Raw genomic sequence first — 60,948 nt, 5'->3', positions numbered from 1 at the left:
AGAGTGGTAAGGGCGGTGAGAGAAATTGCAGAAGACGAGAGCGAAGTTGTGGCTAACTTGTTAGCATTTTTTCAGCGTGTGCGAGTAAAAATTTCATGTGGTCGCGCTCGTGCGAGTGGATATGTCTTAATACTTCATCTATCACGGGCACTGTGTAAGACATTGTGGTCTGAATTCTCCCTCTCTTTCACTGGCTCAGTCAGTCTCCTCCACCTGATCTCTCCCTGTTTTAAAGAGAGAGCGCTGTCGCGTACACACGCAGCTCTTATGTGCATCACGCACCGAAGACAGACAGAACAATGACACACGTTTCACTATTTTAGAGTCAGCCTTCTCACTTTATGATTCCCGCCGCTCTAAACTCTCCTGATTGAAGAAGATGCTACGTTAGAGCAGAGCTACGTTAGTTAAACTCACGACATGTCAACACCATAACAGAGAGATAGAAAACAGCTAAGGCTCTGAGAAACTCTTCATCAACAAGTGCAGCACAGTTATCTGTCTCCGTCTCTGAGGTCTCCTGCAGCGTCTTTGGATCAAACCAACTAAGAGAGAGGGGGTGGATGGTTTCTGAGTTTTCGATATAACGCCCAAGTACGGGACTTGATTCACTTTCAAAAAATATTTGCGATCCAAGGAGCATACTCAAAGTTGGGGGACAATCAGGAGAAATCACAAGCCAGGAGAACAGCCAGAGAAGGGGTTTAAAAAATGGGAGACTCCCTCCTTATTCAGGAGTGTTAGCAGCCTGCCAGTACTCTCCATGGGTAAAAGTAACGAGTTTATGTTTGACACAGATTGACAAAGATAAAAACTAAAGACATTTTCTTCATCATTTTAGGTTATTTTAGTAAGTTTTGTAAACCCACTTAATAATGTTAGTCATTGTTTTATGTAAAGCCTCTTTTTTATATTTATTTTATTTATTCAATGAAAATGTTTTTTGTTTTTTCCACGATGATTTCTTTTCTGGGCTGAGGGCTGAGGTGAAGGCCCAGCTGTATTACTCTCGGTTCGCCACTGATGTTCTCCTTCTTTTGTCTGCTGCAGACAGAACAAACCATGTGACATCTTTTCATAAAGAATCAAATTTTACTTTGAAAAAGACAGAAAAATGACATGCGGTGTAGCTATAGCATGAAGGAAAAAACATTTCATGTTTTATTATATATAATAAATGTGTGATTGTGGAGGACTTAGTTTTTTTATTGATCCATAAAGTTAATTATTTATCAGAGTCAGAGACAGGGCACCTACTGCAAATAATTCACTTATTTTGTCCATGAATATGAAACTGATTTATCGTTGATCACATGAGAGCAGATCAAAGTTTCTAGATATTTCACTTAGATCAGTTTCCTTTGATGATTTCAGAGGAGATCAGACAGCAAAGAGAAGCTCTCAGAGGTTGATCTTTTCTTGTTGAAGCTAACGTGTTCAAAGGAAAAGGTCAAAGGTGGTGATTGCTTCTTGTTTTGGTGTTTAAGTTGTTTTCTTGTGTGAGGCTCTCTCTGCCTTACAGAGGATGGACAGCTGCCAGCACTGGCTCCACTTCCACCTTCACACCTGCACCTCATCACAGCATCCACCACCTGCCACCACCACCCTAAGCCCTGCTGAGAGGCTTCTCTGGTGACATTCTGGTCAACTCTCTAAAGTTCTCTCGTGGTTTTGCCGTTGTTTGAACTTGCTAGTTTTGTGTGTTTTACCAGTGAATAATTTAGCTGTCCTCCTTTCTTCCAGTGCCTCCATGAGCCTTCAGAGCTACCACCCAATCTCTGCTACACAGCCACACCCCCTCCCTGGATCCTACCAGCACCTCAAGCCCTCACTCCTCCAGCCTTCTTCTTTCCTTGGCTTCCTCTTCCCTCCACCCTTCTTCCTCTTAAATAAATTCACTGAACTGATTCATCTGCCTCTGGCTGTTGCTTTTGGGGCCAAACCAAAACACCTGGACCCGTACAGAACTTCTCAGGCCTTGGACACACGTAGCCGGGTATCTTAAGAAACGAATCCCACCAACCCGCCGTTTGATTTAGAAATACTTTTGTCTGCATGCACTGGGCAAATCTGCCACAAAGTGTGACTTGAAGCACGACAAACCCATATGTGGCAGTGTTTTTCAGATGTGAAACCTGCACCAGCCAATCCGAATGAACCCCTTTGTTCAGCTTGACGTTTAAGAATCGAGAACTTTGGTTCTTGGCAAAAACACCAAACCATTAAACCAGATTTTTATTAAATCTTCTGTAGCGTGAATCGGTGTCAAAGAATGACTAATTAATTATTAACAGCAGAATGCCAGCATTCCACCGGATCGAAAGTATAACTTTCAAAAGACATTTAAACTTACAATTTGTGAGTTTAAATTTAAGTCGGGGCACCACCCAGTTTTGGAGAAAACAGGGAAACTCTAGAAAGGTTTACTGTAAGAATTTGTGATTTAATAATTCATAGGATTATTAATTATCAAGTCTCGATATCAAAAGGCCGCTACATCAAACGTGAATTCTTTTGAACGGTGTACAGAGGCCGTTAATCTCAACCACACAAAGACAGAAAGCAATTTCTTTATATATGAAAAGTTTATTTACTAAATAAAAAGAGGAAAATGTGCATGAATAAATGAACAGGTGGAAGATATAAAAGGATAAATGCAATGAGGAATAGAAAGTGAAACTGATCATAAAAACCGGAATAAATGGAATAAAATGACATAAACCAACCCACATAAACTAACTAACCCACCCAAGATCTCTGGGGCATTGACCACGATATACCAGTAAATGCAAGATTGTCTTACACAAGCTCTGAGGCCGATGGTGAGAGTGGAGGGGGCGACAGAGGTGGCTGGGTCCCGCTGCAGATGTCTGCGGATGTCCGTTGAGGGGTGATGGAGAGGCTGAAGGCCTGCTGCAGGTCATCTGAGCGTCACGGAGGTGATGTTCGATGAGTTGAGTCCGTCGATTCTAACAGCGGCAGTAGCGGCTGGAACAGCGGCGATGATGCCGGGCGTCGGGTTGGAACTTTGGCAGAGTCCCAAAGTTGAATCACCGCAGGGAAAGCAGTGAGCAGCGCTCGTCTCCTGACGTCAGCGCATGAGGGGGAATCCCCGTCGATCAGCTGGGTGTCTCAGGGAGAGACCCAGGCACCGATATATGACTGGATGCAGTCGGGCTGAGGTGACTTGCGTCTCAGCCTGTAGAGTCTGGAGCCGGTGATGAGCTTAGAGTTGGCATGTGCGTTGCCAGTTGAGGAGCAGAAGGAGGAGAGCCTTCTGAAAGAAGTAAGAGGAAAGAGCCTTCTGGATGAAGGGTAGAAGAGAAAAGAGCAAGAGCCTTCATGTAGAAGGATAAAAGGAGAGAGCCGATGTTCTTGTCCTGGAGTGGAGTTTTACTCAGCTTTTCCCGCCGAGTCAGTGAGGTCACTTTCGGCTGACGCCCCTCCATGTCTCATCTTTCTGCACGTGGATCAGATTGTCCCAGAGATCACTAACTAACTTTAACTTTAAACTGTAAAGAGATTCCTACATGTAATAGTCAAAATCACATTTCTTATGATTTAAGCTTCACATCAAGACTAAACATGATAGGTTTTCCTCTTTAAGAACCCAATAAAATAAAAATCAAGATGTTACAATGGGAAGACAGCAGTTTTCACACGCACATTATCAATGATTCTCATCACACAGTACATGTTTGCAAAGGTGAAGATGTACATGTAAGTCTTAGTGTAAAAACATCATTTTTGTGCTGTTCTCAGCTGTGTGAATCAAAGAGTCTTTGTCTTTGAGGAGAAGGAGGGGAGCAGATCTTCTCCTGGCATTCCTTCTCTCCTGTTCCCAGAGAGAAAGGTCAAGGGTCACAAGATACTAGGTGGAGGCTGAGAGGTCTCTCCAGCCTCTCCCTGAAAGAAGGATGTCTGTACAGTTTCACATGTCCGCCAGGTGTCAACGAAAAGTCTTTGAATTTACAGCGATGTCTTAATGTTTTATAGTCTTGCAAACATCAGAGGAAGGGATGAGGCAGACTTGGGGAGAAAACCACTTTAGCGCAGAGGTCTGTTTTTCCAAAACTTGCTTTATTACCTCTCCTTCCTTGGGGGGGTTAAAGTTGGAGACTAGGTCAGAGCTGCCAAACCAGGTCCCAGCCTGACTTACGTTACACTTCACTTTGGCTGGAGTTTCCAGAAAATAATGTTTTTTTGTGACGTAAAACTGCAGTTTGGAGCGGATGACAGGCCTGTTAGAGCATGAAATGTAACAACGACCCAAAATGTAATTAAAACTTTTTTAATGAAGCCTGAAATGTAATAACTGGTCAATAATTAAAACAGTTTTTGTGTCATTATATCTTTTTGGTAACATCATGGGTTGTTGATACATTTCCGGCTCTAGCAAGTCCTAAACGTATAAAAATTAATGCAGTTTCCCAGCTACATGAGGACAGAGTTCTTCTTTGAGAGCTAACTTAGCCTAAAAGCTCCTAGCAAGGAGTCTTAACTTCTCTTGGAGAGGAGGTGTGGTTGACATCTTTGTTAGGTATGATGTGGTCTTCTAAAGGCCGTGCTCTTAGCAAGGGGCAACATCCAGTTAGTAAAAATGAAGCCTATGTGGAAGTGCTAAAAGTTTCTGTTCATCGAGAATCAGCTTGAGGCTTACTGCAGAAAGACCGGAAGTTGCGTACACACCCAGCCACAAAAACAGACTTTTACAGCATTAAAAACATATTTGCAACCTGTTTCAAAAAACATCGTGGGTCTAAAACGCTGGTTTCAGTATCAGCACACACCGTATTTCACACTCTTATTCGTCGGTTTAGAAGTTATTAGGATCTTTTGAATTTCCAACTAGAGATACAGCTCAGGTCACGTGACTGATGAGCGCTTTGTAGCTGTTCAAAAGAAAACTCACAGCTGGCGTCACATCAAATGTGTCCATGGATTGGCTTCATTTCATGGTTTCAGGAAGAGACGGGTGACCTCCAGGAGACTATGTCCATCCCTCATACAGACTATGGCTCTTAGTAATGAACAGACATGATATTGGTGTTGATAGTTTGAGTCACTGCTGCTCTCACTCTGCTTTTAAAACTGAATAATCAAAGGTTAACAATATTTCAGCTGTGTTGAGTCCAACTGACTCTCCAATGAAGAGGTTCGAATGGTTTGTGTTTTGTGTTGACTGAATGATCATAATCACACTGGTTGTTGAATATTTGCTCAGTTTATGAGACAACAAATGACTGACCTTTGATACAGCCATGAAACTTATAAAACAATAAAACCAACTGCTGTATAAAGGTGTGTTTTATCACTTCAGACAACAGACAATACTTCATTTGTCTGAACAGCTAAGAAATGTGTTCATAATCAAAGGAACTTCTGAGGACAGTGCAGGTTTACCTGGTTAAATAACACACAGGTAACATGTAAATATGGAACATGTCACACAGGTAACATAAAGTTTGACCTTAGCCTGTTTCTGATCCACCATCTAAACATGTACTGAATTTAATTAAAACACAACATCCTGTATTTAATCTCTGTGATTTGATTTGTTGGTCAGAGTTTGTTGTTCATTGTGTTGTTGTGTTTCTGTTCTGATTAAACTTTAATCAAATATCTTCTTCTTTCTTCTTTGATCTGATCCACAAAACAACCCAGCACATTTCTCCCACCACCATCTGTCCTCAGGTCAGTTTAAGAGACGCTCAAACACACATGATGAACAGTGTGTGTTTCTTTACCTTCTGATGGTGGAAATGATCTGCAGGAAGCCGAGGAGTGAAGGTGAAATGAAGCAGCAGCTTCAAACAGGAAACCCAGCAGAGAGAGAACAAACATGAAGTGAGAGCAGGAGGTTTTCAGCGCTCTGATTCTTCACATACAGTCCAAACTCTCTGAGCTCATCTTCACACTGAAGTCCTCTTGAAATAACAAATTTATAGTTCTATAACATTAGTATATTAAATGATTAGCAGATACTTTTTAAATAAGCACAGTGATTTAAAGTTGCATATGTACACCTGTATATAACACAGAAAAAAATGAGCAAACCTACAGAGAAGGCTCCCCAAGGCACACACATGAAGAAGAGGAGAAAAGCTCTCTGGGTGTGTCTCAAAGCTCCAAAGTTCCATCCTTCCTTCCTCCACATGCGTCGTTCACCTGCGCCTTAGTCCCTCCCACCAGAGATGCATGAGAGATGCCAGGAAATGAAGAGAGGAGAGAGGATGGAGGAGATTCGTTTTTAGAGCAATGGGACGTCCTCTCCTTTGGAGCGTGACATGAAGCGACGTATTTCATTGACGACGGCATCAGCTGATCCCCTCTGAATCATCTGTCAGTCAGCTCTAACAGCTGTTTGTGCGTCTGGGCATGTGCGCTGTAACAACCAGTGGCGTGGCGTGGGGATTTTTTTTGAGGAAGCCAAGTGAGACAAAGCCTCTAATCTGTATTTTTTTAGGGAGTGTGGTACATAAAAGACTATGTTGCAGCTTGTATATCGCTATTTCATTTAATGGTATGACCTGTTAGAGCACCCAGAGAGCGCTCATTTTACTTACTTTGAACACCGACACACACCCTTCACTCTCACACCCTCAGTCACTCACTCACACACGCACATTATCCTCTTGACTTAGCTTAAACATCGTATTAATTTACTCAACCGCCCGCTCAAACGCACAACCGGCCGCTTCATGCACACTGCTAATGTGCTAATGTCCCTGACTTCATTCAGTGGCTTGTTTGAGGCCAAAGACAGGGTGGCGTCCCTTGACACAGTCTTGGCCAATCACAGGTGAGCAGTGTCATGACCCCAGCCTTATCTGATTGGTTAATCATTTTTGTTTTTTTTTCACCAAGGGACGCCAACTCGGCTTGGCTTCCTCGCGGACAACAGTGTGCAACATCGTATTTTCACCACTCATTCGCCACAGAACATTTAGGAGGGCGCTGATTTACACATCGTAAAATGCTCAATAAGTAGAGGAGAGAAATAAGGAAGAGATGACAGTGATGAAACACAGAAGAATTATCGAAACTGTTAAAAAGGAGGGTTTTCATTAAAACACAGCTGCAGTCTGAAAAAAGAGAGGAGGCATGGCTTCCCTTGGCCTCCAGGAGAAAACACCACTGGTAACAACTCTAATCAAACAGAAACGGTAGCAGAGATTTGTCTGTTCCTTTAACCTGTTAAACACGTTACCATGAAGAAAACCTGCTCTCTGTTTATTGTGTGTGCTGTTTAGAAGCTCATGGATCACTTTTCCGGTAAAATGCGTTATTGTGAGATAATTAATAAATTAATTAGCCTTTATCTAGAGCTCATCTGATCGTGAACTCTGAAGCTTATTAATATAACCCACCTCATTGAGTCTCAGGAAGATATTATTTATCAGTCAGTTTTCTGGATTAATCCTCTGTTATATTGATTTGATGATAGTTGTGTTCAGTGTTTTGTGCTTTAAACTCACAGCAAACACTTTATTACCAGATTTATGTCAGTTTCTGAATGATCCTCTGTGCCTGTTTTCAGCTTGTCTTTTCTCTCATTAAACTCTGTTGTGTTTGTGAAGTTTCATGTAAAATCTGAGCCGCTGCAGCGTCCAATCAGAGAGTGAAATTCCATATGGGGGCGTGTCTGTCAGTGAAAAGACTTCCGCAAAGCCGGCTCTCGTGTCTCCTTGATCATAGCTCCTCCAATCAGTCTCCTCCATCCTCTCTCCTCTCTCCTCTGAGCGCAATTATTGCTTTGGGACAGTCTTCAAAATGGCGACTGGGAAAGTACTTTCGGTGTCGTGGAGGAGATAGGACGGAGAAAGCACAAAGTTAATGCATTGAGACGCACCCTCTGTCTGGCTTCACAGAGACTTTTCCACACACTGAACTCTCCTCTGTCCTACAACCCACCCACAAGTCAGATGAGTTGAACCAGCCAATAAGGACACACCTAATAATTAAAACCATTCTAGGTTGTAAACAGTATTACTGCCATGACACTATAAGTAGACAAACAAACCTACTACTGTCTAATATCTTATATCTTCTGGCTAGATGTGTATGTGACTTTCTGTCTTTCTGCAGCCAGCCTCAAGCAATCGTTGATGAACAGCAACTTTTAGCTCTTCCGCAAATGTTTCATTTTTCTAAACTGGACGTTGCCCCTTGCGTCAGACACTGGAGCTCTGGTTTGCGTCTCTGCACAAAAGTTAGAATTTATCAGAGGTGTGTGACATGAAAACTTTCTTCTTGAAAAGGACAGTGTGAGGGGATAAGACTGCCCAAATGACATTATTCATCAGCAGGAAGCCCCGCTGACCTCATTTAGCTTAAAGGGATAGTTCCGTTTTTTTGAAGTGGGGTTGTATGAGCTCTATGTGACCACTAAGGACATTAGATACAGTAGAAAGTTGTCTCCTCTCCCTCAGTAAGACACAAACTTTAATCGATGGTGACAAGGAAATAGACGCTAACAAGGACAGACGGTACCAAATTCAAAGGCTATTTTCTCTGCCTACAAGAACTAAAATCAAAAAGTAATACCACAGTTTAAGAGTACGATACATAAAATATTTTTTAAGTGCATTAAGTCTTTGGAAATATAAACATTCATCGGGACCTAACTAACTGGTCATGTGTCCTTACGCACAGCGCTAGTGCACTCCGTCCCCCCTCCTCCTTTCAGCTGTAGGGAATGTAAACAAGCTGTGCTTCGGGCACCGGTTTTAGCCTCGTGTAAGTTTGATTAAGTATTGTAATACTTTTGTTTGTACTCTAAGGATTGTGAGGCAGCGTAGGAAATTCCAAATGAGTGACTATGACAGCGACGATGAAGTTTCATTCACTTTGGAACCAAAAGGATACCTGCATGAACCGGAGTAGCTACACAGAAGAGGAGCTGCTACAGATGGAGACTGAAAGGAATACAGAGGAAACATCCACGGACACTGGACATCAAGATGCTGAGTGTTACTGCTGCCACGACTGTTGTTGTTGTTGTTGTTGTTGTTGTTGCTGTTACAGGACACTCCAGAATTCAGAAGAGCAGTGAAATCTGTGAGATGAGTTATGCAGACGGCTTGAGAGTTAGCGGTGTCCTCTAACTCAAACAAATCCTGAAGAGTGTGTGTAACCAAGTTCCACTCGTGACAGCACTAACACTCAGCATCCATGGGCATTAAGTCACAGCTCAGACATTTACACCACTGAGTATTTCCGACTCTATCTTGATGTCCAGTGTCAGTGGATGTTTCCTCCGTATTCCTTTCAGTCTCCATCTGTAGCAGCTCCTCTTCTGTGTAGCTACTTCGGTTCATACAGGTATCCTTTTGGTTCCAAAGTGAATGAAACTTCATCGTCACTGTCATAGTCACTCATTTTGAATTTCCTACGCTGCCTCACAATCCTTAGAGTACAAACAAAAGAATTACGATACTTGATCAAACTTACATGAGGCTAAAACCAGCGCCCGAAGCACAGCTTGTTTACATTACCTACAGCTGGAAGGAGGAGGGGGGACGGAGCGCACTAGCGCTGCGCGTGAGGACACATGACCAGTTAGTTAGGTCCAGATAAATGTTTATATTTCCAAAGACTTAATGCACTTAAAAAATATTTTATGTATCGTACTCTTAAACTGTGGTATTACTTTTTGATTTTAGTTCTTGTAGGCAGAGAAAATAGCCTTTGAATTTGGTACCGTCTGTCCCTGTTAGCGTCTATTTCCTTGTCACCATCGATTAAAGTTTGTCTTACTGAGGGAGAGGAGACAACTTTCTACTGTATCTAATGTCCTTAGTGGTCACATAGAGCTCATACAACCCCACTTCAAAAAAACTGAACTATCCCTTTAAACCAAGGTTCACTATTTCATATTGTCTTTGTTTCCAGAGTCGTCGCCATAAGCTGCATGTAGATATGAGCCTGGCTTTGTACACAGCAGCCAAAACCAGAAGACCCTTCTTCAATTACCAAAAATAATTTATATAAAAGGTTTCTTACCAATCCTTCACCTTTGAACTCAACAATGTATAAATCTTATAGAAACAAATACAATCATTTAGTTCAAATAGCTTAAAAAAAATTCTTTAGCAATAAATTTAAAGAACATTCCAATAACATTAAGTCAACCTGGAAAGTTATCAATCAACTTATGAATAAGCAAAAGGCCTTTGCATCTTATCCATCAGAGTTCTGTGAGGGTGGTGCAACATTTAATGATCCACATGTCATTTCTGGTGAATTTAATGATTTTTTTGCCAAGGTAGGATCTTCTTTGTCTATGAATATTAATCCTGCTAAAGGTAACCCTCTGGATTACATAAAGGGCAATTTTTCCCCACTTCTTCAGTTTGAAAACACACATAATAGGGGTGCGTGAAATCATTGGTAAACTGAAATTGTCTGCTCCAGGTCATGATGATACTGGTGCTTCCTTGATTAAATATGTGTCCTCGTCTATCTAGGAACCATTAACATACATCTTCAACTTATCACTACAGAAGGGATGTGTGCCCAAAGACCTTAAAATCGCTAAAGTCATCCCTTTTTACAAAACAGGGGACCAAAAATCTTTTAATAATTATAGACCTATTTCAGTTTTACCATGCTTCTCAAAAATCCTAGAAAAAATAGTATATAAAAGAATGTTACTTCACTTAAATAAACAATGCATTTTTTATAAGCATCAATATGGCTACCGGGAAAACCACTCAACCGATATGGCCCTACTACAACTGGTAGAAAAAATTTATTCAGCTTTAAATAACAACGAATATGCACTTGGTATCTTCTTAGATTTATCCAAAGCTTTTGATTCTGTTGACCTTAATATTTTGCTTTCTAAACTTTATCGTTATGGATTTCAGGATTTATCATATAGTTGGCTTGCCAGTTATGTTTTGAATCGTGAACAATTTGTTTATGTTAACGGCTATGCATCCTCCAGAGCTCAATTAACATATGGTGTCCCCCAGGGCTCCATACTTGGTCCATTATTGTTCCTTGTGTACATCAATGATTTAGCTTCTGTGTCTTCCACCATATTACCAATTCTTTTTGCTGACGATACAACCTCGATTCTGACTAACAATAATTTCGATTTGTTAATTAGTGAAGCTAATTCTGGAATAGGAATATTTTCAGCATGGTTCCAGATTAACAAGTTAACATTAAATATCAAAAAATCTAATTTTATTATTTTTACAGGTAAAAACAAAAAATACTGTACGTCCAAGGCTAAGGTTTCCATTGGAGGAAACGATTTAATCCAGGTCTCTTCCACCAAATTCTTGGGGGTTCTGATTGATGAGAGGTTGTCATGGACGGAGCACATTAAGCTCATCAATAACAAAGTGATGAAGTCTATTGGCATCATCAGGAAAATTCATGGTTTCATTACAAAGATATTCTTTATACATTGTATTACAGTTTAATATATCCACATCTTAGTTACTGTAATATTGTTTGGGCAAGTACATACCCTACAAATTTACAGAAAATATTTATTACTCAAAAGAAATTTGTTAGGCTAGCCACCTCTTCTAATTATTTATCTCCATCTGCCCCTCTGTTTAAAAAGCTGAACTTATTGTTCATTTTCGATATTAATATTCTTCAATCTTGTTTATTTATAAATACATTCATCTACCACATTTGCTCCCAGAATCTTTTATTTTTATTTTTTTACAATTAACTCTCAGATTCATTCGCACAATACAAGACATGCCATTAAACTTCATATTCCCCTTTGCCGTACTTCTCAATGTCAGTTTTCCTTTATTTACAGAGCTTCATTAATTTGGAATTCATATTATCATTTAACAAAAACATCTACACCTCTGACCAATCTTAAGTGCAGACTAAAGTCGTATATAATCCATCAAGACCCTAAAGCTTCTTTTTCTTCTCATTCATAATTCATTAATTTGCTTGTTGTCTGTTTGTTGTTGAATTATCTTGAATTTATTTCATTGTATTGAATCTTATTTCTTTTTCTTTCTATATTTTTATGATTAACTTTATTTGGGGAGGTATCCTTGATAAGCCCACTTTGGGTTTTTTTACCTCTCCTGCACTATCTTGTATTTTCTTTTCAACGCTAATGTAATTATTTCTAACTTATGGTGCAAATAGATAAATAAAAATAAAGACCCATGTATGCTGACCCATCTTCACTGTCAGTTTCTAGACCTCTCTCCTCCTCACCAGTTTAGAGATCAAATGTAAACTCAAGAGCCTCACTAACAGCATGTGGATCTGCCATGATGCTGCCACACAATGAACTGTGAGCAAGGCCCCAAAATAAACAGCTCTGTACTTACCAGAGCTACAAGAAAAGCTCAACATTACTGAAAATACACTGACCCTGCCTGTATGAAGTGGGTCAGGGCTGGTAAAAACCCTAACCCTTGTGTTGTGCTGCTTCATCACATCTGACTGCTGCTTGCTGCATTAGAAGGCTAGTCGACACCATCTAGTGGTCGGATAGTAAAACTTCATCGTGTGATTCGTGTGTAATCTGACACTACCTGTGTTTCTGCCTCAGGTCAGACCAGTTCTGACGTCACTCTGCAGTAAAATACTGATGTGACCCTGTCCTCAGGTCAAACACAGACACCAGGACTGATGAGGACAGAGCAGCAGCTTCTTCTCTCCACACCTGAAGCTGGAAAGTGTCTGTGAGCTGAGCTGAACTCACTTCAACAGGTGAGGATCCTTCCAGAGAAACCTGTCCCTGTTTGAGGATCAGGATCACTGAGCTCTCATGCTGCTGGATCACTGTTGAGCTGCAGAAATGTTTCTGGGTGCTGATTGGCTGTTTGAAACATGTTGGAGAACTTTTCTGTGAGTTAAAGAGCAGTGATTTTACAAAGATTGATCTGTTTTATAGTTTTTGTCTGTAGAGTGGAGTCAGCAACGTGATTGTTATCTGAGTCGCATCAACAGGTAAAAATAGGGGGTGTGTTTGAACCGGTCAGACAATCTGGATCTACTTGGCTCATGCATTTTATTTATTTACTGTTGATACTCTGAAATGAAGTGGGATGAAAATCTAGTTACGGGTCATACATCTTCCAGCACTGAGCACATAAACATGCTCACAGGAGACTAAGGTCATAGCTTGATCTCAAAGTCACAGCAGGGGGATCTTGTCTTGTTTTTGTTTACATAAAGAAAAAAAAGAATATGAGTTCTGGTTGAGAATGTCTCACTTCACTTTAGTTATCAGCACTGTGTTGTTGATTAGGGAAGCTGCATGTAGTGATGGTTAGATGAGATTTCATAAACTGTTGCAGCACATAACCCAAACTGTGTCGATACTGTGTAACTGTGTCACTCAATACTGACACCTGCTGGATCTTAAAAACCATTGCAGGCAACAGAGTTGAGAGACTCAACTGCTGTACTGAATTACTGACATAGAACACATAAAATTATGAGTTATTATATTTCATATGGTAAATTGTATTGTAATCTAAATTATCTTTGATATCTTTAAAATATACAGTCAATAAATAACATGAACACATGATGTACGGTGTGAAAATTAAAGTGAAAGTGTTGTAAATGATGTTGCTTATTCACTTGTTTTTGAGACAGGGAGGGTTTCTTACAAATAATGTTTTATTCAAAAAACACCCAAGTTTTTCAAATGTCAGTTCAGAGTTCAGTTCAGAGCTTTTATTGTCCCTCCAGGGGAAATTTTGTTTGCAGTGACGGCACATCAAACAACAACAATCAATAAATAAAGAAACATTTGTATAAGATAACGTTGCAGAATACAGCATAGCCAAACTTAACATGAACAACCCCTGGTGATGTGCAAGGATTGTCTTGGCTATTCTGTTTTTTTGGAGAAGTTTTTAAGCTTCAGATCAAGTGGAAACTAAGAGGAGCAGGGTGAAACGATGACAAAAAACACAATGAACACAATGTAAGATCAAATTGGTCCCACATGGCGAAAACCCTACTTTCTCTTTAGGGCTCTGTATCACAATGGTTTGAAAGAAAGGATTGCAGGGGTGTTAGAGGGCTGTGTCTGACCAAAATGACATAACATCAGTCTAAAAGATGATCTATTTTGTAGTTTGTGTCTAAAAAGTCAGCAGCAGTTAGATCGTAACCTGAGTCACATCATCAGGTAGAAATAGGGGATGTGTCTGAACTGGTCAGACAATCTGAATCTACTTGGCTCAGGTACTTTGTTTATTTACTGTTGATACTCTGAAATGAAGTGGGATGAAAATCTAGTTACAGGTCATACATCTTCCAGCACTCAGCACGTAAACATGCTCACAGGAGACTAAGGTCATAGCTTGATCCCAAAGTCACAACAGGGGGATCTAGTCTTGTCTTTGTTTACATAAAGAAAAAAAGAATCTGACTTCTGCTTGAGAATGTCTCACTCCGCTTTGGTAGGCAATGCTGTGTAGTGATGGTAAACTGGATTCTTTTTACTGAATTGAGTTTAAATGAGTCACTTACCAAAGTGAATCAGGTTTTTGAGTCACTTGAGTCACTCGAGTCAGTTACCCAGAAAGTGCATAGAAATCTATATTTCAGAGAGATTCATACCAGGGAAATGACTGAAAAGGACAATTAATACACTCCAATGTGAAAAAAAGAGTAACCCCTGTGTGCTGAGAGTCGAGCCATGCTATGTACGTTCGAGCTGGCGAGTGACTCGTATGTGCTTTGATTCATACTGTGAGTGAGTTAGTGATCCGTATGTACTGTGGGTGAGTTAATGACCCGTATATACAGTGAGTTGAGCCATTCTACGTACCAGCCATTCTCCTGTGATGTGAGTGAGGGGCTGGTCTAGCTTTGCACTGAGTCAGTAAACAAGTCATTTGGGGCGAGGAATCATGATTCTCGAGTCAGTAAACTGATTCTCGGGTATTGAACGATACGTTCATGATTCACACAACACTAATGCTATGTCCTTGTGAAGCTGCGTGCATATTTAATTAGTTCTTGTTCACCTAAAGAGAAAGAAACATCATTACAACAATGGCTGAGATGGTGCAGCTGTAGCTGTTTATATCTCATACATCCTATGTGTTATTTAAACAACTTGGTCAAGCCTCCCAAAGTCTCTTTGTACTAACCCAAAGGCAGGGCTTTTTTCAAGAGTTTATGAACAACCCTAGAACCAAATTTAGACCAATGTTCCTATGGTCTTGATGAAAATAGTTCTGAGAAAAAGTTTCTCTTGTCAAAACACCGCAAACTCCCACAGAGCAGTCAGCAGTGTCCAACAGAAAGTCCATTATCTATTAAACTGATCCAAACTGCAGCTTCATCACATCTGACTGCTGTTTGTTCCATTAGAAAGTTAGTCAGCACCATCTAGTGGTCCAATGGTTGAACTACATCATGTGTGTAAATGACACTGCCTGAGTCACTGCCACATGTTAGACCAGTTCTGACGTCACCCATATGGTATTGTTTCATTAGGATTCCTGCTATGTGTGTAATGTGTTATTGTGGTCATCAGAGTGTGAAGATGGTGGCTGAGTTTAGGCTGCTCAGAATCCTGTTTGGAACTTCAACAAGGTTTGATTCAGTCCTGAATATCTGAGTCATGTTCCTGAGAGGAAGGAGAACTACTGTGAAGCTTGTTGTAATGAATGAACATGTTGTTGTGTTTGTGTGAAGGTGGGGGCTCTGCTATGGATCAGAGTGAGGACAGAGAGGAGGGAGCCCCTCCCTCTAAAACCCTCCCTCTGTGTGGGGACCATGAGAGCCAGACCAGAGCTCAGAGGTGAGACCAGGATCTCTAACTGTCCATGGACTAACATCACTGCACCATCATTATTCACACTTACAGCTGTGTGTGTGTGTGTGTGTGTGTGTGTGTGTGTGTGTGTGTGTGTGTGTGTGTGTGTGTGTGTGTGTGTGTGTGTGTGTGTGTGTGTGTGTGTGTGTGTGTGTGTGTGTGTGTGTGTTTTGAAGTGAAAAGTGTCAGAATGGACCAGACTCACCTGAACCTGGACCTGGACCCAGCTGTGTCTCCTTAAAGAGTGATGACTCTATGGATATACGTCATTATTTCAAATCATCAGAGCTTGGATTTGATGAAAGGTGAGTGTTTCAAAGGTAACTTCCTGTTGTTGTGTGTGAAACATTTGATCCTAACTGTGCTTGGTGTTTTCTCTGTGAAGGTGAACATGTTTCAGTCTTTGTGTTTCTATCAGGATCCAACAGCAGTAAACAGGACTGGAGGCAGAAAGACCTGGACTCAGCATGTCTCTTCATGTGTGTCCTGTGTTTGTAGGAGGATCCAGCAGATAGAGTCTATCACATGAACACTGTGTGTCACTCTGTTAGAAACACTCCATGGTCTTCTGTTTGTTCCTCAGAGTTCAGAGATCAGAGGCTCCCATTGGTCAGTCTGCCCAGCAGCATCACACACAGCTGGATTCCATATTGATGGTGTGTAAATGTCCAAACACAGCTCCTCCTGAGCCTCAGAGCACACACTCATTGTGTTTGGAGCTTTCTGAATGCTTTCCTGATCACACTGCAAACATCATCTCTGCCTGAATTCTCTTCACACTCAGTGTTTGACTGATTGAATGAAGCCGCACATTTCTGAGCTGCTCACACTCACAGGTCAGAGGTCATGCTGGATGCTGCTCTCACACACACTCAGACTTTGTCAGCAGAGTTCATTTCATAGAAACTTGATTTGTAGAAGACAGGAGCATCCACAGACTAAGAGGTGGAGCAGCTTTGTGATCCAGTCTCCATGCTGGACTCTGCAGACCAGCAGGCTTTCTGTCTGTCACACATGATCTGATCTGAGCTTCTACAAGTTCAACCTGACATTTTCTTCTCTTCCAGCTGCTCCAGGAGAACATCATCAGCTTCGTAAAGAGCCAGCTGAAGGAGATCCATACAGCTCTGAGTCCAGATTACCCAGAATGCTTTGAGAGTCAGAGGGAGGATGAGGATGAAGAGCAGAGGAGGAGCAGAGAGGCCTTCCTGAAGATCACTCTGCACTTCCTGAGGAGAATGAAGCAGGAGGAGCTGGCTGACTGTCTGCAGAGCAGTAAGAGGATTTGAACACATTTAACATGATGGAAAGAGGAAATGGAGACAACATGGGAGAGGTTTACATTTCAAACTCTGCTCTTAACATGACGCTCACATTTGGATCACATCTATGAGCTGTGACAAACTGTTCACAACTGATGAGCTGAAGAGATTTCAGAGAGGAGCCAAATCAAATCCATCCTGATGTCTGAAAGTTGAAACTCATCAGACTGATTGTAGCTTCACATCATTCATTACATTTCTGTTTTCTTCATTCAGGAGCTGCTGCTGCAGAGTGCAGACGTAAAGTGAAGTCTGAGCTGAAGGAGAAGTTCCAGTGTGTGTTTGAGGGGATCTCTAAAGCAGGAAACCAAACCCTTCTGAACCAGATCTACACAGAGCTCTACATCACAGAGGGAGGGACTGGAGAGGTCAATGAGGAACATGAGGTCAGACAGATTGAAGCAGCATCCAGGACACCAGACAGAGCAGAAACTAGCATCAGACAAGAAGACATCTTTAAAGGCCCACCTGGAAGACAGGAACCAATCAGAAGAGTGCTGACAAAGGGAGTGGCTGGCATCGGGAAAACAGTCTTAACACAGAAGTTCACTCTGGACTGGGCTGAAGACAAAAGCAACCAGGACATCCAGTTCACATTTCCATTCCCTTTCAGAGGGCTGAATGTGCTGAAAGAGAGAAAGTTCAGCTTGGTGGAACTGCTTCATCACTTCTTCCCTCAAACCAAAGAAGCAGGACTCTGCAGGTTTGAAGAGTTCCAGGTCCTGTTCATCTTTGACGGTCTGGATGAGTGTCGACTTCCTCTGGACTTCCACAACAACCAGGTCCTGACTGATGGTACAGAGTCCACCTCAGTGGATGTGCTGCTGACAAACCTCATCAGGGGGAACCTGCTTCCCTCTGCTCGCCTCTGGATAACCACACGACCTGCAGCAGCCAATCAGATCCCTCCTGAGTGTGTTGACATGGTGACAGAGGTCAGAGGGTTCAGTGACCCTCAGAAGGAGGAGTACTTCAGGAAGAGATCCAGAGATGAGGATCAGACCAGCACCATCATCTCCCACATCAAGACCTCCAGAAGCCTCCACATCATGTGCCACATCCCGGTCTTCTGCTGGATCACTGCTACAGTTCTGGAGGATGTGCTGAAGACCAGAGAGGGGGGACAGCTGCCCAGGACCCTGACTCAGATGTACATCCACTTCCTGCTGGTTCAGTCCAAAGTGAAGAGCATCAAGTATGATGGAGGAGCTCAGACTGATCCTGTCTGGAGTCCAGAGAGCAGGAAGATGATTGAGTCTCTGGGAAAACTGGCTTTTGAGCAGCTGCAGAAAGGAAACCTGATCTTCTATGAATCAGACCTGACAGAGTGTGGCATCAACATCAGAGCAGCCTCTTGGTACTCAGGAGTGTTCACACAGATCTTTAGAGAGGAGAGAGGACTGTACCAGGACAAGGTGTTCTGCTTCATCCATCTGAGCGTTCAGGAGTTTCTGGCTGCTCTTCACGTCCATCTGACCTTCACCAAGTCTGGACTCAACCTGATGGAAGAACAACAAACAACAACATCCTTGATCTCCAGAAAAAGAAAAACCAAACCTGAACTGAAACGTCTCCATCAGAGTGCTGTGGACAAGGCCTTACAGAGTCCAAACGGACACCTGGACTTGTTCCTGCGCTTCCTCCTGGGTCTCTCTCTGCAGACCAATCAGAAGCTCCTGAGAGGTCTGCTGACACAGACAGGAAGTGGCTCACTGACCAATCAGAAAACAGTTGAGTACATCAAGAAGAAGGTCAGTGAGGATGTGTCTGCAGAGCAAAGCATCAACCTGTTCCACTGTCTGAATGAACTGAATGATCGTTCTCTAGAGGAGCAGATCCAACAGACCCTGAGATCAGGACGTCTGTCCACAGATCGACTGTCTCCTGCTCAGTGGTCAGCTCTGGTCTTCATCTTACTGTCCTCAGACAAAGATCTGGACCTGTTTGACCTGAAGAAATACTCTGCTTCAGAGGAGGCTCTTCTGAGGCTGCTGCCAGTGATTAGAGCTGCAAACAAAGCTGTGTGAGTGAATGAGTGAATGAGTGAATGAGTAAATGAGTGAATGAGTGAATGAGTGAATGAGTGAATGAGTGAATGAGTAATAGAGTGAATGAGTAAATGAGTGAGACATTAGAAACAGAATGGATTCTGTTCATGACACTGAAAACATCTGTTTGTTCTCTTTCCATGATCCTCAGGCTGAGTGGATGTAACCTGTCAGAGAGAAGCTGTGAAGCTCTGTCCTCAGTCCTCAGCTCACAGTCCTCCAGACTCAGAGACCTGGACCTGGGTAACAACGACCTGCAGGATTCAGGAGTCCAGACTCTGTGTGCTGGACTGAAGAGTCCACACTGCAAACTGGAAACTCTCAGGTCAGGTCTTTGGCTCATCCTGCTTGAGGTCAGAGATAAAGAAATGGTGATAATCAGTGGACTTTTTCTTATTGCCTGATTCTTTTTCTAACCTCAGACTGTCAGGATGTCTGATCACAGAGAGAGGCTGTGCTTCTCTGGCCTCAGCTCTGAGCTCCAACCCCTCACACCTGAGAGAGCTGGACCTGAGCTACAATCATCCAGGAGACTCAGGAGTGGAGCAGCTTTCTGCTGGACTTGAGGATCCACTCTGCAGACTGGACACACTGAGGTAAAAGCAGACAACAAGAGCTCAAAGACTGAATCTGTTTGATTCTTTTCAGAGCAGTGATTGGAGCTGAACCAGGAAACACACAGAGCAGCAGAAGAGCATCAAATAGAAAAACTCTGTTTCATAGAAACAGCAGCATGTCTTCACTTCTTTGATGGTTCTGTTCTCTACAGAAAAAGTCCATCTGAGCGTTCATCCACTAATAATGTGTGTGAGCAGAAAGAAGGCAGATGTTCCATGGTCAGATCATCAGGATGATTGAAAAGATGGAGAAATAGAAAGAGCTCATCTCTAGGAGACAGTGCTGTCTGATCAAATGAACAGGATCAAATATTATAGAGGTGAATTTTTCCTCCTGACTCCTAAAAAGAGCGACTACTTTAAAGAGACAGGTCAGAGGTAGAGCAGGATTTGGCCTTCCTCATTTCAAAGAGGACATGAGAAGCAGAACGTGGACTTTATGGATCCAAAGAGCAACAGGCAGCCTTTGCTTTTTGACTCTTTTTCTTCTTCTTTTTCTTCTTCTTTTCCTCCAGGATCTCCACACTGTCAGAAAAAGTCACAGAGTGATGGAGACAGTTGGCTCAGAGGAGTTTCAGCCTGTTTCTCTGTCACAGGGACAAACTGAGGATCACTGCTTCATGTTGAGCAGCAGTTAGGACTCATGTTGAACAGAAAATCACTCTGACTGTGTTTCTTCCTCCAGGGTGGACCATGGTGGACAGCAGAGGTTAAAACCTGGTCTGAAGAAGTGTAAGTGTGGAATCAGTTTGACTCCTGATGAGCAAACAGCAGACTGTCAGCTAACAAAGAATGAAGCCTTCAGGTGTGTCTGATGATAAACTGCTGCTGTGTTGTGTCTTTTTCTCTCCATCAGATTTCTGTGAACTCACTCTGGACTCAAACACAGCTCACTGAGAGCTCAGACTGTCTGACAACAACAGGAAGGTGACACGTGTGAGAGAGGATCAGTCATATCCTGATCATCCAGACAGATTTGACCACTGGCCTCAGCTACTGTGTAGAGATGGTCTGACTGGGCGCTGTTACTGGGAGGTGGAGTGGAAAGGATGGGTTGATATATCAGTGAGTAACAGAGGAATCAAAAGGGAAGGAGGCAGTATTGACTGTCTGTTTGGATTTAATGATCAGTCCTGGAGTCTGAGGTGCTCTGATGAAGGTTACTCTGTCTGGCACAATAACAGAAGAACAGACCTCCCTCTGTCTCCGTCCTCTGACTCTGACAGAGTAGCAGTGTATGTGGACTGTCCTGCTGGCACTCTGTCCTTCTACAGAGTCTCCCCTGACTCACTGATCCACCTCCACACCTTCAGCTCCACCTTCACTGAACCTCTCTATCCTGGGTTTTGGTTGTCTCTTGGTTCCTCAGTGCGTGTGTGTTTTCCTCAGTGAGTGTGTGTGTTCCTCAGTGCGTGTGTGTGTTCCTCAGTGAGTGTGTGTTCCTCAGTGAGTGTGTGATCCTCAGTGAGTGTGTGTGTTCCTCAGTGAGTGTGTGTTGTGTGTAGGAGGGAGAGTCTCCTCCTCTCTTCACAAACACAAACAGCTGCTGAAGAAGAGTTTAGCCTCTGCACTAACACACACAAACTTCAGCTGATCCTTTGACTCTTTCTATCCTGTCACATCAGTCTGAATGTTATCAAAGAGCAGGACTCAGAGGAAAACTGGATCACTCAACTTTACACATTTACATCTCTATGCTGAAAGAATCATTCAGACTTTTTTTCTTTGATGTATTTTAGCTTTGACTCATATATTAGACAAACTATTTTGTTAAATCATGAATCAGAAAATCAATCTGACACAAACTGAGTATTGATTCTGTGTAATGTTGATTTCAATAAAGTTGTGCTCAGCATTTTGTTCTTAATAACCTGTCAAACTCTGTTTTAATCCCACACAGTTAAGAAAAAGTGTAATTGTACAGGAAACGGTCTGTAATTTTTAACAGATTTATAAAACTATACTAAAGTATAGTTAGTATACTATACTAAGTACCTAAAATAAGTGTAAAAATACAGGACTGCTTTATAGAAAACAAAAAGAACTGTAAAAAAAACACAAAACAGTGGAAGCACTGGCAGCAAAGTTTCCAGACAAATACAGTAAAATTACAGTCAACACTGTAAAAATATGGAACTACATGAAATAACTGTAAAAATACAGGACCTCATAGTAAAAAAAATAAAAATCTGTAAAAAAAAATGGTAAAAGCACTGGCAGCAAAGTTTCCAGATGAGCCTCTGTCTGGTTCAAGATGGCTGCTGTGACTGTGTGTGCTGTGAATCTGTGCAAGACAATCTATTAAAAACCTCAACAATCCTTTGTATTTTCTCACCCTAAATATCAACACTGGTTGTGAAGAGGTGTGTTGATAAATACAAGGTTTAAATTGTGATCAGACCAAAGACAACCAGCTACAATCCAGGTTTTGGACTGACTATCAGCCAGTACAAGGCCAACAGCTGGCCTAAGGCCGCCAGCTGGATCAAGGCTACCATCCAGGGCTAAGGCTACCAGCTGCCATCTGGGCCCAGAGCAACCAGCTACCATCCAGGCCAGCAGCTACAATCCAGGCCCAAAGCTACCAGCTACCATCCAGGCTACCAGCTACCATCCAGGCCCAAGGCTACCAGCTGCCATCTGGGCCCGGAGCAACCAGCTACCATCCAGGCCCAAGGCTACCAGCTACCATCCAGGCTACCAGCTACCATCCAGGCTGCCAGCTACCATCCAGGCCCAAGGCTACCAGCTACCATCCAGGCCCAAGGCTACCAGCTGTCATCTGGGCCCAAGGCTACCAGCTACCATCCAGGCCCAAGGCTACCAGCTACCACCCAGGCTACCAGCTACCATCCAGGCCCAAGGCTACCAGCTGTCATCTGGGCCCAAGGCTACCAGCTACAATCCAGGCCCAAGGCTACCAGCTACCACCCAGGCCCAAGGCTACCAGCTACCATCCAGGCTACCAGCTACCATCCAGGCCCAAGGATACCAGCTGTCATCTGGGCCCAAGGCTACCAGCTACCATCCAGGCCCAAGGCTACCAGCTACCATCCAGGCCCAAGGCTACCAGCTACCATCCAGGCTACCAGCTACCATCCAGGCTGCCAGCTACCATCCAGGCTGCCAGCTACCATCCAGGCCCAAGGCTACCAGCTACCATCCAGGCTACCAGCTACCATCCAGGCCCAGGGCTACCAGCTACCATCCAGGCTACCAGCTACCATCCAGGCCCAAGGCTACCAGCCACCATCCAGGCCCAAGGCTACCAGCTACCATCCAGGCCCAAGGCTACCAGCTACCATCCAGGCCCAAGGCTACCAGCTACCATCCAGGCCCAAGGCTACCAGCTACCATCCAGGCCCAAGGCTACCAGCTACCATCCAGGCCCAAGACTTACAGCTGCCATCCAGGCCCAGGGCTACCAGCTACCATCCAGGTGAATCTCATTGTTTATACACTCATTCATCCGTAAATCTACTGAATCTTTATTACCAAATTTTAAGATGGCAATGAAAATTCTCCAAAATGACATGGAAGAATTGAAAGCAGCAATGAACATGATGACAAGTGAGATGAAAACCTTCACAAAGCAGCAAGCCATCATAACTGATCTACTGGATGAAATAAAACAGCTGAAAAGGAAAAACATGGAACATGAAAGGAAGATTGAATATCTGGAAACCCGACTTGATGACCTGGAGCAGTACTCTAAAATGAATGATGTAATCATTTCTAGTTTAGTGATTAAACCCAGGAGTTACTTGCAAGCAGTGAAAGGGGTCAGGTCTGACAGTACAAATGGACATGATGAGACCACAGAGGAGCAGGTGATCGCATTTCTTCGTGGCAAGAATATTGACATTGAAGCTAGTAATATTGAAGCATGCCACCCTTTACCAGTTAAGATTAAGGATAAGCCCACCATACCTGCAACAATTATTCGTTTTACCAACAGGAAACATAAAATTTGTCTGCTTAGACAGGGAAGAAAATTAAAGGGCACAATTGTATATATCAATGAGCACCTTACCAAAAAAATGCTGATATAGCCAGGAAAGCAAGACAGCTCAGGAAACAGGGCAAAATTCAGGCCACTTGGATCATCAATTGTAAGGTATTCATTAAACCAAATGGAGCACCGGAGAATTCCAGAGGGGTGTGCATTAGGAGCATGGATCAAATTGGAAAATTTGACTGTGTCTAGCATTTTGGATGGTTATTTTTGCAGTTGTCCCAGCAACAAGTAGCCGTTGTTGTTTGTACTGCACTATTTGCATCTCTATATTCTACTCATGATCCGAGCCGAACCAGATATAGATCCTGATCAAAATCTTCTTGATAGTATCAACGCAAATTGTTGCTACTACACGGATGAACAGTTTAACACTACCATTAAATATGACCATGGCATATCCATTATCCATTCTAATAGTAGAAGTCTTTATGCAAATTTTCAAAGTATAAAGGATTACCTGTGTCAGTTTAAAAAACCCTTTAATATTATTGCTATCTCAGAAACATGGATAAATGCACAGAGGGGTCTGATTTTTTTATGAAGGGATATGGGTTTCATTGCACCAGCAGAGATAATGGACTTGGTGGGGGGGTGGCTCTGTTTGTTGAAGAGGGTCTCTCCTACAAGGTTCTTGATAACTTGTCAGGAAGCATTGATGATATAATGGAAAGTATAACTATTGAAATAGAATTAGTCAGAATGAAAAATATAGTCATCAGCTGTGTCTACAGAAAACCAGGTTCAAACATTAACACATTTATCACAATAATGGAAAGAATGTTTACCTCAACAAAACAAAAAAACACTTATATTTGTGGGGATTATAACATTGATTTGCTGAATCCAAACAAAAATAAATCAGTAGATGAATTTATCGAAATAATGTATAGTTTTAGTTTTTTCCCAACAATATCTAAACCAACCAGAATAACATCCCATTGTGCTTCTCTAATTGATAATATTTTTACTAATAATATGGAAGGTAAAGTGATAAGTGGAATTTTAATCAACGACATTAGTGATCACCTGCCTGTTTTTCTTATTTCTGAATGTGATCTGAACCACCCTGGCCCACTGTATTCTAGAGAGAGGGAAGGAATATTTATAACAACAGTGATATATGGTATTAGTTCATAATTTATCAAAATAAATAGTATTGAAAAAAAATACGAAAATAATAATAATAATGATAATATTATTATTAATAATAATAATAATAATAAATAGGTGCTTATATATATATATATATATATATATATATATATATATATATATATATATATATATATATATATATATATATATATATATATATATATATATACATATATATACATACATACATACATACATACATACATATATATATATATATATATATATATATATATATATATATATATATATATATACATATATATATATATATATATATATATATATATATATATATATATATATATATATATATATATATATGTATACATACATACATACATATATATATATATATATATATATATATATATATATATATATATATATATATATATATATATATATATATATATATATATATAGAGAGAGAGAGAGAGAGAGAGAGAGAGAGAGAGAGAGAGAGAGAGACTGAACAGACTGCTGGAGAGGCTCAGTCCTGGACTCTGTGGAGGTGGAGACTGACTGGGCTGGAGAGTGGTGGACGGGCTGTCATCATCTATTTTCTTGTGGACCTTTTTGTACTTACTATACACTTTCTTACTTTTGTTTGCTTGATTGCTGCTGTGACTCCTGAATTTCCCCTCGGGGAGAAATAAAGTATTTTTTATTTCTATTTCTAATAATTATACATTATTAGTGGAGGATGATGATGATGATGAGGAGGAGGAGGAGGAGGAGGAGGAGGATGTGGAGTGAAAGCATGGACATGTATTTGGTGTGACAGTGGGCTGTTCTGCCAGTTGACATATTGTTGGTTGCTGCCATTCAGTTTTTCAGATTTGTTTATGGACATTTGGACTAGGTCATTCATTAGCTTTGTTGTTTGAAGGTGTGTTACTCAGGTTGGCTTCTTTCTTATTGTTAATTCTGAATTATTTTTCAGGTGTTTCATGAAATCAGTTTTCATATGAGTTTACTGTACTTGTTTTTCAGGGTGTTTCACAAAATCAGTAAATGTGATATACCTGTTCATACCGCTGCAAATAAATGCTGAAACATGGAAATGTCAACCATATTTTTTCATTTTTTGCTGATCAAGAGTTTGTGAGAAGGGAATTAAACGCCTGTCCCTAATAGACGCCCGGTCCCAAATAAACGCCTGGTCTGCTCAGTGATTGAAACAAATAAACGCCCCGGCTACTATTTGGTATTTTACGGTATATACACACACACACACCTGAAAGAGCACCCACATCTGCCCACAAACACACCCACCCAACCCACACGCACATGCACACGCACACACACACACACACACACACACACACACACACACACACACACACATACACACACATACAGTAGGGGCTGGTTGAAGCTCATTATATAAAATCTTCAACCAATAAAGGTAAAGGATGGGCCAAATCTAAATTTGTTCGATGTTGCAAATAAGAACTTCCAGTTGACTCTGTCAAATGCTTTTTCTGCATCTAAAGAGATGATTGTGAATTCTAGATTGTGTGTGGTGGCATAATCTATCAGATTTATTAGTCTGCGCGTATTAGTGGAAGAATGTCTACCCTTTATGAAGCCTGTTTGGTCAGGATGTATGATGAGAGGAGTAACTGATTCTAATCTTCTGGCGAGGGCTTTGCAGATTATTTTGAGGTCGGTGTTTATTAACGATATTGGCCGGTAACTGGATGGGAGTGTGGGGTCTTTCCCTGGTTTTAGAAGTGGGGTAATGTGAGCAGAATTCATGTTTTTAGGTATTTTACCTTTTCCCTTGATCTCTAAGACCATTTTATAAAATGTAGGTCCCAGCATGGTCCAGAATGCCTTATAAAATTCTGCAGGAAAACCATCTGGACCTGGGGCTTTATTACTGGGCATGTCTTTTAGTGCTTTATAGAGTTTCTCTGTTGTGAGGGGAGAGTCCAGAGCCATTCCCTGTTGCGGTTGCAGTTTTGGGAGGTTAATATTGCTCAGAAATTCTTCGATACTGCTGTCGGGCGGGTCAATTTGTGATGAATAAAGTGTCTCATAAAAGTCCCTAAAGATGTGATTTATTCTGTCAGGGTCATGGGTGATATTTCCAGCTGAATCTCTAACGGAGTTGATCGTTGTCTTTTCTTTGTTTGTCTTCAATTGATTAGCGAGGTATCTACCAGATTTGTTACTATGTTCAAAGTTCTCCAAGCGTAGTCTTTGGAGCATAAACTGAGTTTTCTTTTCAATTATTACATTCAACTCAAGTTTAGCCTTCCTAATACTGTACAGTATTTGCTTGTCAGGGGATGCTCTGTAAACTTCTTTTAGTGATTTGATTCTCAGCTTCAATTCAGTTGTTCGCTGCTTCTCTTCCTTTATCATACTATCAGTATGAGATTATTTTTCCTTGCAGTACTGCCTTTCCTAATTCCCAGAGGACACAGGCTGAGGTCTCTGGTAGGTCGTTATTTTCTATATATAAAGACCATTCCTTTTCAAAATAACTGACAAAATTAGGGTCTTTCAGTAATGATTTATTAAATCTCCAGCTTCTTGTTGGTGGTTTTATTTTCTTATCAATTAGAGTCAGTGAGACTAGTGTGTGGTCACTGATGGTGATGGGATGAACACTAGTTTCTAATATATTGCTCATTTTTGAGTTGTTAACTAAAAAGAAATCTATTCTGGAGTATGAGTGGTGCACTGATGAAAAGTATGTGTATTCTTTAAGAGTGGGGTGGAGTGAACGCCAGGCATCGCAAAGCCCCAAATCCTCCATGTATTGTTTAACAACCTTAGTGGACTGCCAGAGCCGATGGTTCCCTGTTGCACTCAGCCTGTCCATTCCTGAGTCCAAGGCCATGTTGAAGTCTCCTCCTATGATGAGCGTGTTATCTAAGTGGTCATAGAGTGAAGTGAACAGGGAGTGAAAAAAAGAGGGGTCGTCAACATTTGGCCCATATATGTTAGCAATGCATAGCTTCATACTTTGGATAGTTAATGTGATAATTAAAAATCTGCCTTCTGGGTCAGTAATTGTGTTTTCCACATTGAAGTTTACCCTTCTGTTTATTAGTATGGCTACACCTCTTTGTCTGGAATTGAGACAGGCTGAATACACATGAGGAAACTGTGCAGTGGAGAGTGAACCCACTGTTGTCTCTGATAAATGAGTCTCTTGTAGCAAAACAATGTCTGCCTGTAGATCTTTCAATTTATTAGATATTTTTAGCCTCTTTTCCCTGGAACCAGCTCAACTTATACTCCATGAAATAAACCTGAGTGGTGTCATGTCTCGGCTAGCGGAGTAAGTCAACTAGGAAAACTATGTGCATGTGTGCGAGCAGTTATGTATGCATGTGTGTGTGCCTGTATGCATGCATCCTTGTGAGCATGCATTTTACACTCATGTGCGTATGTGTACCAGTGAAATCCCCTGTGTGATGATTCTGTATCTGTTTATGTGCATTAAATCCACATGCTGTGCGTGTGTTTCTGTGCATGGTGAGTGTTGATATGTGGCCACATGCTGTTTGATGTGCAGAGGTGCTATAAGTGACATGTTTTTGGTTGTACTTGTCCAAGACCCAGCTGTTATTGCAGCATAAAAGATTCATGCTGCAGTTAATTGTGGAGGGGAGAAAAGGAGAGAGAGAAAAAAGAAAAACAAGGACAAAAGGGGAAAGAAGAAAACGGAAACAACACAAAAATTCAAATAGAAAAGACATCGAAAGAAACAAAGAAAAAAATAAAATAAATCCACATATTGAGACGGGCAGTGAGCTTTCTCTTATCTGTTACTGGTTACTTAGTACGTTAATCATGTTAAATGCGTTGATGAGTGGTGAGTAGTGATGTTTACCTGACGTTAATACAGCCAAGGAGTGATACCTGGATCGCGATATAGTTGGTTGTTAACAAACAGCTTGTCAACAGAGATTACAGCTCGGGTGCCTCCTTCTATGAACCTCCGCCTGATTGGGAACAGGACCTTGCGTCGCTCCAAGATCTCTTTAGGGAACTGGTCGTTGACGCTGAAGTCCGTCCCTCTCAGCTCCCTGCCCCGGCTCTTGACCTGTTCTTTCTGTTTGAAATTGACAAACTTAACAACAATAGGTCTAGGTCTGTTTGAATCAGTCCTCTTACCTCCCAGACGGTGGACTCGGTGAAACAAGATTTTACTTGCGGTTTCCTAGGGAAGCTTCAGCTGTTTTCTGATAAAGGCTGTGATCGTAGCTTCTGGGACCTCTTTAGCCTGCTCGGGGATGCCTGCGAAAACCAGGTTATCTTGCATGCTACGTGCCTGTAGATCAAGGACTGTTTCCTTGATCTTCTTGTTTTCCTCAGAGTCTGGTCATCCCACCGGAGAGAGATTTTACCGACTCTCTGAGGCTGTAATTCTCCGCAGCGAGCGTCTCCACCTGGTGTTGACTGAACTCCATCAACTCGCGCAGCGCCTGGAACTCCTTGTGGAGGACCTCCAGCAAGCTCAACTGGCCGTCCAGGGTGGTCAACTTCTGTTCAATGGACAAAAGGATATTAGTTGTATCATTACCTGGAGGCGAGATAGCACCAGATGGTTCCCTGTTGCGCAGTCTCTTCGCCTTGGATGAGGTGGACGGGGTTGATGTCATACTCGGCTTCCCCATGACGATCCTTTCGAAGCACCGATCGATGTTGTCCGTCAAGCTGGCCAGGTCCTCCTCGTTCTTCTCCAGAATGACCATGTTGAGATATTTAGTACTTTTCGACAGATTAAGTTTGAATTGGCAAATGTATTAAGTTATGAATGAATGTTTTGTGCGCACCAAGACTGAGTCTGCCGTCTCACGGAATCAACGTCACAGCACATGCGTCACTTACCTGCAACCTGAGGGGTGGGGCTTACCTGGAAATGCTGAACTTTGTAACTAGACTGAAGTTGGTTTAGTTTTCCAAATTCTGCTCCTGAATGAAAACCAACATTAAACATCTCTTCTCTCCATAGAATAAGAGGGAAACCATTTAGTAAATGACTCCAAATGAGAGATGAAGGAACTCCAGGACAAAGTGTTGGAATATATCCTCAGTGCTTCTTGACAAACCAGCTCATACAGGATGTTACCAGCAGGTGTTATCATTAATCCTGAGACTGAAAATGTTCATTTATTGATCATGACTACATCAAAGTCTGACACTAAGTCTGTGCTGGAAAATGAAAAACAAACAAAAAGAGACATAATTCCTCACCTTCTGCCCACTCCTTCACATCACTGACCCAATCTTCCACCTGGCTGTCAGTCACTGCCAACTCCACCTTCAGGGACTCCAGGCTCCACAACTGCTTTTCCACAGCTTTTGTGGTCTACAGATGAAAATGATGATCAAAAATGAAACACTGAAGCCCAGAGCCTCAAGAACTGCTATCAAAGACTATTCACCCCCAAAACCTCCTGCTGTTACTTTCAGATATGTGTGGTACAGTGAGGTGGACAAGTTATTGATCTTTGATTGATTCCAGCACATGGACATGAGAGTCAGCGTGTCTGTACGCCCTGCAACAGAAAACAGGAGGTTTTCACTATTCCACTTCTTTCTTAAACCTTCAGACACTTTATATCATTTTGCCATCTCACCTGCTTGTGACGGATGTTTTGTGGTCACTGCTATACCAGAGAGGAAGGCACTGACCTGTTCCACCTCCTCCCCCAGTCTTAATCCGGCCCCTCCTGGTGAAGAAATGTGGTACTAATACTACTGCTCAGTTTGTGTTGTATGTTCAGGGGATATGAGAATATTTCTCCCCTGTACATATTGAGGGCGCAGAGGAGCACTCTGTGTGGACAGACTGCAGCTCCAGTCCCTCTTCATCCAGCTCGCTGCTTGATCTTTGGGAGGTCTCTCTGGCTGCTGATCATTCCCCTCCACAAATACCTCTACCAGAGACCTACAGAATAAAAACTGATTGATGAAATGATCCACACTTTCCTTTCTAAACTCTTCAACTGGAGATTATTGTGTTTCTGTATAATTACGGTCTACAAAATTACATGTCCGGTTTTCCTTTGTATGTAGCTGACAAATCTTGTGACGTCTTTGTCCTTTGCTATGAAGACACTGTCAAAAACGACCTGTTCCTCAGATCTAAGTACAGCAAAGGGACAGAATATATCTCATCTTATGAGGTTTATCAGTGAACAGTCAGAGAGTTGTGTTTTGTTTTCAGTTCAAACACGATGACATTATAAAAATCTTATAGTACTTTGCTGCATTCTTAAAACAGTAATGTTTATGGTTTCCATCCACAGAAACTGTGAGCATATCTGAGCTGCCTGAAGGACAGATGAAGGGCTCTTCTTTGCAGATGCTGTCCACCTCATATCGTGCAGCCTCCCACTCAGAGAAACTTTTGAGAAAGCTGTCAGCTGAGATCTTCCAGGTCTACCACAAAGAAACAATATTTTCAGCTGATGATACTTCAAAGATCAACTTCATGAACGCAGCTTTTCATTACAACTTAAATAGATGAAAACTGTGACTTCTACTACTTCCAGAGCCAGCCTCAAGCGAACACTGGACAAACAGCAGATTTTAGCACTTCCGCATTGTCTCATATTCTCAGACCGGAGGTTGCCGCTTGGGTGTAACCCCGCCTCTCGCCCAATGACAGCTGGGATAGGCCCCAGCCACCTGCGACCCTGAACAGGATAAGCGGTATAGAAAATGGATGGATGGATATATAAGCTGTGTGTGTCCCAATTCAGGGGCTGCAGCCTACAGAGGTTGGATTTGAAGACCGATTACATCACAGCGGTGCGTCGGAGGCTGTCCCAATACGGAGACTCCTCCAAATGTGGCCGACGAATCCGTCCTCTGTTTCGGGGGCCGCGAAGGATGGGTTTCAGTGAATCCTTCATAGCCTCACATATCCCAAGATTCATTGCGCATGAACGCCGAACATGATGGACACGGCCGAACTCCAAAAAGGGGTTCTGTTTTATCCAGCTGTGAAGGATATCTGGCAACAACTATGTGGTTGTGTTTCCAAAACATCAAAGAACATTTAGTTTTTCTGTGTGAAAATGTGTTGTCTGGGTTCTTTTCAAGTAATATCCTGAGGAAAAAGAGTTCTTTATAAATCCTCTCATTATTAAATAAGAATATGTTCATAAATACAAATTCTCTTGGGAAAAAAAAAATACTTGGTGTTTTTCTTTTTTTTATTTATTTATTTTTTTTACAGGGAATTCAAAAAAGACATTAAATCATTTCAGCAGCTTGTATTTTATACTTTTTTTATTTATCATCCCCCCAGCACTTGATCAAATGTTGAAAATGTACGTTTTTGCCTTACTCTCATGTAAATGGTGGTTCTATACTCTATCAGTAAAGAGTGAGGGCGGCGCTGTGTGACGTCAAGGGTGACAAACAGGAAATGCTTTTTAGACCAGACCGTCTCAATTCACTTCGGCCTTTGCAGTCAACACAGGCTACAAAGGCCGGGTTATGAAGGTAAATTTGGTGCAAAACGAATTTAAAGGCACAGAGAAAGATGACCATAAATTTGAGTATGTGTAACTATAAATTTGCATTCACAAATAAAAGTGCTGTAGGAGTTGTGTAGTTGAAGAAATTTTTTTTTGCATACTTGAAGATTTTTTTTTCCTGCAAATGCATTTCAACAGTTATAGGTCTTCAGATTTAGTTTTTGCAAATGCACAAATCCACTGCTGCGAGTGCTCAAATTGCAATTTCTGCACACTCTCACTTTTGCTCCCCATTGTCTAAGATCTTTGGTGCAAAACAAATCTGAAGTCTCAGTAAAAGATACCCAGAAATTTGTGTATGAGTAACAAAAAAAAATTGCATTCACAAATAAAAGTGCTTTAGGAGTTGTTGCAGCCATTTTTTATTTATGCACACTTAATATTTATTTGTGTTCACTTAAACAGGGGTGGAGTCTTGGAAGGTGTTATAGGTGTGCTCACCAGGTGAGAGGGTGTGTTTTTTTTGACTGGATGAGCACACAGTTCTTTGACCGTGGCGAATGGCTTCATTTGTATTTTTGATTTATTATATGAATAAAGCTGCAAATTCAAGAAGGCGTCAATTTGAGTTCAGGCGTCTGACTAACCAAACCCAGTCAACAATTCACTGGTTGACTTTGATAAGCACCAGTCAACACAGGAGTTGTGTAGTTGAAGAATTCTTTTTTTGGCATACCTGAAGATATTATTTTCTGCAAATACAATTCAACAGTTACAGGTCTTCAGATTTATGATCTGCATGTGCACAAATCCACTGCTGCGAGTGCTCAAATTTCAATTCCTGTGCGCTCTCACTTTTGCTCCCCATTGTCTGACATCTTTGGTGCAAAAGTAATTTGAGCACTTGCAAGATATGGAGGGGGGGTCTGTTGGAGAATGGCGGCTACTATGACCAATCGGAGCACGGACCACCTTGGCCAATCAGAGCGGGGCAACTCTGGCAGGTCAGAGCGCTTGCACGTGGACACGGAGCGAATGTACCGCCAACAACACCCTTCGCCGCCAGCATCAGGTGATTTAAAGTGATACTCTGGGATGGAACCTGTTTTATACAGTCTATGGATGGAACAAGTTGGGTCCTATCACACGGTTTAGGGCAGAAATGACCCCTACAGCAGTGTTTTTGTGCAGCAGAAGCCCAGAGCGCACACACCAAACACCCCCTCCCCCCTCCCCTGCTCGTCTGCCGGTTTACTCTGCACTCAGACAGGGCCATATTTTACTTGACCAAAAACACAAATAAACGGACTCCCACTGAAAAAATCTGATATTCATGCTTTATTTAGAGAGCTTAGTGTATCAGTCCGCACACAGGGCGTGCCAAATATAATCAAACGCAGGTAGTCTGCCAGGACAAGGAGACACAATTCGCTCCGTGTCCACACGCAAGCGCTCTGACCCGCCAGAGTGGCCAAGGTGGGCCGTGCTCCGGTTGGTCATAGTAGTCACCATTCTCCAACAGATCCCGCCTCCATATCTTGCAAGTGCTCAAATTACTGTTGAACCAAAGATCTCAGACAAACGGGAGCAAAAGTGAGAGCGTGCAGAAACTGCAATTTGAGCACTCGCAGCAGTGGATTTGTGCACTTGCAAAAAAAAATTCTGAAGACCTGGAACTGTAGAAATGTATTTGCAGAAAAATAATATCTTCAGGTATGCAAAAAAAAAAAAAAATTCTTCAACTTCACAACTCCTAAAGCACTTTTATTTGTCGATGCATTTTTTTTTTTTTTACATACGCAAATTTCTGGGTATCTTTTACTGAGACTTCAGATTTGTTTTGCACCCAAAATCTCAGACAAAGGGGAGAAAAAGTGAGAGTGCAGAAATTGTGATTTGAGCACTCGCTCAAATTCTTCAACTACACAACTCCTACATCACTTTTATTTGTGAATGCAAATTTATCGTTACACATACTCAAATTTATGGTAATCTTTCTCTGTGACTTTGAATTCGTTTTGCACCAAATTTACCTTCACACCGGGTCCTCCGAAGGCTGCAGTCTACGAGGCTGCAGCCCCTGAATTGAGACACAGCTATAGCCTGGTAATCGAGTGAGCTTCGCGGCGGTAGGCCTAACTATTGACATCCTGTTTGTTCCGGGGAGGGGATAAATTTGCAGCACCTTCTTTCTACCTTTCTCTTCATACTTCCGGAGTAGGAACAGTTAAGATCTCTACTGTGGATCACCACGTCGTAGCTGAATTCTGATTTACTAACAGATAAAAAACTGTTGTAATCCCAGGACCGTTGTTCGTGTGTGTGACTGTGGAGTTTCTGCTTGTTTGAAGTGCAGATCGTGAACGTGTTGCTTGATGTCCGGCGGAGTGTCGTGCTGAGGTTGTGAACAGCCGAGGTAACCAAAATGTTTGTAGCATCTAGCACACTGTGAATGGTGAACTATGGTGTTTTCAGCAGTGGCTAATATGTTAAGTACTTGTAACACTTTGCCACTGTTGCCTTGTCTTTTGCTTTGTTTTTTTGTTTCTTCTTTTTTGCCTTGATCATTTGCCTTAAGTCACCTTAGTTAAACTTACTTTCACTGTGGGTTAGTAGTAGAGTTATGTTTGTCTACGTTTCATAGGGTGACCAAGCGTCCAAACTGCTGCTTTAATTTTTAAGATATAACAAGTTTATTATTTTGTTTGTCAAGTAAAATGTGTCCAAAAACTGCACCTGAAAAAGAAAAGCATATCATACTGTTCTAAGTTATTGAGGATCAATGAATCCTTAACAGGCACAGAAAAAAACATCTGCACAAACCGGCACAAATGTTGGACGAACAATCAAGATCACTTTTGACCAGTTTCCACCATAAAGGGAGGCTGAGCAATGTCATCGTCTGATAATAAACCTATGTCTTAAAAACTAAAGCAGCACAAACAATATTTTTTTCTGCACAAACCAGCACTAACGTAGCACAAACGATTGAGACTATTTTTATTCAGTTTGAACAATGTCGGGGGGCTGAGTGAACTTTGATTGACCTTAATAATATTTTTTAATATCTTAAAAACTGAAGCAGCACAAACACTATTTTTTTCTGCACAAACCAGCACTAACGTAGCACAAACAATTGAGACTATTTTCATTGAGTTTTGCGTTGGGTGGGGGGCAAACTTCACGCAGGTCTTACAGAGAGGCTGCCTTGTGGGCAGGTCTGCTCTGCGCGTGCACACACACATAAGCCGCGTTTCCACCAAGCAGTCCGGGTCGGTTCGTCTCGGTACGGTGCGCTTTTAGCGGCGTTTCCACACACTCATCCCGGGACGGATCCCTAAAAACCGAGACGAGCCGTCCCACTTTTTTGGGACCCTTTCGTATGGGTGCCAGACTGAACCGATCCGCTCTCGGGAGGTGGAGCAACACACTGCAGACCGTTGATTGGTCAAAAGAATCGTCACTCACCCCGACAGAGGCTGCATTTCTCCTGGCGGCACATAGACTTCTCCTAAACGAAGCTTGATTGCACTTTGTAACAGAGAGTTATATGAAAATCACAGAGAGGACGAAATGCTGCATGTCTTCCATCCGTGCTCTTTGTTTACTGTGTCGCGTTTTCTTCTTTGTTCGATTTAATAGCGGGGTAAGCTGCTACGGCGTCGCGCTATTGTTTACCAGCTGCGGCTTTCTGCATCCGGCTTACACGCCGCCCACCACGAGAGGGTACAGTTTGCTGTGGAAACGCAAACGGGATCAGACTTAACTGTCCCAAACCGTCCCAAACCGTACTGAACCGACCCGTACTGCTTGGTGGAAACGCAGCAATAGAGAGTGAGAGGATCAGAGAGAAGGCGAGAGAGAGAGAGACAGAGACAGAGAGAGAGAGCGGAGAAGACAGGGGGCTGTTCAGACAGCGGAGCTGTATTGCACGGAAGATGCCTAAGTGTAAGTGCAGCTTCACAGATGAACTGCAAAAAAAAATTCCGACATACCGTCCCGGTCGGGACAAGTGGGAGGCGGAGTGAACCGTGTGCAAAGCTGGCACATATGTCTCAGTGTCCAATAAAGGTGCTGGAGATCTCAAAGCTCACATGGACACCGAAAAACATGACATGACAATGGCATTTCATACTGTAAAACACCACAACAGCTACAGGTCCATGGATTGCACCAGTGCCTTGCTAAAAAGACATTTCCTGACTCTGACTTTGCTAAAGTTTAGTGGTGCTGGCACCAATGCCTGGTACCTGGCAATCGGTAACGGTACTCAACGGTACAAATTTTCGGTACTTTTTTGTAGTTATGTGGTAAAAAATTTCAATTTCTTTAACAATATTATATATATTTTTTTCAATTTAACATATATATCCTTCAGTATATACCCTTGCAATGCTGTGTTCATGTCCATCATGGAAAATCGACTATTCTTTCACTTCCTCACAGTCACAAGGATGTGTTCAGGTACCCAAACGTGGTACCTTTTGATTTTACATGAATCGGTAATCGGTACTTTTGACAGAATTCGGTCGGTACCTTTTGAAGTACCTGATTCGGTTCCCATCTTTAGGTCTTATAGCCCCCCAATCTGTTGAAGTCACTCATGAAGCACTCAAAAAAATCCAGTACTGTGGTGTTTCCACAGACGGGAGTAACCACGGGGCAGTGAAAATATTAAGAGTATAAGAAGCCTGTCTGAATTTGTGCCTCGAGGCCAGTGCCGTTGTCCTCTTTTTTGGAAATCAAAATATGGTCACCCTAACGTTACATTAGTGTTCCTTTTTGGCTTTCTGTTTTGGGTTAAGTTTCTTTTTCCCTCAGTTCGCAGAAAGTCGCTACTCGGTAAAATTGAGAGTTCAGTCCGGGTTTAGGGGACCGTAGGTGTCCTGCGGTTTATTTAGTCCGACTTTTGTTTTATTTTGTTTTTGTTTCGTGCGATTTGAGGCACATTTCTATTTGCCAGTAGAGGTGTTGTGTTTCTTTTTAGCTTGGCCTGACAAGTCAGTCAGGCACCGTTCGGTGTCTCTTGTCCAGGGTCTGACCTTAGTGTTGCTGCAGGTGCCTATTATTATCGTTAATTATTGTATAATTTTAAAATAACTATTTTCTACTGTGAAATAAAAATAAAGTTTGTATTTATTTTTTTCTAACAAACTATAAGCCTTTGTATTCATTTGTGGAACTTACCTGTGTCCCAAAAGGGGAAACCCTCTGTTGAAGGGTCAGTAGCTGGAAAAAAAGGATATCTGTCTGTCGTTAATCTTCAGATGAGAGTCCCAAGGTATTGTTGTTGGTTTTTTAATTCCTATCACCAGAAGTCCCTCACCAGTCCTTACTTTGTTACATATTCTTTTTTTTCTAGACACTGCAAAAAATGTTCTGGGGTAATTTTGAGGAGAGAATTGGCCGAGTTAGTGCTTGCAAGAAACACTGCAAAAAGGGATTATGTATGACCTCCAGAGGATCATGATGAATTCAAACACTGCTGTTAGTTCCTTAAGGTCTTTTCTCTTTTCTATTTCATGATATACTGTGTCAGTGTAGAAGGCCATAAATGGGTATGTTGTTTCAGTATGAACTGATAATCAGTCCTTTATAGATTGAAGTTTGTTTCTTAATTGTTGAATAAACATCACAAGAATAAGATAGAAAAGTCTAAGGGGGCTAAAGATCTGGTCATTAAAAATATCACAGAGCTCCATAGAAATCAGTGAAGTCACACCAGGATATTCATAAAGCTAACAAAGTTAATATAAGCCAAAACATCTGTAATGTCTCATTTATTGACGTGTTTCATCAACAGATACTCGTGCCTGAACTCATAACACCTGGATTTAAAATTTTTGAATTCACTGAGCACAAAGGACATGGTGTTAAAAATAAAGTTGTACGCAGAAGAAACTGTTTAATAGAAATGTAAACATCTGGAACAGTCTCAGTGACAAACTTCATCAGTTTAAATTTGAGCTTAAATTTGAAAGTTTATTGTTGAAATCACCAAAATCATTCAGCTTTCCAGCATCAGTCATTCCAGCCTCCAATGATTTCCCCTCTGCTCCTTTCTCCTCTGACCTGACAGCAGGGGGCGACATGTGGCCTGAGTCTAACTGCTTTCTAGCTTCGAATTGACCTGGTTTGAACAGATTACACAATGATATGGGTTAGTCAGTTATGGCCTTTGACCAGTTACAGACTCATCATTTAACCTTCCATCACTTTGTTAAAGCAGTGAGAAAGCAGCTCAAAGCTAAAAATGTCTTTCAGAGCTTGGTTATAATTCCTTTATGTGTTAAATGTGACTTTTTTAATCTAGGAGAAACTCTTTGAGAGAAAAAACCTCTTGTTGAGAGTCCAGGCTGCATTACAATAAAAACAAAGTTAATTAGAGAGCAGATACACAGACATTATCATATACATTAAAAAAAAACATGAAGGTAAGTTTAAAACGTGACCACAGTCAGAATATCTGCAGTGTTTCTGAATCCATGTTGAGAGCCTGTCCTTCCAGAATGGAAACATGATTCAAGGAAGATGTTAGTTTCTCAAGTGTGAACAGTTTAAAATGGTATAGATTCACACCCCATGTATCTCTACAGGCACAGATTGCAGAGGCTGAACAATCTGAAGACAAAACAGAAGTTTCAGGTTTTTGCTTTAAGTCTTTCTAAAAAATGTGACTTTTTTGTTTGTCCAACCTTCATTCCTTTCTCTGACAGACACTTTAAAGTAATTCATGTAAACTTGATGAGTGAAGGAAGAATATCAAGTGTTCAGTTATCTAATACTGGAGTTCAGGAATGTAGTTCAGTTGTTAAAAGCATTTTATACATTTTTTATGTCTTTTTTTTTCTTTTTCTAAATTTCATCATGTTCTATGTTAATCTTTAACATTAGAGGGGCTGTGAGGAGTTTGCAAAAGTCTTCCTTCTAGATATCTGCCTGATCATAATCCACACTTTAAAATGAGATTATCAGCTCCACTATTACAGGTTATTGTAAATTGTTCCTACTTTGCTTCCAGATCAGGTCAAGCAGGACTGGATTGATTCTCTATGACAACACCACCCCAGCTAATGAATTTTAGCAGTGAGAAGAGAGGTCTGTTTTTTTCTCTGATGAAAACTATTACTGCGATTAATGTTGTAGTGATGGTGGACACTGGAGGCTAACTGTCAGACAGGAAAAGGACAGATGAGCAGAAGAAAGATAAACAGGAGAGAGATAGAGCACGTGCTTAAGGCTAACACAGGAGCTAAACTGTTTGTGCTAATGTTCATTCCAACCCACAGTCAGCAGTTATTCTGCAGTGGTCTGTTCAAACTTGAGAGTCTATCAATAAAATAAAGAGTGAGGTTACGTTAGCTCTGATTGGTAGATGACTGGCAGGATATAACCAGGATTCACTAACGTTAAACACGACAGACATGTCTTAGAGCACTGGACTGCCAGCTGAGCTAAATATAAACAGCTACTAAACTACAAACAAACTGACACTGTATACTTGTTTTCATGTTAGCCTACAGATACGTCGGAGCACCGGGCTGCCGATAGCGCTACATATAGCCGGCTGCTAAAACATTTGTTTGATGTCACATTTCAAACCATAGCACTACCTAACTGTACTGATAAATACCTTACCTCGGCACGTTGTATCCAGTAAAAAGTTGTCTTGAAAGAAAAGAAAATTTGTTTCCATCTGATCTCAGTTAAATTCCAAAACAAACACACACCTTGCTCAATGTAATTTACGACACTGAGTGAGACTCCAGGCCACAAGGTGGAGGCAGTCCAATTAAAACAGATCCTCCTCACAGCATCTTTAAGCATGTAAATCCAGATGTTATTTATAAATAAGACGTATATAGTTTGACTTGTATTTGATCATATAAGAACAGTTAATTGTGTTTAATTGGCTGTGATGGTTTTGACAAACTGATAATGAGGATGAAAAGTGAAGGATTGTTCCCGTTTATCCTCAAACAATTCACTTAATTTACAGCAGACTCAGAAAAAGGACTAAAACTACACAATAAACGATGATTCAGAGTCACAGTTAATGTCCAAACTCTGAGACTGTTTGGACACTTGAGAGACACAAACTTGGTACAGCTTCCCATCATTCTGACAGCTGAATGGATGATGATGATCCTCAGCTGGACTCTATCTGGACTCTTGGATTAAAGCTGTTTTTGTGCTGATTTGTTGGATAATTTATCATGATGAGCATCTTAACCTTATGTTTGTTCAGTCTGAATATTGGACCAAAGTTCAGTGTGGGTCCAATCATAACTCCTCTATGAGCTCACCTCAAGAAGCAAACTCAGGAACTCTGAAGATCATGTAAAAATAAAAATTCACATGTCACACTCTGTAACAAAAACAGATTTCTGAGTGACTTGAGCTGATTGAGACTTTCACTGTTACCCGACCTACTTTATGAATCCAGAAGAAAATTCATGTAAAAAGATGTAAATAAAAGCAGATCCTGTAAAAACTCAAACACGTGTCCTCCTGTAATGTGTCCATGTTTAGACCTGTGGGTGACACTCTGTTATACTGACTCTATGTAAGTTATTTTCAGTATTCTCTCATCAAACTATTTTACTTCAGCTTGTCACACACAGAATGACTCATGCTTATGATCTGTGTCAGAGCACCCTCTAGTGACAGTTTTCAGGTCTGTCTTTTCACTGTTATTAAACTCTGGTGATGTAAAGTTTCTGCAGAGTCAAAGCCGCTGCAGCATCCAATCAGAGTGTGGCATCACATAAGAGGGTGTGTCTGTCAGTGAAAAGACTTCCATCCATCCTCTCTCATCGTTCCTCCCATTCCTCCATCCTCCATCCTCTGTCCTCTGAGCAGCCTCTAGACCTTTAGTATGCCTTAGTATGGTGGGTCAGTAAGTGCTTCCTGTTTGGCTGAGGCCAGAGGAGACTGCAGTTCAGAGTTTAGGATCTACCTTCAGGGGCCTTCCAGATCTCTCAAAGCTGCTCTGAGCACAGAGGATGGAGGGTAGAGGAGGGAGATAGGAGTAACGTTTAGAGAGGATCCATGGAAGCAGCCTTAGCAGAAGTTTTTTCATTAATGGACACAGCTCTGTACGGGACGTCACTCACTGATTGGATCCTGGAGGACCTAAAAACAGTCCCTGAGGTAGAGCCCTATGAAATTCATTTTATTATTCAAATTCGTTTTTTTTTTTTTTAACTTTTATTTTATTTTTTAATCTCTTTTTTATTTGACCCTTTACATTCATTTCACCACCGTGTGGTGTGTGCTTGTTGTGTCAGTGAATCAAAACATAACATTGTAACAGAACAAAGTACAAACAAGTGCTTTGAGTACGGAGTGCTGATAATTTTAGATGGTTTCAAGTAAAGAAAAAAAACTGGAAACACAAGTCCATCTGTGATTTTTTTGTTTGAAAAAAGAAAACACAAAGTGTTCAATGAGTCTTTTGTATTTTGTAAACAGACTGTGAACACAACACTTCATTCAGTCTGTCATTTGTAACAAAGGTGCTTCTTAAAACAACCTGTAACTGAATAATTGAAGAAAATGCATCTTAAGAAGACGATGATGCAGTAAGGAATGAACCTGGGTTATAACTTTACTCTGTAAACAAACATTGTTAACATCAGCTCATCAGGCCTGATAATTTAGCATATGTCTAATCTTGTTGTTTCCTTTGATAAAACCAATATGTTGTTTCAGTATGAACTGATAATTAATCACATCCTGGAGCATTTTAGTTTTAGAAACGTATTCAATTTTAACATTACAGATATATTTAGCCTGATATCCTCTTCAGATTCCTGGTATAGTTTTGAAAAAAAATGATGAATAGAGTTGATTCTGATTCTGATTAAGAGCTACAAAGTTCCAAAGACTAGATTATTGTTTACATGTGGATTATTTTAAAACTAAGATTAAGGATCATAGGATAGAATAGAATAGAATAGAATAGAATAGAATAGAATAGAATAGAATAGAAAATACTTTTTTTTATCCCCGAGGGGAAATTCAGGAGTCACCGCAGCATTTAAGAAAACAAAAGTAAGAAAGAGTATAGAAAGTGCAAAAATGTCCATAAGAAATTAAATGACGACATCCCGTCCACCACTCGTTCACCACTCTCCAGCCCAGCCAGTCTCCACCTCCACAGGGTCCAGGACTGAGCCTCCCCAGCAGTCTGTTCAGTCTCTGTCTCCTGGATCCTGTCTGCTCACAGCAGGCGAAGCTCCTCCGATGTGTAGCGGCGTTCGATGTCAGCTCCGTCAGCCACGTCCGTGAACAGCACGATGCCGCTGGGCTAGCACAGCTAGCTCATCCATCCCCCGGGGCGAGATCCCACGTTCCCAACAACGATGGATGGAAGGACAGGTCCACGTCGTCACCTCCCAGCTCACATCTGAGAACCAGCACGTCGTCCTCACCTCCTTCTCCCCAGCTCAAGGGAAATCATCAAGCCCTACACTAGTTAGCATTGACATGCTACAGGCTGCTAACAGCTAATTTCACATGTAAACAATGCAGTCATGGTTATATGTAGGATCTCCAGACAAACACAGGAGAAAAGTAGTAAAAAATACCGCCGAAGCCACAAAAAGTTTGGTGTCCGTGACCAACAATGAACCATACAAAGTGATGATCCACTCCAAATACAAAGATTACGAAAAAGAGACGAAGAAATTACAAGAAACGGACAAAGACGAGAGAGCTGCTGCAACAGGCAGCTACTTGGGTAGCGCCATCTGATCATCTTGAGCACATTTAGTTTATTTTTAATGTTTTACTTGTTACTGTCTGTTGTTCTGTCAAACTCTCTGTGTGAAACTTTTTATGCAGCTGTCTCGCCAAGGACTCCCTTCTAGACGAGGTTTTGTTTCTTAATTGGAAAAAAAAAACGTCAAAAAAAGATAGAAGGCCTAAAGAGGCTGAAGTTCTGGTCATTAAAAATATCACAGAGCCCCATAGAAAGCAGAGAAGTCACACCATGGAAGATTCAAAGAGCTAACAGAGCTAACAGAGCTATTATTATCAGCTAGAGAGCAGATACACAAACATTATCATAGAGGTGATTATTAAACATTAAAAACATTAAGATAAGTTTAAAAACTAGACCACAGTCAGAATATCTGCAGTGTTTCTGAATCCATGTTGAGAGCCTGTCCTTCCAAACTGGAAACATGATTCATGACATTTTTAACTCCTCCTCCTGCTTCCTGTTCCTCTCTGACCTCACATTTCTTTCTTCCTTCCCCTTCAGAAGAGGAGGGCGATACTGGGAATTTTGGTAGTGACCTGATACCAAGTAAATACAGGGCCAGTATCTCCGATACCGATACTTTTATATTATTAGGGTTGATGTGTCATCAAACTGCTGACCTTTAGGTGTTTTTGAGATTTTTTCTTTTGATTATGTTGTTAAAACCTAGAACAGAATTTGGGCAAAGTTTAGTGTCGACTACAAAATACTTTAGTGTCATAACTAACATTTGTGTTCAGAAACAAAAGAACAGTAACAGTTTTTTCCCCACCACATTGTTATGTGTGGAATTCTTTTCTTTTCAGGTCTCCACTTTTATAAAACCGCAGCAGTCAGTGCATGCAGGAGAAACAATTTAACTGGAGTATCGATATTTTTACACTGGTATCATCTGATACCATTACCAACGTATCGATATTAATGATATTTGGATCGATCCGCCCACCTCTACCTCCTGCTGACCCTGGTATTGCTTTAAGCCTCAAATACACCAGATACGCCTGCAGTCTGACTCACTTCTGTTGCCTGTTTACAGCATTTGTGGATGCTAAATGATGACAGTTGCATCTCCTCCTGCCAGAATTTTGTGCAGATGATCTGCATATATTCTACTCATGAACACAAACAAGCTAAATGGATTGCATGTGCTATTTCACCCATTTGACAGACGCAATCCTTCATGTAAATCAGCTTTGCACACAGCATCAAGTTTGCATCAAGCGGCAACCTCTAGTCTAAAAATATGAGACGATGCTGAAGTGATAAAAACCCACTGATTCTCCAGTGTCTGCTTGAGGCTGGCTCTGGAAGTACCAGAAGTCACAAACACAATATATATATAAATAAGTAAAAATAAAACAAGTTTTCTAAGCAGGAATGAACCTTTTTACAGCCTGGTTCATCAAACGTCTCCTGTCTGAATCACTTATCTTACTATCTGCACACACTGTGGGGGGATGATATGATGACATCAGGGAGACTACTTCCGTTAATTATACAGTCTACTGTTTTCACATGTTTAATACATGCAAACCTTTCTCAGATCAGGCCCATTGTGTTTTACACTGTGTCTCTCATGCCTTCTCTGTCAGTTCAGAGGCCAGCTTCACCTCACCTCCCCTAAAGAAAAATCAGATTGAAGGAGGGCTCATCGTTAAATGCATCATTTAAAAAAAAATTGAGGGAGACCAGATCAACCCTGGCGTCCATCCAATCCCAAACTGTCAGAAAAAAGCCCACCCACACTCTGTGCAACTGGCCCACTGTGACAAACTGGTTCACACAACAACTTAGCTGAATGTGAATGTGTGAATGTGTACGAAGAGCAATGAATGAAATAGTTTTTAGTATCTAAGTATTGTCATCATTGCCATATGTGTTGGCATGTGTTGAGCATACTGCTGTAATAAAGCCTCGAGACATTTACCAGCTTTGCTTAAGCTTTCTCAAACTCAACACAGACTATGGAGTCAGATCAGTCCCAAAATTTACAATTGCAAATTTGTGTGTGTGTAAATGCATCCACAAATACATGAGCTGATCCACAAATGTGTGAGTCAATCCACAAATGTCTAAAAACTTTTGCAAATGTGTAAAGTATTTACAAATGCATGTGCAGGAGTAAACCATGAACATCTCACACAGATTGGTACCTGTGATGCATCTGAATCACAAAACACTGAAGTTAAATGTGTTTTATTAAACATTTCATGTTTAATTTTTTTTTCTTCTTCCAAATGCAGTGGTGAATTGGATTTCAGCCTGTGTCAAGATTTTCCAGATTTTTTTAACATCTGATTTTTCAGAGTTACAGGCAATACAGAGAATTAAGGCAAAGGTCCACAGTAATGAGATGTGTCACGTTATATCTCACTTGCTCTCCTAAATGACCAAAAACATCACGACATAATAATTTTGTGTCAATTTCATTAAAGGGAAAGTCAGACACCATTTATTCCTTCATTTAAAGAAAGAAGAAACCTTTAGGAGTTCAGAAATGGATCATATGCTGGGTTATGATTTGTAATTCATGCTAAGAATGGAATCACAAAGTGTCCTCACAGAAACTGTCTCAATAGAGCTGAAATCAGCTGATTATGAGCCAGAACGTCAGGTTGAAGCTCTGTGTGTGACTGAGGGGTTTGAGTATGATTCAATGTGTGCTTCTCTCCAGTAGGTGGCAGTGTGGCGCTGTGCAGGGACTCTCTGATAACGGACCGTCGCTGCTTCTTCCCTCTACACCAGTGTTTCTCAATTCCGGTCCTGGGGACCCCCTGCCCTGCATGTTTTAAATGTTACCTGAATCCAACACACCTGATTCAAATGATCAGCTCGTCATCAAGATCTGCTTGAGCCTGACAACGAGCCATTCATTTGAATCAGGTGTGCTGGAGTAGGGTAACATCTAAAACATGCAGGGCAGGGGGGCCCCAGGACCGGAATTGAGAAACACTGTTCTACACAGAGCGAAGCTGCAGTGAAAAGAAGACCCGCCACCTCTCTCCTCTTTATTCAGGTTTGTACGCTTTGAAAACGAGTGGAAATTCATGGAAATGTCATGTGAACTTTAAAAAAGCTTCATGGACGTTAAAAAGTAGTATTAAGTGTATGATTTGAGATCTGGTTTGCTGTCACTTCGTGTTTTTGTTGGCGAGTTAACGTCTTTTATTTGACAAAATGAGTCTGTTTTAGTTTCGACACCAGCTAATTTCATTTCGTAATAAGAAAGGGTTTTTCTGGTGGTTTTTTCTGCATGTCCCACACCAATGAGAGAGCCCTGTGGTGCAAAATGCAGGAGGAGATGTACAGAGAGGATTCTAGAGGAGAGGCGGAAGGACATATGGAAAAAAATACTAGGACATGACCTGCTCAGAAAAGAGATCCTGGATATTCCACACTGTCACTCAGCTCCCCACTAAGAAAGTGACTGTGGGCACAAATAGTCGCCGTGGCCGATCATTTGTCTACAGGCTACAGGATCACAGTGGGGTACCAAAACAAGCGTGTAAGCCATTTTTTTTTGTCCACTTTGGGGTACCACCCCAAGAATGACAGCTTGGTCATCACCATGATGGGCAGGTCAAACACAACTCACCTGGCTCCACCAAAGGACCAGAGAGGGAGGAATGTGCCAACAAATAAATTGAATATGGAGCCCTTGAATGAGCACATCGAGTCATTTAACCCATCTGTGAGCCACTACAGGAGGAAGCATGCTCCAAATCGCCGCTACCTTCCAAGTGATATTAACATCGAGCTGATGTATGCAGATTTCTTGGAGAGGGGCAACAGCTGCTCATATGAAAGCTACCGCAAAGCTGTAAAAGAGAAAAACATTAGCTTTGCAAAACTTGGAGAGGAAGAATGTGAGGACTGTCTGCTGCAGGATCAGCATGTGAAAGGTGACCACAATGGTGATGCCAATGTCATGGACTGCCTGAAGTGCCAGAAGTGGCATGAACATAAGGAATCTGCTGTGGAGAGCAGGATGCAGTACTAGGCTGATGTGGAGAAGGACTGGCCTGAGGAGACATCTGTGAGGAGTGTGGACCTTCAGAAGGTTATCATGCTTCCTCACATGCCAGGTGTGAAGAAATCAATATTCACAAAGCACATTGTGGCATTTCATGAGACTTTTGCCTCAGTAGGCAAGAAGGAAAATAAAAAAACCACAATCTCTGTGGTCTGGCATGAGGGCAAAGCAGGGCGAAGTGCAGTGGAGATCACATCTGCATATGCGACTGCACTGGAGAAGGAGAGAGACATTTGCCACAGCATCTCCTGGGTGGACAACTGCAGTGCCCAAAACAAAAATTGGTGCCTGCTATCCTCCCTGGTCTGTCTGGTTAATGCTGATACCACCTCTAGACAGGATATCACTCTAAAATACTTTGAGCGAGGACAAACACCTTCATGAGTGCTGACAGTCTCCACCATGGTGTTGAGCAGCAAATGAAAAATTGTGCTGGTGGAGCAGTGTACGACTTTGAGGACTTTGTCAGTGAGGTTGCAAGCTCCAACTCTAGGAAGGTGGAAGTAGTTGAAATGAAAAATGCCAAAGTGCTGAAATGGGGGGGATGGCCATTCCTCTTTCAAGATAAAGAAGGCAAAGGCACCAAAACTAGCTGAAATGGCAGAGGTTCAGGTGCAACGTGGCTCTAGGAGCCTATTCTACAAACTGTCCCACACTCTCTTCACTGAGTTGGACTTCCTCCAGAAGAAGTTCGAATCGAAGGTGCCCATTGCCCTGAGACCACAGGACAGGGGGGTTAAAGAGGTCCAGAAGAGCAACATCATCATAAATCTCTGTCCCTTTATGCCCCCAAACAGAAGAGATTTCTGGTGTTCACTTCCTGTGAGCAACGCTGTGGAGTGAGGAATAGAAATAACAAAACATAAAAACATGAAATGAAAAGTGCAGATATGAAATCTGTTAATGCATTATGTTCCAATTTCCCTCACCCCCACCCTGCCCAAGAGTTAATATTTTTTCAAAGTTTATGTTTATCCATGATGTTTCTGTATATAATTCTTTCCATTTTGCCAATTGAAGTTCTAAGTTGAGTGCCCCATTCCCATGCACTTAAAATATATTTGAACATGGTGGGCTCTAATTTCGTAGACCAGGCGCAGGCGCAGGCGCACCTGTCCTTCGCCGTGCGCACTTTGCAAGTTTCCTGCAGTGCCAAGAGAGGCGCAGTCCAGGCGCAGATGAGCACAGAGCTGCGCGTCCACGCCTCCCTCCGCGCAAATGGCAGAGAGGGAGGAGAAAAGCCGTGAGTGGGTTTATCACAGCCGAGCGGTGTTTTAACCAATCAAATGAGCGCCTCTCCTTGCCTTTAAATGCCCTGTGGCCGAGGGGCAGCGTCTGATTGGTCTGAGTGATCTCCAGCACCGCGGAGAGAGTGCTGGTAGCAGAGACGGTCAGAGCCGCTGTGCCTGCAGCAGGTAAATGGACAGCGGGCGCATCGGACACGACGCGCGTCACCTTGTGGGCCAGCTCCCAGGACAGATTTAATCTGTTCCTTTGTCATTAATAGGAGTACAAAATGAAGACACAGTTACACAGCTGGCTTATCCATTCAGAATACTTTTGATCCACCTGCACTCCTGATTTGTCATCGCCAAGCAGAACCTTTGGTGATATACTGTATACTCTCCCAGTGTCTCCACCTCATCCTCCTTACAATAATGTACTCCATCTTTTTAGATCAGGTTAAAAATAAAGACTAAAACAGAGAAATATGGGAAATCACGGGTAAATCCTGAGTGACATACATTTATTTTGTCTCTTTTCTCTTCGTCTTTTCTCTCCCTCTTTTCTTTGAATTAAATGAAATGAGAGAACCAGATATATACTCAGTATCAGATGTTGAGGCTGTTTATTGTTTAATTGTAAGACGTGCGTCAAACTTCCAGCTGCTGTCAGGTTAACTTTCCATTATGACAAACGGCTTTAATCTGACATCAGATGTGATGGGACAGTTAATATAGATATAAATGTATATGCTGGTTCAGACACTTACATTAAATAGTGATTACTGTGATTGTTTATTGCATTAAAATGTGCCTGACACTCTGGAAACCTGCCTCTGAGGCTTTGTTGACATGTGCGCACATGTGCGCCTGTCACCAAATTACAGCTGCGTGGGGTGCGCTCCGCCTTGCGCCGAGGATAGACCAGGTTGGAGCTGGCGAGCTTTCAGCGCACTTTTTTGGCACGAAATTGTCACTGCGCCAACATGAATCTGCTGACACCTCCCCCTGGCGCGCCGTCAACTCCCCCTGGCGCGCCGTCACACCCATCTCTGCGCAGACGGTCTACCAAATTGTCAAATTGGCAGCGCACGGCGGTGCGCTGCACGAAATTAGCACTGCGCAGGCTGCGCCAGGCTTGCGCCCCCTGCGCTGCGCCACGAAATTAGAGCCTGATATGTTACTACTTTGTATTCAATCATTAATTTAATGTACTGTAAATCATTACAATGTTGACTCGTTTGAAATGTATTTCTTTTTTCTTGATTCATGTCATTCAGTCAACTACCTGCATTTAACCTGTTGGCATATTATGATTCAGCTATTATAAAAACAGACCTACTGCATACTGTAACAACATCAAAAAGGTTTACTGATGAATTGAAATAAAGCAATCATTGTCATATTTAATCAGAACAGGTTTTTATTTCATTGTATATCATTATCAGACTAGGGATTTTATCATATTTGTCATTATACAGCTTTTTAAAACTAAAGTGATGAGATAAAATGGTAGTTACTGCTTTTTGCTTTGGTATTACCCACTATGTTTTTGTAAACTATGCAAAGGAAGAATACAGTAACTTCCAAATAAGGGTCAAAAGTCAAATCAGTGGTCAGGATAAATATGTAGAAAGAATAAGCTAATATAAGGCTAAAAAATTGCCACATACAAAACAATCTGCCTACAACTATTTTGGCTGGACAATGAGAAAACTTTAAAGTCATTTTTCTCAGTTCTGCATGCAAAGAAGTTACTGCCTTTTTCCTTTGTAGGACAGTACGGAGCAGGCGGCTGTCAGCTACAGAGCAAAATTACAGCACCACAAGACGTGAGCTCCTGGCAGGGGTGGAATTTACGTCACACTTCAGGCAATATCTGCTGGGGAGATCATTCACCCTCCGGACTGATCACAGCAGCCTGCGCTGGTTGACCAGGCTGAAAGAACCAGAGGGCCAGCTTGCCCGCTGGCTGGAGAAACTGGCTGAGTACGACTTCCAGGTGATCCATCGGCCAGGGAGACACAACCAGAATGCCGATGCTCTTTCCAGAAGACCGTGCCGGGAGTCATGTCCTTGCATGGTGGCAGAGACGGTGGCAGAGCCTACCCTGAGCGTCCAGCATCAGCATAAGGCAGTGCAGTACAGCCTGGATGATATTCAAGCTGAAGGGGTCGCCTAGTCGCTAGTTTGGCACTTTCAAAAATGAAGTTCATCAGCACCAGAGTTTGCCTCTTTTTGGGAGTGTATTTGGGACCAAAGACAAGGGAAAAGAGAAAACCTCTCCCAAACCCCCCACCCACTCCTTCAGTGTTTTAAAAAGCCCAGTCAGTCTGTGACAGGACAGCACCAGGTGCTCTGTGGTCTCTGTCTGAGCTCTGTATCTGTTCGTAGCTATTGCTCCATGTATAATCCTCCACTGGAGATCAGCCACACGTTTCTCCACAGGAGGCTTATAGCTGCCATTAGAGGAAAAGCCTGAGCCAAAACCTCAGTCCACCTGGACTCCCTGACTCGGGTGAGGGATCGCAGGTTCAGCACTTTCATGCAGCTCAGGTAAATCTGCTTCCCTATGCACGAGCTCAAAGTCCCCAGTACTGGACTCCTCAGCAACAGCAACAGTCCACTGTCCTCCCTCCAGTCACCCACGGCATGACTCACAGAGATGGGAAGATGTATCCATGGCTGTCTGTCCAACATTCCGCCAGACCTCTACACAGAGCAAGGCCCCTGAGGGGCCCCGACAGAGACTGCCACACCTCCTTCACCAGCTTCTGCAGCACTCTGGTTGACCTAAAGCCAGTCAGTTGAGCCAGTCTCTGGACAGGTGTTTTTGTCAGATGTCCAAGCTTCGTGATTCCTGCTTGTATGAAGGCACTTCTCAGGGTGACAGAGGACAACGTGGTGGAACTCACAAGACCGTTGCTTAAAAAGTGGCTCCTCAAACAGCTGATAGATAGATAGATAGATAGATAGATAGATAGATAGATAGATAGATAGATAGATAGATAGATAGATAGAATTTATTGTCATTGTGACACGTAAAATGCACAACAAAATTAAAAAGTGCCATACAGTTGGTCCAACATTAAAACTACAACATAACACACACACAACAGTAAAACAGCAGTAATTAATATAAAACAATAATACAAAAAGTCATTCATTTGCCATTGCACAATCCCAAAACTGTGTTAAGTGCTGTTAACACTTGTTTTCTGTGGCATTGAGGGTGGTTATTGCTGTTGGATAGAAACCTTTTTTTAATGTTTGTTCTTGTTTTGATTGTCCTGTACCATCTGCCTGATGGCAGCAGTTCAAACATTTAAGTGAAAAGTGTCCTTTACAATTTTCTTAGCTCTGTTAAAACAGAGAGCACTGTGCAGTTTGTCCAGTGAGGGGAGGAGGCAGCCCACGATTTTCTGGGCTGTGTCAATCACCCCCAAAGCGCAGTTCTCTGGGACACTGTGCAGCTGGTGAACAACACACACAAACAGTATGTCAGTACTGACTCAATGCTGTTAAAGGACACAAGCGGTTTCTGTACGGCCTTAGTACCCTCAAGAAGTGAAGCCTCTGCTGCACCTTTTTAAGCACCTCTGTGCTGTCCACCCAGGAAACAGAAGTGTGACACATGCTCCACTCTGTCCCCGTTGATGATGAGTGGTTGAATGTCAGTTTTCTTTCTCGTATAGTCGACCACTAGCTCCTTGGTCTTGGACGTATTGAGGCGCAGGTTGTTCTGACTGTTCTGATCCAAGCTTTTTGGCAGGAGTGATAATTTAAGTAAACAGTTTGTCTAATATATGAGTCAAAGCTAAAATACATCAAAGAGAAAAGTCTGAATGATTTTTTCATCATAGAGATATAAATGAGTAAAGTTGAGTGATCCAGTTTTCCTCTGAGTCCTGCTCTTTGATAACATTCAGACTGATGTGACAGGATAGAAAGAGTCAAAGGATCAGCTGAAGTTTGTGTGTGTTAGTGCAGAGGCTAAACTCTTCTTCAGCAGCTGTTTGTGTTTGTGTAGAGAGGAGGAGACTCTCCCTCCTACACACAACACACACTCACTGAGGAACACACACACTCACTGAGGAACACACACTCACTGAGGAACACACACACTCACTGAGGAACACACACTCACTGAGGAACACACACTCACTGAGGAACCAAGAGACCAGAACCCAAACCCAGGATAGAGAGGTTCAGTGAAGGTGGAGCTGAATGTGTGGAGGTGGATCAGTGAGTCAGAGGAGACTCTGTAGAAGGACAGAGTGCCAGCAGGACAGTCCACATACACTGCTACTCTGTCAGAGTCAGAGGACGGAGAGGGACGGAGGTCTGTTCTTCTGTGACCATGCCAGACAGAGTAAAATTCGTCAGAGCAAAACAGATTCCAGGACTTATCGTTCCATCCAAATAGACAATCAGAACTGTTTCCTTTCTTTCTGATTCCTCTGTAACTCACTGATATATCAACCCATCCTTTCCACTCCACCTCCCAGTAACAGCGCCCAGTCAGACCATCTCTACACAGCAGCTGCTCAAAGCGGTCAAATCTGTCTGGATGATCAGGATATGACTGATCTTCTTCCACATGTGTCACCTTCCTGTTGTTTTCAGACAGTCTGAGCTCTCTGTGAGCTGTGTTTGAGTCCAGAGTGAGTTCACAGAAATCTGATGGAGAGAAAAAGACACAACACAGCAGCAGTTTATCATCAGACACACCTGAAGGCTTCATTCTTTGTTAGCTGACAGTCTGCTGTTTGCTCATCAGGAGTCAAACTGATTCCACACTTACACTTCTTCAGACCAGGTTTTAACCTCTGCTGTCCACCATGGTCCACCCTGGAGGAAGAAACACAGTCAGAGTGATTTTCTGTCCAACATGAGTCCTAACTGCTGCTCAACATGAAGCAGTGATCCTCAGTTTGTCCCTGTGACAGAGAAACAGGCTGAAACTCATCTGAGCCAACTGTCTCCATCACTCTGTGACTTTTTCTGACAGTGTGGAGATCCTGGAGGAAAAGAAGAAGAAAAAGAAGAAGAAAAAGAGTCAAAAAGCAAAGGCTGCCTGTTGCTCTTTGGATCCATAAAGTCCACGTTCTGCTTCTCATGTCCTCTTTGAAATGAGGAAGGCCAAATCCTGCTCTACCTCTGACCTGTCTCTTTAAAGTAGTCGCTCTTTTTAGGAGTCAGGAGGAAAAATTCACCTCTATGATATTTGATCTTGTTCATTTGATCAGACAGCACTGTCTCCTAGAGATGAGCTCTTTCTATTTCTCCATCTTTTCAATCATCCTGATGATCTGACCATGGAACATCTGCCTTCTTTCTGCTCACACACATTATTAGTGGATGAACGCTCAGATGGACTTTTTCTGTAGAGAACAGAACCATCAAAGAAGTGAAGACATGCTGCTGTTTCTATTAAACAGAGTTTTTCTATTTGATGCTCTTCTGCTGCTCTGTGTGTTTCCTGGTTCAGCTCCAATCACTGCTCTGAAAAGAATCAAACAGATTCAGTCTTTGAGCTCTTGTTGTCTGCTTTTACCTCAGTGTGTCCAGTCTGCAGAGTGGATCCTCAAGTCCAGCAGAAAGCTGCTCCACTCCTGAGTCTCCTGGATGATTGTAGCTCAGGTCCAGCTCTCTCAGGTGTGAGGGGTTGGAGCTCAGAGCTGAGGCCAGAGAAGCACAGCCTCTCTCTGTGATCAGACATCCTGACAGTCTGAGGTTAGAAAAAGAATCAGGCAATAAGAAAAAGTCCACTGATTATCACCATTTCTTTATCTCTGACCTCAAGCAGGATGAGCCAAAGACCTGACCTGAGAGTTTCCAGTTTGCAGTGTGGACTCTTCAGTCCAGCACACAGAGTCTGGACTCCTGAATCCTGCAGGTTGTTGTTACTCAGGTCCAGGTCTCTGAGCCTGGAGGACTGTGAGCTGAGGACTGAGGACAGAGCTTCACAGCTTCTCTCTGACAGGTTACATCCATGAAACCTTTGAAGACATGAACATTTTCTGAATTTAGTAAATTACAAAAGATTGAAAGCCATGTATGTTTCTCTTTCTTTATAATCATTATAACTTCTTTTTAAGACTAGCCTGATTTTTTTCAGACTTTAGTAAAGATTGACTGAATGTGTTGACTTTCCAGACCTTTCGTCATTAACATTTTGAGCAACTTCAGTCATGTGAGGCTTTATGAATCACTGGGTTATTTTCTCTGACAGTAAAATTCTATGTTAAGTTTCACCCTGACCTGAGAGTTTCCAGTTTGCAGTGTGGACTCTTCAGTCCAGCACACAGAGTCTGGACTCCTGAATCCTGCAGGTCGTTGTGTCTCAGGTCCAGGTCTCTGAGTCTGGAGGACTGTGAGCTGAGGACTGAGGACAGAGCTTCACAGCTTCTCTCTGACAGGTTACATCCACTCAGCCTGAAGGAGATCATGGAAAGAGAACAAACAGATGTTTTCAGTGTCATGAACAGAATTAATTCTGTTTCAGATGTCTCACTCATTCACTCATTCACTCATTCACTCACTCAGCTTTGTTTGCAGCTCTGATCACTGGCAGCAGCCTCAGAAGAGCCTCCTCTGAAGCAGAGTATTTATTCAGGTCAAACAGGTCCAGATCTTTGTCTGAGGACAGTAAGATGAAGCCCAGAGCTGACCACTGAGCAGGAGACAGTCGATCTGTGGACAGACGTCCTGATCTCAGGGTCTGTTGGATCTGCTCTTCTAGAGAACGATCATTCAGTTCATTCAGACAGTGGAACAGGTTGATGCTTTGCTCTGCAGACACATCCTCACTGATCTTCTTCTTGATGTACTCGACTGTATTCAAATTGGTCCAGTAGTTACTTCCTGTCTGTGTCAGCAGACCTCTCAGGAGACTCTGATTGGTCTGCAGAGAGAGACCCAGGAGGAAGCGCAGGAACAAGTCCAGGTGTCCGTTTGGACTCTGTAAGGCCTTGTCCACAGCACTCTGATGGAGACGTTCCAGTTCAGGTTTGACTCTAAAGATTTTAGAGATCAAGGATGTTGTTGCTTGTTGTTCTTCCATCAGGTTGAGCCCAGACTTGGTGAAGGTCAGATGGACGTGAAGAGCAGCCAGAAACTCCTGAACGCTCAGATGGATGAAGCAGAACACCTTGTCCTGGTACAGTCCTCTCTCCTCTCTAAAGATCTGTGTGAACACTCCTGAGTACCAAGAGGCGTCTCTGATGTTGATGCCACACTCTGTCAGGTCTGATTCATAGAAGATCAGGTTTCCTTTCTGCAGCTGCTCAAAAGCCAGTTTTCCCAGAGACTCAATCATCTTCCTGCTCTCTGGACTCCAGACAGGATCAGTCTCAGCTCCTCCATCATACTTGATGCTCTTCACTTTGGACTGAACCAGCAGGAAGTGGATGTACATCTGAGTCAGGGTCCTGGGCAGCTGTCCCCCCTCTCTGGTCTTCAGCACATCCTCCAGAACTGTAGCAGTGATCCAGCAGAAGACCGGGATGTGGCACATGATGTGGAGGCTTCTGGAGGTCTTGATGTGGGAGATGATGGTGCTGGCCTGATCCTCATCTCTGGATCTCTTCCTGAAGTACTCCTCCTTCTGAGGGTCAGTGAACCCTCTGACCTCTATCACCATGTCAACACACTCAGGAGGGATGTGATTGGCTGCTGCAGGTCGTGTGGTTATCCAGAGGCGAGCAGAGGGAAGCAGGTTCCCCCTGATGAGGTTTGTCAGCAGCACATCCACTGAGGTGGACTCTGTACCATCAGTCAGGACCTGGTTGTTGTGGAAGTCCAGAGGAAGTCGACACTCATCCAGACCGTCAAAGATGAACAGGACCTGGAACTCTTCAAACCTGCAGAGTCCTGCTTCTTTGGTTTGAGGGAAGAAGTGATGAAGCAGTTCCACCAAGCTGAACTTTCTCTCTTTCAGCACATTCAGCTCTCTGAAAGGGAATGGAAATGTGAACTGGATGTCCTGGTTGCTTTTGTCTTCAGCCCAGTCCGGAGTGAACTTCTGTGTTAAGACTGTTTTCCCGATGCCAGCCACTCCCTTTGTCAGCACTCTTCTGATTGGTTCCTGTCTTCCAGGTGGGCCTTTAAAGATGTCTTCTTGTCTGATGCTAGTTTCTGCTCTGTCTGGTGTCCTGGATGCTGCTTCAATCTGTCTGACCTCATGTTCCTCATTGACCTCTCCAGTCCCTCCCTCTGTGATGTAGAGCTCTGTGTAGATCTGGTTCAGAAGGGTTGGGTTTCCTGCTTTAGCGATCCCCTCAAACACACACTGGAACTTCTCCTTCAGCTCAGACTTCACTTTACATCTGCACTCTGGAACAACAGCTCCTGAATGAAGAAAACAGAAATGTAATGAATGATGTGAAGCTACAATCAGTCTGATGAGTTTCAACTTTCAGACATCAGGATGGATTTGATTTGTCTCCTCTCTGAAATCTCTTCAGCTCATCAGTTGTGAACAGTTTTTCTCAGCTCATAGATGTGATCCAAATGTGAGCGTCATGGTAAGAGCAGAGTTTGAAATGTAAACCTCTCCCATGTTGTCTCCATTTCCTCTTTCCATCATGTTAAATGTGTTCAAATCCTCTTACTGCTCTGCAGACAGTCAGCCAGCTCCTCCTGCTTCATTCTCCTCAGGAAGTGCAGAGTGATCTTCAGGAAGGCCTCTCTGCTCCTCCTCTGCTCTTCATCCTCATCCTCCCTCTGACTCTCAAAGCATTCTGGGTAATCTGGACTCAGAGCTCTCTGGATCTCCTTCAGCTGGCTCTTTACGAAGCTGATGATGTTCTCCTGGAGCAGCTGGAAGAGAAGAAAATGTCAGGTTGAACTTGTAGAAGCTCAGATCAGATCATGTGTGACAGACAGAAAGCCTGCTGGTCTGCAGAGTCCAGCATGGAGACTGGATCACAAAGCTGCTCCACCTCTTAGTCTGTGGATGCTCCTGTCTTCTACAAATCAAGTTTCTATGAAATAAACTCTGCTGACAAAGTCTGAGTCTGTGTGAGAGCAGCATCCAGCATGACCTCTGACCTGTGAGTGTGAGCAGCTCAGAAATGTGCGGCTTCATTCAATCAGTCAAACACTGAGTGTGAAGAGAATTCAGGCAGAGATGATGTTTGCAGTGTGATCAGGAAAGCATTCAGAAAGCTCCAAACACAATGAGTGTGTGCTCTGAGGCTCAGGAGGAGCTGTGTTTGGACATTTACACACCATCAATATGGAGTCCAGCTGTGTGTGATGCTGCTGGGCAGACTGACCAATGGGAGCCTCTGATCTCTGAACTCTGAGGAACAAACAGAAGATCATGGAGTGTTTCTTATGGTGTGGCCACACCAAACGCGAATTTGCGGCGCAATTAGATACAAAGTCAATGCAAAGACGTTTAGCCGCCGATTCGCCTCGGGCGGCGCGATTTCGCGCGTTTGGCGCGGCGAGTTTGGAGCGTTCACGCGTTTGGGCGGTAGACGCGAATTCGCTCGAGTTCAAAATATTCCCCCACGACGTCATTGTTTTGACAACATTGGGGGGGCAACTGCCGCCTGCTCCGGCTCCAACTCCGCCGGAGGATGGAGGAGAAAACAATCTGTGCGGTGTGTCATCATCCAGAGTTGTACGGTACGACATGTGTACTCTGTAGAGACCGGAAAAACAGGAGCAGGCTTGGTTGAAAGTCTCTGAGGAGACAGGTTTTGAATGGAAGTTCTGAAAACATTTGTTCCCAGCTGGATTTGCCTGCACGGGTCATCACTGAGTCCGACTGTGTTTTCCTCAGCGGAGTTTTGAGCAGGGGCAGAGCCAGGGAAAAGATGGAAGTTCTCTGTGCTCCTCTCTTTCCTCCACCCCTTCATTATCCCCAGGGAGACCTCCGGGAACATGGGTCGGGGGTTCGGGGGGTCGGGGGTACGGGGGGGTCGGAGGTTCGGGGGATCGGGGATGAGATCGCAGGGAACAGCCAAGCAGGGCTGGTGGATTACCAGGGAGAGGCAGAGGCATTGATTGTGATCTCCAAAGCTTTCACACACTCTCCTGTCATGCTTTGGAAACCACAGCTCATTGTTTTTCAGCTGCTCTTTTGGACTTTCGGTCTTTAAATGAACGAGCTCTCTACTCCGCATGCGCAGTACCGCGCATTCGCGTATTCGCGCCTCAGCTTGTCAAAAAAGTCCAGCGGCGAGACTCGGGCGTTCACGCGGCGCGTGACAAGCCATTCGCGCGAGTAAATTCGCGTGTTCGCGTTTGGTGTGGCCGCGGCATAACAGAGTGACACACAGTGTTCATGTGATAGACTCTATCTGCTGGATCCTCCTACAAACACAGGACACACATGGAGAGACATGCTGAGTCCAGCTCTTTCTGCCTCCAGTCCTGTTTACTGCTGTTGGATCCTGATAGAAACACAAAGACTGAAACATGTTCACCTTTCAAATGATTTCGAATGATGCGCTTTTAGCGGTAGCAGCAAAGTTTGGCAGCTCTCTGTTATTACTCTGCTTTTTTTGCTATATTTTTTTATCTTTTAATGGGTTTTTTTTGCTTTTTTTTGCTCAATACTGGACTTTTTTTGACATCAACTCATGGATATGTCTGTTGGAAGGAGAGTTTATTCAAGAGAGGAGCTTCTTGCATTACGATGGAGCAAATCTGGAGGATATCACCCTATTCCTGCTGAGATAAAGAAGCCTTTCCGAGGATGTCGTGCTGGTGCAAAGTTAAAGGCCAGGAGATGGAGATACAAGCCCTTTCTTCCTTCAGTCATCATGGGGAATGTCAACTCTCTGCCCAACAAAAAGAATGAACTAGAGATACTGGTGAAGACACAAAATGTATACCGTGAGTGCAGCCTCATGTGCTTTACTGAGACCTGGTTGAATCAAAACATCTCTGATTCCTGTGTGGATATCCCTGGCTTCACGCTGATATGTCTGGACAGAGACACCAAAGCTAGTGGCAAGTCAAAAGGTGGAGGACTGGTTTTATACATCAATCAGAGATGGTGTAATCCTGATCATACTACAGTCAAGGTGAAGATGTGTTGTCCGGACATTGAACTGTTGGCAGTTGGGATGAGGCCATATTACCTTCCCAGAGAATTCAGTCATATAATAACAATCCTCGTGTACATTCCACCCAAAGCAACTGCTGAAGTTCCATGTGATGTTATCCAAGAAACTGTTGCCAGGCTACAGACTCAACATCCTGAGGCTCTCATAATAATATCTGGAGACTTTAACCATGTTAGCCTCTCCTCTTATCTCACTGGATTTAAACAGTTTGTTAATTGCCCAACCAGAGTGAACAGAACACTTGATCTTCTATATGCCAACGTCAAAGATGCATACAGTGCCACTGCATTACCACCACTGGGCAGGTCGGATCACAATCTGGTTTTACTTCAGTCTTGTTACAGACCCTGCGTATTGAGGCAGCATGCAACTACTGTAACAGTTAGAAAATGGACACCTGAGGCCAGTGAGGCTCTGAGAGACTGCTTTGAGTGCACAGACTGGAATGTATTGTTAGAAACAGATGAAAATAGTATAGATATTGATAAACAGGTTGACTGTTTTACTGAATACATCAACTTCTGTAAAGACAAAATCATACCATCAAAGACTGTACTCCGCTTCCCCAATAACAAACCCTGGATCACAAGTGACATCAAGGATATCCTCAATCAGAAAAAGGAAGCCTTTAGAGATGGCGACAAAGAACGGCTCAAACTGGTGCAAAAAGTGCTGAAGAGGAGATTAAGGGAGGCTAAGGTGAAATATAAAAAGAACATTGAGAGAAAACTACAAAATAATAACATGCGGGAGGTGTGGAGAGGAATCAACAACATCTCTGGATATAACACAAAGACAAGGCAGCCAATTGTGGGTGATGTTGAACGTGCTAATGAATTCAACCAGTTCTTCAACAAGTTTGACACAGCGACCACTTCCTCTTCTACTGCTGCTCCTTCTACACATCTGTGTCTCTCCACCACCCCTGCTACATCCCCTCTTACACCTGTGCCTCCTCCACCGTCACCGTCTGTCACAGCTTTAGGAGTGAGGTTAGAGTTAGGAAGACAGTGCTCAGGGAAGGCTGCTGGTCCAGATGGTGTGTGTCCAAGACTGCTTAAGGACTGCGCTGCCCAATTGTGTGAACCCCTTCAGAGGATCTTCAACCTGAGTCTACAGTTGGGTCAGGTCCCGGCTCTGTGGAAAACATCTTGTATTGTACCGGTACCAAAACTCAAATGCCCAGCTGAACTTAACGGCTACAGACCAGTTGCCCTCACCTCACATGTTATGAAAACCTTTGAGAGACTGCTTTTACGTCTGTTGAGACTTGAGGTCAAAGACACACTAGAACCTCTGCAGTTTGCATATAGAAATCATATTGGAGTGGATGATGCAGTTACAAACATGCTCCACCGTGCCCTGTGCTATCTAGAAGAACCTGGCACCTATGTAAGAATTATGTTCTTTGATTTTTCAAGTGCATTTAA

General features: G+C 42.6%; 2 protein-coding genes across 2 annotated transcripts in view; one reads left to right on the top strand and one right to left on the bottom strand.

The window, feature by feature from the left end:
- The first annotated feature begins 1,525 nt into the window (after positions 1-1,525).
- Positions 1,526-21,166, top strand: LOC141790363 (NLR family CARD domain-containing protein 3-like). Its single transcript, XM_074670188.1, is given in 10 exon segments — positions 1,526-1,632; positions 1,744-1,988; positions 15,667-15,772; positions 16,371-16,443; positions 16,855-17,062; positions 17,326-19,132; positions 19,309-19,482; positions 19,580-19,753; positions 20,460-20,506; positions 20,631-21,166. Coding segments are annotated over 10 exon segments (3,477 nt in total).
- Positions 21,167-51,578: 30,412 nt separating this feature from the next.
- The window catches only part of LOC141790157 (uncharacterized), a 12,464-nt gene continuing 3,094 nt past the window's right edge, over positions 51,579-60,948 (bottom strand). Inside the window, exons 6-13 of the mRNA XM_074669834.1 lie at positions 57,666-57,738; positions 57,047-57,254; positions 54,977-56,783; positions 54,696-54,869; positions 54,260-54,433; positions 53,989-54,162; positions 53,236-53,282; positions 51,579-53,111 (exon numbers count right to left, since the gene is read on the bottom strand). Coding sequence (XP_074525935.1) covers positions 52,537-53,111; positions 53,236-53,282; positions 53,989-54,162; positions 54,260-54,433; positions 54,696-54,869; positions 54,977-56,783; positions 57,047-57,254; positions 57,666-57,738 — 3,232 coding nt within the window. The 3' untranslated portion in view covers positions 51,579-52,536. The remainder of the gene's footprint in view (positions 53,112-53,235; positions 53,283-53,988; positions 54,163-54,259; positions 54,434-54,695; positions 54,870-54,976; positions 56,784-57,046; positions 57,255-57,665; positions 57,739-60,948) is intronic.

The sequence above is a fragment of the Halichoeres trimaculatus genome, unplaced genomic scaffold (genome assembly GCF_033239565.1).
Source record: "Halichoeres trimaculatus isolate MK-OKI-2021-1 unplaced genomic scaffold, fHalTri1.1 fHalTri1_scaffold_5, whole genome shotgun sequence".
Classification (NCBI taxonomy): Eukaryota; Metazoa; Chordata; class Actinopteri; order Labriformes; family Labridae; genus Halichoeres; species Halichoeres trimaculatus.
This window is presented reverse-complemented; position numbering and strand designations above follow the sequence as displayed.